Below are 72,089 nucleotides of genomic sequence, written 5' to 3'. Positions count from 1 at the left end.
AAATTGTGAAGTGTCTTTTATATTACATGTTTTGTGTGCTAGTACTGGAACTTTAAATTTGGGATCTTGAGCTCTCATTTGGCTTTTCCCAATCACAGCTGGTGCTCTACCGCTTGAATCTTGCTTCCATTTCCAGCTCTTTGCTACTTAAACAGAGAGTCTAAAGGATTTGTCTGCCCTGGCTAATTATGAACCTCAATCATCAAAACTGCCTCTTGAGTAGATAGGATATTCTATCAGCATGAGCCACTAGTGCTGGTGACACTTTTCTAAAGTATCAAGACCTTTCTCTTGTCTCTTCAGATCCAATGTTCTAGAACATGTCCTAAAGAATAGACTAGACTTCAGGAGCCTAGTGTCCTTACTTTATATTTAATGGCATTATGGTTTAAGGAAAATTTGAAACCTTCCTGGCACGGATTTTCCCTGTTTATAATAGATGACAGAGCATAAACTGAACAAACAGATGGGAAAGTTAAACAAAAGCAAACAACTTTTCATCCCCATTACTCTGGCAAATCCTCTGCCGTGATATCTGCATGCCCACCCTGTGTGTCAAGTTCTCTTTCATAGGCCTGCACGTGCAACATACATTTTGTCCACCATCTGAAGACAAAGGCATTAGTTGTCCTTATGGTTTTGTTGGGAGATGAGACAGACACATGTCTGCATGCCCTGGAATATGTATGTCTTGTCATTCTCCACATACTGTTTTGTCATGGGCTACAGTGAGAAACATGTTCAAGAAGCTATGCGTGTAGCGAACCTTCTCACCGAGCATTGGAGGACATCACATTAAGTGAAATAAGCTAGACAGAGAGCACAAATACTGCACGTTCTAGAATGGGAGAAAATATGAACTACTTGCTCTCTGTATCTAGCTTATTTCACTAAAATTTGATATCACAGAAGAGAGGGATCGTGACAACCAGAGACTGGAAAGAAGAAATGAGGAGAGCAAAGAGGCCTCAAAACATAGGAGGAATCGCTTGTGTCTGCAGCCTAGTAAGTTAAGTATAGGCTATCTATATTTCAAGATAACTAGAAAAGTACAAACATTCGTATTGTTCAGAAACAAGTTGGAGACAGAAATGTTAATTACCTTGACTTGATCCTCAAGTGTTACATATGTATCAATCATCATAGTTCCCTAGAAATTCGAGTACACTTACATAAAATTATTTAAAAGCACTATACATATCAAGTAATGAATAAGTTTCTGATTTGCACTATGATTATTTGTTTCCAATATTTTTTTCTTTTATGTCCCTGTTTTTATTAGTGTTTGGTAGCACTTGTTCTTAAAATGCATTTACTAAACCAGGAGAATCAGCATCACCTGAGAGCTTGTTAGAACTATGAATTCTTAAAACCCAGTTTAAATCTGGCCAAACCAGGCACTACAGCTTAAGACTCTACCAATGTTCTGTTAATAAGCCTTTCGGGTTATTCTGAAATACTAAAGTTTGAGAACCACTGCTTTAAATTGTTACTGAAGCAGCCTGGTATATTGCTTTTCAAATGAGCTACTTATTAAAATCTTCTGAGCAGCTTTGTAAAAACTGTCCAAACTAGGACTCCGAATTCTATAGATTTATTTGGCCAGGAATCCCGACTTTTCTAAGAAGCCTCCCCAGTGATTCCGGAAGGGCCAACCTACATGGAGAAGCTAGCCTGTTGGCTAATCCAGCTCTGGCCCCCAGACTTGAACAGTCGTGGAGGGGAGGAGTCTAGCTTGTACCCTCTCAGTTCAGACTCAAAGAGAATGAGCCGAGGGAAGGGGGTGGTTTAGAAGAACGTTTCAGCAACATAGAAATTAAGATACGGCTCGTCTCCTCTGAGAAGAAACACTGGGGTTGGATGCAGGGCGCCAAAGAGAACCCGGCTCCACAGACAGCTCCTGAGGCGGCAGGGGGCCTAAGGAAGAAAACACAAAACGAGGAAGGCAGACCGGAGTCATTGTGGCCGACCGCGTGGCTCTAATTTCACACAAACCTAGCCATAAAACCGAGCGCTGTCGGGGAGCTGGGGAGCTCCCGCGCGCGCCCCGGGCCGAGCGGCCTGTCCAGGCCGCGGCCCAGCCGCTCGGTCCCCGCAGACAAAGCCGGCCTGGGCGGCCCCCGGCCGAGGAAAACCAGGGCGGACCCCAACCGCCATCATCTCCGTCTTTCCCCCTCGCACCCCGACTACGAAGTCTCCTAACGACCCTGGAGGCCTCTCCGCACAGCTCTCCCCGCCCGTTCCCGTCCACTCCCGGGGCCCCAGAGCCAAGGAAGGAGCGGGAAGCGGCCGCCAGCACTGACAACGACGCCCGGGCCAGGGCTGGAAGTAGCGCCGCCCGCACGCGGAGGGAAACGCGAGCGGTGGCGCGGAGGGAGACGCGCGGAGTGGTGCGGCTCGCACGCCTTTATAAGCTCGCGGTGCGGCGTCCTCGCGGACTGCGCTTGGTGCTGCTCGGCGGGTTGGGTTGTGTGCTGCGCCTGGAGTGGTGGCAGGGCTGTTCAGCGGGACCTCGGGGAAAGCAGCCAACCGCGTCGGGCTGCGGCTCTGACCCTGCCTCGCGGCGCTGCCAGGCCCGGTCTTTCCCCCTCCAGCTGGTCGGCAGGTGCCCGCGAGCCAGGCTCCGGAGTGGGAGGCGCGCGGCCGCCAAGGCCGACGGGGGCCAGAGTCTGCCGCGGACTTCTTCCAAACTCGGCCTCAGGTCCCTCTGCAGAGACGGGGCGGGGGAGGGGGGGATGCGGTGTGGGCGGAGTCGGCGGAGTCGGGAGCGGTCCTGTTCCCCGACGGCGCGGGAAGAAGTCTCCAAACCCAGCCGGGGGCCCACGCCGGCCGCTCTCGGGACGCGCGTGCGGAGCACGGAGCTGCGCCACCCCGGGCCGTCTCTGTGGACGTGAAGCTTCGGAATGGATCGCAGGGCGGTGCCGGGGGGGGGGGGCGGGTGGTGCTGGAGAACAGAATGCGAAAGGAGCGCAAAGAGACCTTTCAGGAGCCGCGAAATGAGCGCAGACATTAACTAGTAGGACATGGAATTGGATTGGTTACATGATTCACTCTTCCAGCTGCACAGTCTTCAGACGGGTAGCTTATCTTCAACTTACAAGCAAGATAACTTCCTTTAAAAGTTCTGTTCCCACCTGCACCAGGCTCGGTGAGCACCAGGATAGAATTCTCTTGCTTCCCTGGCAGTTGCTTGTAGGGATGGATTGCGCCTCGGGGAGGGAGAATTAGAGCACCCCTGAGACAAGCTTCATCAAAAGCAGCAGGAAAACAAATAACACCCAGCTCAACTGCTCTCCCTCTCTACCTTCTGCCTAGGTGGTTGTGCAGGGGAAGCTGCCTTTTGGGGAGTGAGCACTCAGCTGCACTCGTGAAGTTGTGTTCAGATACTAATGCACACTTAGTCTTTGCTTTCCTTTACATTTCCCCCTCGCCCTCACTGGGCGGATTGCATTTTCTAATTCCATTTTAGTTCTTAAACTTGGCCTAAGGCTCAGCTTTTCTTTCTCAGCCTTTGGAAATTAAAGCTTTTGCTTTCCTTAAAACCTCACAATCAAAGCAATTTGGATCCTTCTCTCCCCCCCTCCCCATCTCTGTTTTGGTTCTGGCTTAACTATCCTATTAAAGTAGTGTTTTAAAATGCACAGCATTGGCCTCACTTGTTTTGTATGTACTTTTTTTAATAGGCATTCCGTTATTTGAATTTAGTAGAGATAAAAGTTGGGGCTTCTGTCTCTACTTGTTTGGTTTTTTTTTTAACTGCATGGGTTTTTTGTTGTTGTTGTTGTTGTTTTGGTTTTTTTTTTTGTTTTGTTTTGTTTTTTGGTACTGGGGATTGAACCCAGTATGTTGCTTTTGGTAGGCAAGTGCTTTGCCACTGAGCTACACCCCAGCCCTCTGTCTCTATCTTATGGTGTTTTCCTCTCAGGAACATCCTAGAGCATGGGCATTTACGAAATGCCTATGAAATATTTATGAAAGCCTGAAGAAGTTGAGATGCATGTTTGTGCAAAGCAAAACACTTTCCATTATGATCATAAAACTGTTAGTCTAGGAGTCTAATTGAGTTTTTGGTTTATTCACAAAACCATGCTTTATAGTAACCATGCTTTATAGTAAAAAATCCTTGGAAAAGGACATAAAGCCTTTTGTTCGTGATTTCTGGCGCACAATGTTTTCAAAGTAATTTTAATTATTAGAAACTTTGGCAAGATTTTTGAGTTTTAATTTTTTGTGTCCAGGTTCTTTTATTTTATGGCAAGTTTGTCAGACCTTGCACTGGGTTTTCCCTCCTATCTGGTTTACCAATCATCTGTAACTTGATCAAGGGCAATTTGAGATAGTCAGGGTTATATATTAAATAGGACATTTCCACTTTCTGACCACACAATCCTCCCTTTCCTAACCACTTTAAAACTGTTACATAATCTACAAACACATGGATCTAATGACTTCTGCTACATATCTTAGCAAAGGTCACACCTGCAGATCTACCTTTCTGTTGGTAGAGTGTTTTTATTAAATACTTATGTTTGTTGCTTGTAATCCTAGCATATCAGAGCACTTAAAATTACTTTTATAAATGTCTTGTCTACAAATATGTTCTGTCTTTACAACATCACAGTAAATTGTTAGGCAAAATGTTTCACAGAAGAAAAACATTTTTACAGTTTTTAAAGTTTGCTTTTGAAAGTTTTCAGCTGAGGCTAATTTCAGCTGCAAGCTCAAATGAATCAGGAATTTTAAAATGTATTTTTACAAAAATAAAGGCATTCAAGAATATTGTCAGACTTGCAGTATCAGAACATTCTAGTAAATGAACAGAAAAGCTTCCCTTTTTCCCTTTGAGACAGCTGTTCTTTCCAAATTTAGAGAGCAGGTAATGCAGGTTTTATATTTACTAATAGGTTTTGGCCTTTTCAGAATTAATCATAGATTGCTGTGGTTGTTTTGTCATTATTCATTTTTAGAATTCTTAAGAAATTTGCCATAAGAGTCTGAGTCACATTCTCTTAAATGACATCAATGCTAGCAAATCTTCCTCCTCTGAGAGCAGATCTAATTTTTAAAAATACCCCATCGTCATTTAAAACCACACTAAGCTTGTATTATTGTTTAATGGTGAGAAATAGGGGCAATTGAACTAGTAAGAATAAAATTCAATGGATAACACTTTGTTTTCAATTCTATTTTAAAATCTCTGTGCTTAATGATAGGAGTGTAGAGAACGTCTTATGATGTATCATTACCATGACTATTGAAAACTGCAAAATAATTCTGTAATGAGACAAAATGGAAAAACTAGATATGTATTTCAAAGCAGTGAAAAAAATGTTTATTTGCAGACAGCACTTTGGTTTACAGAATTGACTGAAAAGCTATTGTAAAATATCCATTGCAAATCAAGAGATTTTTTTCCAGTGATCCACCAATATTTCATTTTAAATCCTCTTTACAACTAATATTAGTAAGAAATGAATAAAAGGCTTAACAAAAAGAAAAGAGGGATGGAAAGATTTGAAATCACAAACATTTGGATAGATTTAGTACTATGTTTCTAGAAAATGTCTATTTGCCATTTTAAATAAAATTCCAATTAGTTTTGAAGTTGAAAAATTTCTAGAGTTTAAAACAGAGTAGCCAGAATACTTCTGAAAAGAACAGGAGATTCACTCTACCAGATATTAATATGTATTATAAAGACATAATAATTAGCATGATACTGAACTACTGAGAAAAGATTGACAAATAGATTAACATTTCAGAACAGCTTGAATTTAATATGCCAGTAAATGAAGCATCACTAATGAAGAAGATATGAATTATCAATAACCAGAATTAAGAACATTGGCCACTCATGTGGGAGAAAGATAAAATCAAATTACCCACTTCATAATACTGAAATACACCTTAAAGAGATGAATGAACCATAAAAGGACTAAAAGGAAGTACAGTATTTTACTTCTGGGTAGAAAAGAGCTAATTACAAAATAATGGAAGAAATTCGATTTTCTTTTCAAAAGCATCCCAACAGCTTTATGCTTCCTATATCCTCTAGAAGCAGTTCCAGTGACCCCCCCCCCAGCAGTGTATACTCTTCGTAGACCCATTTTCCAGGCTTTTGAAAGATGTGTGTGTGTACACAGAAGAAACAAACTGAAAAAAAATCACTAAAAAAGCCAACTCCGATGACCATGGTTTAGACAAAGAGGCAATTGACCCTCAAAAGCTATGTGCTGGGTAAGGAATGTCACATCCACCCCATTCCTGTCACAGACCACACTCGATGGCTACAAATTAGCTTACAGCAGTACCCAGATGGGAACAGGTTCCAAAGGCCTCAAGCGGCAGAGGTTGGAGTCTGTGAAGAAGCACACAGAGCTCTGGGGAACTCTATCTCTTCCCTATAAACATGTTGGCTCCTCCAAACAACTGGGACTACCAAGCTACCTTCTCACCAGGAGATTTACATGAATTGTCTCCTGTGACCATCAAACAACAGTGTGATTTAGATACTCTTAGAATTTATGGTTCTCATTTTCCACATTTTAGATTTGAAGCACCAGAAAAGGATCTTGCTAAAATTCACATAATTGGAAAACTGTACAAACTATCTGAGCCAGACAGGCAGTTGGAGCTGGAAGATCCTTAGACATGTGGCCTATAATCATGTACACAGCCTTTTCAAGCACAGGAACTCTTGTGACCCTTGCAGGAAAATAATCCTTTCCAATGTAAGGAAGTGAGAAGCCAAAAGTAGGTTATTGAAATACATTTTTAAATACTCTGAAAGAAACCATTGAGCATGGATAAGGAATGACTGCAGGGAAAACAAAGTTTCAAATGTTTGGATCAGATAAACGCTGTGAACTTCAAACAGATCAAACACAAACTTTATGGAGGGGAAAAGAGCTGGGGAACAGACAAGGGAGGTTACCTTGAGCACAGCAAGAGTGAAAATCAGACCAGTGAAAATCACACCAGTTTTTGAGCCATCAGGATTCATTATGATGTTAGATAATAGTAAAAAATCATACCTAAAAGAGTCCCGTTATTTGGGTATCTACCTACCTCTGGGAAATAACAGCTCCTATTTTTGCCACTGTTCATCTAAGTACCAAATTATATTTTACATGGCCTTTGTTTAATAACAAGACTAGAAAGTTGTGTCTAAATTACCAAAGTAGGTTTTTAATTGAGCAAAAGGATTTCCCCTAGTATTAAAACACAATCAGGGTAATAAAGTGTTTAAAAAACATTTAGAATTTGCTTACATAGGACTGAAACAATATAAGCTAAAGTCTGACCTTGTTTTTTTAATATCACATCAGTTTTCTTAGTCCAAACTATTTCCCAAAGAAACATGCAAAACCTGAAAACATTTAGAAAATTATTCATTAAAATTCATGAAAACTCAACCTACTTACATGTAGAAAGCATTCCTTTAGCTATTGATTGTCATTCATTTTATTTGGACATAGATTTTTTTTTCATTTTTTAAGTAGTTGTACAAAGGCAGATGCATATAATCTTATGCATTTTTAAATATTTAGAATTGCAAGTAAATATATTTGCTGCATGGGAATTGTTTACCTAGTTTTATACAATGTTACATAAGAATATTGTCTATTGTGAACACATTCATAAACCAGCTTCATAGAGGTTTTGTTTTGGTTTGGTTTTGCCAGTCCTGGGTTTGAGCTCGAGCCTGGATTTTCTCAAGGATAGAGCCCTCTCACTTGAGCCACAGCACCACTTCCCACTTTGGAACCTGGGTCTTCGTGCATGCTAGGCAAGCACTCTACCACTGGCCAAACTCCCAGCCCAAGGTTCTTAATCTTAAAGGAGCAAATTCTACTTAATAGGCCCTTCCTAACTTCCTGTCTGTTCCAAACACATTGTTTCCAATTCTCTGCCATCAAAATCCTTTAGCAACCAAACAGGTTTCTAGTATTTGATTTCAAATAGTTAAAAAAAAAAATTGGAAGGCTGTTCAGTCTGAAATACTTTGGCTATGCTTGAGGGAGGGAAAATAAAAGGCACTCCTAATCCATGGTTTATAACATTGTTCAGATTTTTTTCTCTTTTTATTGCTGGTGCTGGCATGAATAAAACGCAGGCTGATGATTCATCCATTGAGAATTTGAATGCTGGTAGGAAATCCAGGTGAGCCGAAGGGGAAAGATCTGAAACGTGTGAGGAAAAAGCTGTCAGAAATTGAAAAGAAAGGCTCAATGGACATAGGAAAACAAACAGTAGGTTTGAACTGTGATGTTTAAGGCCAGTGACACTAGGTTGGGGGATTAAAAAAAAAAAAGCAAAGGGTGAAAAGTTTCTAAGCTGACTATTAAATAGATGTAACTTAGTGACTAGTGTACCCATGTGGGATTTTAATTACTTAGACATCTGTTTAGCGAAGTGAACTACTAAATAGGGATCAAATACAGAGATCAAATTACATGGGGAGGGGAGTAGAGATGACATTTAGAAAGGAGAGCAATGGGCGGGGGGAAAATCAATCCCTGTTTTACATCTCACCAACAGAGAAGCAATTATTTTAGATGTGGGGCTGGTTAGCATCCTAGGTCATGAATTTAATTAAATAACCCTCCAGTGGCAGAAAACAGAACAAACCACTGTATTTAACTGTCAGTAAGACATGCCACAAATAAATGATCCAAATTCTTCCTCTTTTCTTTCTTTCCTCTCTCACAGGTTTACTGTTGTTTTTCTTCCTTTTCCTAATTTAAGTTTTTCTTCCCAATAGCACTCAATAAACTCAAGTAAATAGCTTGAACCAGGGTAGAATTTATCTCTACAATTTTTACAGTGGAGTAAACAGGGGGAAAAAAGTGGAAAGGATTAAGTTGCCATTTAAGTTCCTTGCCTAGGAGCAACAAAAAGGCTAATAATTCACAGAAATATCTTGGGAATAAAGAGACACTGAAGCTGTCTTACTGGTAGTTTGTTGACATCTCGGCTGGCTAAGGGTTGGAACAAAAACTGCAGGGAATTTGCCTCAGAGAGAAGAGCAGAAAGCAGAGCATGGATTGCTTTTGAAATGGAGATTTAAAGTCCAGCCTTGCTCAGTAGGCTCCTGCAGTCCTCTGCTTGGCATGGCAGCCTCTGGTGAGTCGCTGACTCTTCACCACCTTTGCCTTTGTTCCAACTCTGCACTCAACTCTCCTTTACTCATACTTCCTATAGTTCTTCCAGAGCCCAATCACATCAACCTGGTTTCCTCCGAAGTGTGTCTCTTCTATTTTCAAATAATAGAAATCAGCTGGAGGAGAGCCTGAGTTTCAATACAGGAAGGATGCTCCCACCATCTCAAACACTCGAAGGGAAAGTTAACCCAATCCCACTCCTTAGAAAGAATACACTAATAAGCAGCTTCCCCAGCCCTCAGAAGATGAAACTGATTCTTCCCAAGGGTCACCACTAAGGACACAGCTCCTCACTCAAAGGACTCAGATACCTTGTCTTGCTGTGCGGATCTAAAATTCATGGGGAAATATAATTGATGACATACACACAAAATACACTCAAGCTAACACTGTCGGATAACCTCTGAAGATCATCCTAGACTGGAACTCACTCCTTTTTGCCTGGCCTTTTTTGCTGTCATTTAAAAATTCTAAGAACTGCTTCAGGAACTGCTAACCTCAGCACAGTACATGTGGCTGAGTGGACAGTCAGGTTCTAATGCCCAGTGTAAACAAACGAAGTGGCAGCCAACAGAGCAGAGCTGGAAAGAGCCTATTCTTGCTAAGGAAAACTACATTTTGAAAGTCTGTCTGTTGCCTGGGCATGTGGCTTAGTGGTTTAATAGAGCACTTGCCTAATATGTGAGGCCATGGGTTCTGGCCTCAAGGTACCACACACACACACACACACACACACACACACACACACACACACACACACACGAAAGAAAGTCTTGCCTGAAGTCCCCTTGGGAGTCACTAAACAAGATGACAAGATTGTTCCTGGGACTCTTCAGTGTTATCCATTCAGCAATCACTTCTTACTAGTCTACCTAGCCCCATGCTAACACTGTGCTAAGTGTAGTGTTGGGCACAAAGATGAATGCAGAATGGTTCCTGGCCCTCCTGGTGTATATACTTCAGCCAGTATTACTTGTATAAGCAGTATTCTAAGGGACTCTATGAATAACTTTTCACGTGAATACTGGGTTTTTAGCTGCTTTTTTTTTTTTTTTTTTTTTTTGCCAGTCCTGGGCTTGGACTCAGGGCCTGAGCACTGTCCTTGGGTTCTTCTTCTCTACCACTTGAGCCTCAGCATCATTTCTGGCTTTTTTTTCTATGTATGTGGTACCGAGGAATCGAACCCGGGTCTTCGTGTATGCTAGGCAAGCACTCTACCACTAGGCTAAACTCCCAGCCCTGCCCTTTCTATGTATATTTTTTTAAAAACTAAAGATTATGCCTTAATTGGTAGGCTGTAGCAGATGAGAACTAAGAAGACTTCACAGTACTGCACAGTCCAGTGTTATTTTTAGGAAGTAAAATAGGATATGATTGTAGAAGATTTCTCCTCACCTGTTTTTCTTTTTAATTTTTTCTTATTTTGGGAGGATTTGAACTCAAAGCCTAATATGTAGTACAGGTGGCAAGTGCTCTCCTACTTAAGTCATACTCCAGCCCTTTTGTCATTTGTTATTTTTCAGTAGCCTTGGTTTTTTCCATACTAGCCCGGACTGCTGAATTTTTAGGTTGGATTCTTGTGCTGGGTCAAGTGATTTATGGGGAAAATATTGCTCTTCTCCCTCCTTTATCATCTGACCCCCACTCAGCCAGTTGAGTTGGTAGTACAACATTCAGATATTTACCACAAACTGGTAATTACATGTGTGCTTTGTTCCTATGGACACAATAGCTATACACTGGCTGGGGCCTGGTCCTGGGTCTGCCACTTCAATTTTATGATGGATTATTGTTAAACCCTCCTCAATTTTTTGACTTTGATCAGTTTGTGATCTTAAGCCAGGTTCTGAGGTCAAAGTGAATGGCAACATCATTGCTCTCCAGAAACTTGCCATCTGACAATAATCTATTATTTTTATTCTAATTTTGAATATCAATATGAAAAACTTTTTTTCAAACCATGCTTTATTTCCAATACATCAACTATGTCCTCTAATTTAGTCTTGCATTTTGTGTTTATAAGGAAGACTGACGGCTTCCTTAGTGTCTGAGCCAACTTAAACTGTAGGTTTTATTGGGAAACACACTTGCAGTGGGGGAGGCAGGAGGTAAGAGGAGTATAAATGTCTCTAGTCTATATAACAAAATGGTGGTTTTCTGTTGAGATTGTTTTTTCTAAGTACGTTTCTTCATATAACAACCTTAATTATCTGGGATTCTTCTATGAAGCACATACGTGATGCCCAGCTATGGGTGTAGTGTATTCCACAGGGCGCCAATTCTTCTTGAGTAACATGGTGTACACATTAAGCATCGTGGATTTGCATATTTACAAAGGGAATTTCCAGCAGATGGCAGTAAAGTGTCTTCCTTTATCAAAACAAGACCATTCCAACAATTACCAGATAAAAATAGCATGTCTTGGGACCGGGTTCCATCTTTGATTCACTCAAAGGCATCACCTAGACTAATGGTGACACTGCTTAGTAGATGCCAAGCCCTAAGCTCACTCACTGCCTTTTATTCTTTAGGACCCTGTGGAGTGAGTGCTAGTGGGAACTTGACCAAGGCTACACGATTCTAAAGTGGTCTGTCTCTTTAAACACTAGCTTCTTTCCTTCTACACTCCACCATGATGTTTCAGAAAACTAAGGTGTAGGAATTTGAAATGGCTTAACCACAGTGAGAAACCTAGCAAGCCTGTCAGCCAGGCATCTGAAAACCTGACTGGGGCCAGCTTGCATGATTTTTACTATATATACTAGATTCTACTGTCAAGCTAGGTGACACTGGTGGGTGAAGATAACAGGGCACATTTTGCTCATGTAAGAAATAGGAGCTTTTTGAGTTAGCAAAATGAAACACCTGGAACAATAATGACATTCTTTTTGACCTTTTAGAAATGATCTTTGAATTCAGCACCAGTAGCTCACACATATAATCCTAGCTACTTAAGAGGTTGACATCTGAGGATTTCATTTTGAAGCCACCCCAGGCAAGAAAGCCCATGAGACTCTTTAACTACCAAAAAAAGCTAAAAGTGAAACTGGGGCTCAAGTGGTAGAGTGCTAGTTTGAGCAAAGAAACTTGAGGCCCTGAGGTTCAATAAAGCCCCAGGACTCACACACATGCACACACACCAAAGTTACAGCATGGAAAGTCTAATTTTAAATGGCAGGCACCAGTGACTTATTCTTGTAATCCTACCTACTCACAAGGCTGAGATCTGAGAACAGAAAGTTTGTGAGACCCTGATCTCCAATTAACCACCAAAAATCCAGGAGTGGAACTGTGGCCAGGCCCTGAGTTCAAGCCCCAATAGCGGCAAAAACAAGGAACAATAGAAGCCCTACAACTTTGGATCAACAGGTAAATGTACTGATCTTTTTAGTCTCTGAAGTAGAGTAACTACAAATTGGCATTTTCTTAATAACAAAATAAAAGCAACATTTGCGAGTACCTTAATCAAATTGTTGTACATTTAAAAATAGAAAAAAAATCCTTTCAAAGTTTCTAAACTTGACATCACAGAAATGGCCTCCCTTGAAAGGCTTAACAGGTCAATATCCTATAAATATGAGATTGTCATTTGTTTTTATGGGCTAAATTAAATGTCTGTTTTGTGGCCATTCCACTCTATGTCTGAGAAAGCGCCATGAGGGCAGGAAATGGTTTTGCTTTACCACAAACCATCTAAACTCCTCATTTAAGAGAGGGAAGTCTGGGAGTTACTGCACAATTGCTCTCCAGAAAGAATGTGTAAACTGTCCTTGACCATCCTCTTTCTTATAAATCTTACCAGGTTTGTATAGAACCGAGTTCACTGGTACTCATACCATGCAGGCAATCTTCCTAAGCATTGCACAAGTGCCTGAGCAAGCTTTCCCCCTAACTACTTAACAGAATAGTGACTGGACCTCAGGTTTCATCATTCCATTTCATTTCACCTCTCCCTACCACAGGTATACTGATGGCATCTGTTATAAAAGGTGCAACCAATTCTAGTCTTAAATGAAGCCTAACAGCAGCTGTTCACATAAGTCGGGGATCTTTATAAGAGTTAAATAAATGGCATGGGGCAGGTGCAGGGGAACAGAGATTTTTTTGTTTACACAGAGAAATGGAGTTGACAAAATTCAAACCAGGAGTGAAAATACCAGAATATCACCCGTGACCCTATTTTGCTCTCTGAACAATTTCTTTTCTTAAAAGAATATCACAGAGGCCTTTCAGAAAGGAAAGCAAGCTTTGTGTTGCTTAAAATGTTTCACATTCTATAGTAACCCAATGGTTAACACCTCTCCCAGTGACTCAAGAGGTGGAAACTGGGAGGATGGGAGTTCAAGGCCAGCTCTGGCAAAAATGTTAGACTCCCAATCTCAACTAATAAAATGCTGGATGTGGTGGTGTATGCCTGTCAACCCAGATGTATGGGAGGTGTAAAGGGGTATCACTTGCCAGGCCAGCCTGAACAAAATCATATCAATTTGAAAACTAACTTAAACCAAAAGGGTTGTGGTATGGTTCAAGTAATAGCTCAGTTGCCTAGCAAGCACAAAGATTTGCATTTAAACCTCAAATACTGCCATAAAAAAAAAGGAAGGAGACATTTGTAACAGATATATTCACCATAATATGACCAAATCATACCCAACTGCACAGCGTTAAATATTACTTCCTTTGTCCAGTCCTATTTAGAAAGGATGAAATAATGTACAAAAAAAAGTACCTTAAAAAGTACAGAAGCAAGAAATACATGATAGGAAATTCACCCTTCCGATATTTTAAGAGGTTTTGACCTAGACAAATGTGTCTATCATGAACAAGAGTCATCTAAGAAAAAGTCTTAATGAAGAAAGATGAAAAACACTTGCATTTTCTTAGTTTACTAAAAAGGCTTAGAAGATAAACTGAGTAGGCAGGAAGGAAAGAGAAGCTTTAAAATTGAGAATAAAGATCATTTTCCTATGTAAACAGTCAAAGAAATTTCTGCAAGCCCACAAAATAGGTCCAATGAAGTATTTTTAAGTGAAAGCAGGAAGCACACTAGTAGCTCTCATCTAGCTACTTAGAAGGCTGAAATTTAGGATTAAAGTTCAAAGCCGGTCTAGGGAGACAAATGTGAGAAACTCTTTTGTCCAATTAACCAGCAAAACACTAAAATGAGAACATGGATAAAGTAGCGGAGTACCAGCCATTAGTTTAAAAAAAAAAAGTTGAGCAAGAGCCCTGTACTAGGGATTTAAACAAAAAGGTTTTATGATGAAAATTTTAAAGATTCAACAAAGCCATGTAGTATTGGGAAAGAGAGGTGACAGAGAAATAGGGAAAAATGCCAAAAAGTAGTTTCCTTTTGAGGGGGAAAAAGTACAAGAAGGAAATGTGAAGACAAAGCCAGCAGGCAGGACTGCATCCTGGGGACTCTCTGGGCGACCCTTCCGCCCCGCAAGAGCACTCTATAAAGAATATCCCTTATAGGCCAGTGGACAGTCACCAGCCAACTAAAACCCACAACCAAACACAGCTCAACATCCAAAACACATGGAAAAGACAAGGCGAAAGCTGTTTTAAAATTTTTATTGAAATCCATTTTGACTGTGACAGCTTCTTTTTATTTTATTTTGTTACAACATCTTAATTAAAAAAAAAAAAAAACATGTACAGCCTGAGTCGGGTGATAATTTTCTCATTTTTTTCCTTAAATTCCTAAAAATGAGACTTAGAATTTGGGGAAGGTAAAGTTTGGTCGAGGAAATGAATACTGAGGATTTATTTTACCTGCCTGCTTCCTTGTACAAGAGATCGTTCCAGAATAGTTTTCAAGGTACAGTATTCAATACTGACTTGTACCCTTCTCCAGTCCCATGACAGGGAAAGAAAGAAATCTTAAAAATCTAGTAAAGAGGGGAACCTTCCTAGGTTAGGAGGAGCTGACAGGTTATCAGGCTCTGGGTTAGCCTAATGCCGTGATGTGACCAGCCTCCGGGGCTCTTTCTAGAACACTGACTTATGTCATCACTTTCCTCTTCCATCTCTTTCCCTTCTACATCCTGCTGTGTAATAGGTAAAGCCCATTTTCCTTGCTAGGCCTATTTTCCAATTGGCCAAAATAAGGATTTCTAAATACCACCACGTATCTATGTGTAGTTGAAGGGGAGGGGCATGTTGTGTATTTATTTCATTGTGTTCTTAGTAGAAAATAACATATACCTTAAACCCCATTAGTGTCTTTAAATCTACCTTTAGAGCAAACACTATACATGCAAATGACCATGAATGGTTCCTTATGTATTCAAGCTACTAATTTTTAAAGTATCACATAAACTTAAAATATTATCCAAAGGTATCTCACATTGAATGAAACTAGTATGTACTTAGTTCAAATACTAAGAGCTTTAACGATTATTACATTCTCTGTTGTGAATTTGAGTATAAAAATACAGCTTTGTTTAGTTAATAAGTGGTTGATAGCTGTCCACCCTCTGCAGAAGTGTATCTGAATATCCAGGGGAATAGTACCTGCAAAAGAAAATTTGTGATTAGATGCTTAATGGAAGGATTTTGCACAGCAGGTATAAAGATTCTGTATATAGAATGAATTGAATTTTCTAAATGAAGCCTCGCATATACCTATATGATTGTGTTGTAACACTTTATGCATAAAGGTAGAAACTATATGAATTCATATCATGCTAGAGAAGCAGCAAAACATTTTAAGGGCATGTTTTCCAAGTAGGAGCCTCAACCCAGTGGCAACATTTAATTTCAGAGACTCCATTATATAGAGCAACTATCCTACTTTAGGCACCACAGTTCACTTTTGTTCATACAATAGACAGTGCAATCTGTCCTTTCTAATCAACTTCTGCATTGAAAATCATTTTATATTTGTTTTTGTTTTTTGCAGTACTGAGGTTTGAATTCGGCTCCTGGAGCTTGCGTTCTCTTTGTGCTGTGCTACACTTCCCCTGATTTTTTTCTGTTCATTTTTTGAGATCGTGTCTCACTTCCTGCGTGGGCATTATCTCCGTTTGTTAGGATTCAGGGCAGCTAGGTTAACAGGCCTGAGCCAATGCATCCAGCTCAATATTGAGAAGGAGATCTCATGAACCACTTTGCCTGGACTGGCCTCCAACTGTGACCCAAACCACCTTAGCCTCCTAAGCACATAGGAGTAAAGGCATAAGCCACTACCACCGTGCTAAAAATCATCTCTCTTGTCTTTCTTTTTCCCCCTAGTACTGAGTTTTGACCTGCAGGCCTCCTGTTTATTTTACTTTCTTGCTCTGTTGTTGTTCTGCCACTTGAGCCACACCTGAAGATCAACTCTGTGATGGTTATTTTGGAGACAGACTTTTCTATCCAGGATGACTTCAAAGCATGATCCTCTAGATCTCAGCCTCTTGAGTTGCTAGGATCTCAGATGGGAGCCATAGTAACCTGCTAGCAATCACATCTTAATAAGTGGTTCAATTAGATCTGACCACCAACAGGAACAAAAGTTTGAGGAACTATAGTTAACACTGAAGGATTATCTTGCAGATGATTTACAAATACTTATATCATACAAAAAATGAATTATTTCATTGGTACTTTAACTTACATACATTTATATAAATTATATACATTTATATAAATTATTTTAAAGTACCTCATGATTATGAGATGCTTGATATGCCATGTATACATATAAAAAGCATGCTCAATAAATTTGCCCTGGCCACCTATTGATGGGGTTGTTGATTCTTTGAGGGTTTGTTTGGGGGAGGGTTTAATTTTTTGAGCTCCAAGTATATTTTAGATATGAGTCCCTTGTCTGATGTAGAGCTAGTAAAGATCTTCTCCCAATCTGTGGGCTTTCTATTTATCTTGCTAGCTATGTCCTTTGCCATGCAGACATTCTGCAGTTTAATACAATCCCATTTATCCAATCTTTGATTTGTTGATCTGGATCTTTACTTAAGAAGTTTTGATCTGTGCCAAAGAGCCCTAGTGTATCCTCTATCCCTTCTTACAATATTTTCAGGGTATCTGGTCTTACATTAAGTTCTTTGATTAAAAAAAAAATCAATTGCTATGCAATTTACTTAAAAATCTAAAGAATTATAATTTTTACATTTTCCAAGTACTACAGTCTTTTTTTTTTTTTTTGCCAGTCCTGGGCTTGAGCTCAGGGCCTGAGTACTGTCCTTGGACTTTCTCAAGGCTAGAACTCTACCACTTGAGCCTCAGCACCACTTCTGGCTTTTTTTCTATATATGTGGTACCAAGGAATCGAACCCGGGTCTCCTTGCATGCTAGGCAAGCACTTTAACCACTAGGCCAAACTCCCGGCCCCACAAAATAAAGTCTTTGAAAGTTTTCTTCTAGATAAAACCTAAAGTTAGGGTCTTAATTTACTTTTTTGTGGTTAACTTTACCCAGGCCCAGATGTTTGACTTTAAAACGTTTAGTCTGCCTCATCCCACCTTCTTCTATGTTTGTTAAGTAGGGTGGGTGACACAGAACTCAGTGGTACAAAGGCCTTCCACCAAGAAAACCATCACACTGTGGAATTCACTAAGAATTCACAACAGTGTCACTCTCCACCTGAGTTAGTCACAACTGTGAAAGCTAGCCTCAACATCCAAGGCATAAGGTCTGATAGAAGGTCGCTATTATAAAACATCTATCTTAGTGTAAGAGATATTTTTTTAAAAACTTTAAAATGTATACTGCTGAATATGGTGCTAATTACATGTGGTAAAAGACCACCAAAATGTGGCAGCATGTTGACGGACTGCATTTTTATATTTAACTCAAATTTTAAAGCAAATACTTCAATTGTCAGAAAACACAGGTATATTGGAATAATCTGAGAGTCTGCTTTTATATAAATTTCATGTAGTCTAACTATAGGTCAAATATTTCCAATGAAACTTATCATCTGAAATAAAATATGTTTGAATTGATAAAACACTATAAAATGTAGAATATAAATTTTAAAATGTTAATGTAAAACATGATAAAGTACTATAAAGATATAAACTAACTATTTAATTGTTATATTCGTTGCGAGTAGAAATCACAATGCTTAGATATATTAGATTAACAAAAGCATACCATCCAAAATGTATTACCTTGGTTCATTTACTGTTCTTAAATGTGGCTATTGGAAAATTTGAAAGTATATATGTGGCTCACATTATTATTCTTTGCTTTATTTTATTCTTCAGTTTGACTTAGAGGCTGGACATGTTCTGTAGTCTAGGTTGGCCTCCTCCTGCCTTGGTCTCCTGAAGGCTGAGGTTACAATAGCACCATATCCAGCAATTTTTTTGTTTGTTTTCTCATGGCCAGACCCCAGGCCTTGCACATGCTGAACTACATTCTCAGAGTCACCACATTTCTGTTAAACATGATTGTTTCTAAATAAATTCATTAGGATCTCCCAGCTCATTTCCAGGATAATTTCCATAACATCCCAGGCTGATCTGGAAATGTCTGTGTCCATCAGAAAATCATCACTTAATATGTACCAGGAAAAAGAAATTAAGAAAGAAGTGAGAATACACGCTAGACAGTTCTATGTCAAAGCATACCATTGGGCACAGAAATATTAATCTCCATTTAAAAACCAAATAGCTTTTCAAAAGCCCATGTTCCCCACCTTACTATTTCCTCTGGGTAACAATTGTTAATACTGTTGATGTATTCCTGAAGGATGGAACCTGGTTCTGCTTTTATCTCTTGAACCTTCTTAAGTCCACCACTTGTCACAAAAAGTCGTCGAGCCTTGCTATCATGTGGAAGCACCTAGAATCACGAAGCACATGACAATGTCAGCACAAGTTAGATTATTGCTGTTGCAAGGCATTGACGTACTGAGACGATGAAGAGGAGAATTTGGGCTCCAGTGAGTGGAAGTGAACAGAACTCTTTCTAGAAGTCCGTCAGCTTTTTATGTTGTGGAGCTGGAGGAAGAGCAGTGAACCTGAGTGATGACAACGGATCCTAGGCTCACAGAGGTCTCCCCACTCCCTTCAAAAGTAAAGGCAATCTCCTAAACGAGGCCGAAAGGAGTGGCGATCCAGCTCCTAACTACCCCCCCCCCAGCCTCCTTAACAGCACAGCTCTACCCTGTTTCATTTAAATAACATCACAACAAGCAAGTGGCCTGTCCCTAGCTATTCCTGTTGCTGGCCTGTCCCTTAGAATGTCTACCCTATGAGACCCCGCCAACACCTCCCTACCCTGCTTTGACTGACTCTTATTCCTTATTTGAAACACAGCTCAATGATTACCTCCTTTAAGAAACCTTGAGACCGAACCAGCTGGGCCCTCCTGCCAACTCCGGGAACCCAGTGCCTAGAATTCTAAAACCTGCCCAGCCCCCACTCACAGGAATCCAGGGCTCCAGCATTAACAGAAATCTATGTGGATCCAGGGAGGCTGGTGGGAACAGTGCGTTCGGCAGGTCTGGATGGCCACAGATGGTATCTTCCCAACATGTCTGAACTCAATAGCTCAGTTGTGACTGTCATCTGACATAGGATGATTAGGTCAAAATCCCCCGTTAAGACTGTGGAACATTGCCCTTAAAGTCAAAGACTAATGATTCTTGGCAATAAGCTTGCTTTTGGCAACACTCTAGGGCAATGCCAACCCAAGAATTGTTCCAGGCCAGGGAAGGTGAATGCATAATCAGTCCTCAATCATATTAGCACAGAAATGGAATATGCTTTAGAAACACTTACAGCAATTGATAAAGTAACTTTCTGTCCTTTTACCTCAATAATTAAAAATAGGGAGCCAGGCATGGTAAGAGGATCTTGAGTTCTAGGCCAGCCTGGGCTGGCAAAAGGAATGTGAGTTCTAGATTGTGCTGGGCTACACAGCAAGTTCCAGGCAAGATTGAGCTGTGCAGTGAGACTGTCTTAAAACCTCAAGGGCCGGGCCGGGAGTTTGGCCTAGTGGTTAAAGTGCTTGCCTAGCATGCACGAAGACCCGGGTTCAATTCCTCGGTACCACATACATAGCAAAAAGCTGGAAATGGTGCTGAGGCTCAAGTGGTAGAGCTCTAGCCTTGAGAAAGTCCAAGGACAGTGCTCAGGCCCTGAGCCCAAGCCCAGGACTGGCAAAAAAAAAAAAACCTCAAGGGCCAAAGCCAGTGGCTCATCTTGTAATCCTAGCTATTCAGAAGGATCACAGTTCAAAGTCAAGCTGGGCAGGAAAGTTTATGAGAATCTTATCTTCAATTTAAAAGCCGTAAGTGGAGCTATGGCTCAAGTGATAGAGCATCAGCCTTGAACTCTATGTCCAGCCCTGAGTTCAAGCCTCAGGCCTAGCAAAACAAACAATTTTCCCTTTCCATGAGTTTGTCTTTTCCCTGCAGTGTTGATTGGTTTTTGTCCATAGGCAGACCATCTATCCGCACATCCCATATAACTGAGAGGAAAGGAAGCATGTTGCTTTCTTGAAAGGAAGGAGAAACAGCATAGATGCCTGCTACACAGAACTTTGTCCACAGGAGCCAACAATAGAAAACTTCTATTTTTCAGTAACTGTGGTGCTTAAGGGTCAGCCAAGCTGTTGGGGACCACAGAGGGAAAGTCCAGAGAACAAAGCCATTAATGGTTCTTTTAGGTGACTACTCAGAAAATGACAGTTTAACTGGAGGGAATCAATTTCTGTTGGGACCCAATTCCATTTCTAGCACCCCAAAACAGAACTTTTTAAAGAAAAAACTAAAGAATTATAGTACAGCTATCAGGTGGGAAATGCAAGCCCTCCAACTTTTGAGCCTGCACACTCAGCCACTGTGATAGACACATGACTTGTAGAGACTCCACTTTCTTAGGTCAAATGTCCAGGGCATCATTTAGGCAGTTCTTGATAGCATGGAGTCGCCATCCTCACTGGGATGACTGTGTCCTCTGTCATTCTTTTCATCCCTTGCTGCCAGTCATCTCCACGGGCTAGGCCCCGCTTCGTCTTTCTGCCTTCCTACCACTTCCGTCCACTTCTCTCTCTCAGAGTGGACAGCTACGTTCGTTAAAGTTGTTCGCAGAAAAGAAATCAGTGCTCGAAATGACTGCTGAGAGCATCTCCAGTACAGCACGCAGACTCTGCGAACACTTCAGTGGCTTAGAGACCCCTGTCCTCTCTTTGTAAGATCTTTGCCATGTTCCCAGGTGAGCGAGACTAAGAGACACTGGGAAAAATTACTGAAAGATGCTGAAAATTACTGAAGTCAGGGTGCAGACTGTGAGAAAAACGTAAGGACAGAGAAATGTTTTCTTTACTGGTGGGTTTTATTAACCTGTGCTACTGCTGTCAGTGTAGACCGGGGAGAGTTTGGAAATAAAATGTGAGCCCCAGCTTACAGAAGAAAATGGGAAATACAAGTCAACAAGCCCCCTCTCACAGGCGGAGAGAGCATGGCTTACCTTACTGAATTGTCCAACCACGTGCTTCAGAATATTGGGTGGAGCATCATACAAGAATGGCTCAAGGGCCGGTAGGTAGGTACACTTCTGCAGTATATTCTTGATAGCTTTTTTACTCTATGGAAATACAAAGCAAAATGCATAAAAACTGCTTAGCAGTGAATTGTGCAGCTCTTAAAATATCTAAAAGTTATCGGTGAAAATGTTAAATTATAAACCATAAAACTACATATTATATTTATTATATAATAATTATAGATTACAAATATATAGAGTGTAACACTTTATGTACATGAAGTAGATAACTATTGCATGTTACTGCTTCTAATCAATAGCTATGTGAAGATAAGTTACTGGTGAATATCCTCATTAGGAATTATGTATATTTATATAAATGCATATGTACACATATAGAACATATCTAAACATATAGAGAGAGGGTATTTTTAAATATATAAAATCTCTACATTTTGTAGTACTGACTTTGACTGCAGGGTCTCACATTCACTAGGTAGATGCGCTACCACTTAGAGCCATTCCCAGCTCCTTTTTTGCCTTTATTTCTTTATAGAGTCTTCAGTTTCCCCAGGGCTAGCATCAGACTGTGATGCCTACTCACTGTGATGCTTTCTCTAAGACATGTCATGGCTCACAGGTATGCAGACAGAGATGTCTAATGTGTACCTTATTCAGTGGGCATTTGCAGAGATGTTTCTAGGACTTATGAGTGGAAATTTTCCCATTCACCCCAAAGACAGATAGGATATGTGCAACAACTGAGAGATTACCCTCACTCCATCCCACCTCAGCAGTGTCGGGCTGGCATGGCAGATATAAGGGCTTGAGTTCAAACCCAGTACCAAAAATAATAATGACTTAGTTTTAATATGGCAAGGCTGAGGAAGAGCTAGTAGTAGAGTGCTTGCTGAGCTTGTAGAAGGCCTGGGTTAGATCCCTAGCACCACCAAAAAGATATACGTAAATAAAGTAATAATATAATGAAAGGGTCAAAGGATCTGAATAGACATTTCTCCAAAGAAGGCATAAAAATGACTAATAAGTATATGAAAATATTAGCCATCAGGCAAATATAAATTGAATTCATAATGAGATGCTAATTCATACCCTAGTACTAAGATGGTGAACACAGAGATATTAACAAGAGTGAGCAGGGATGAGGGAAAATTGGAGCCCTCTTGCACTGCTCATGGGAATGTAAAACAGTAGTTACACGGGCTGGAAAACAATTAGACAGACTCTCCAGACGTTAAGTAGAGATATCAATGATCTAGCAAGTCTAGCCAAATGCCCCCAAGAAGTGAACACCTGTATCCACACAAAAACTTGCACGCTCATGTTCATAGCCGCATTACGCAAATAGTCCAAAAGTAGAAAATGATCCAATATCTGTCAACTGGTAAATGGATAAACAGCATAACATATCAACGCAATAGGATATTATTTGTCAATAAGGAGGAACAAAATATTGACATATGTACATGGAGGCATCTTGGAACTCAGACTAAGTAGTAAAGGAATCAGGCAATAAAAGCCACATGTTTTATATGGTTCCACTTAAATGAAATATCCATAAGAGACAAACAAATCCCCAGGGATAGAAAGTAAATTGAGGGTTGCTGGGGCTATGCAGAGGGGATATGAAATGACTGCAAATGGGTAAGACATTTGTGGAAAGTAAAAATGTTCTAGGATTAGTTTGTGGTAATGGTTTTGCAATTTTGTAAATATACTAAAAACTACCAAATTGTATGATTTTTTTCCTTTTGTTTTGTGGTGGTTGTAGGGGCTTCTTAATTTCTTTACGCTGCTGGGGATCAAGCCTAGGGTCTTGTAAGTACTCTACCACTAAGAAACCCTTATTTTTCAGAAACAGGGTCATGCTGTGTAGCTTGGCCTAGCCTCGAAATCTGATCTTCCTATTTCAGCCTCCTGAGTGCTGGGATTATAGGTGTTTGCCACCATGCCAAACTGAATTGTATATTTTAAATAGAAAATTATATAGTTATTATATATCTCAATAAATAACATTTTATGTCTACTAAGAAATAAAGGGCAACAACAATCATGACCCCAAGAGCACAATAGCTATCTCAAGTAATTACTTAGAAACAATTTTATAACTAAACTGATTCAAATGCTAAACTTAGATAAAACATTTCAATAGGATGTCTCTTAAATCTAAGCAAATAAAAATGCTCAAATATCTTAATAATATATAAGTTTATCAGATAAAATGGAAAAATGTGACTTTTATCTGATAAACTTATATATTATTAAAATAAAAGCCACATTTTTCCATTTTATTTATTAAGAAACTTGCAAACCCACAGGGCTTTACAAAAAAACAACAAAGGCTAAAAATATTAGGGCTGTGGGACGTCAGGGGAGAGGCTGCTTGCTGGTTCTCCCAGGTTGGAACCAACTAGAGTGCCCACCAAAAATGACAGCCTGTGGGATGAAGTAAGCTTCCACATGGCCTTACAGTGTGAGAGCTGCCTCGAGTAACGAGAAAAATAGCACCAGTGGTCTCAAATCCACTCTCCCCACGAAGCCAGAAGCAAATCAAACAGACTTGATTGCACTTCGTTCTAAAGCCTTTGAAACCACAGCTGATAGATTCTAAGAGGTTTGGGAGGTTTAAAAAAAAGGATCCAATCCCTATTGTAAGAAAATATTACATGGGCCAGGAGATGTGGCATGGCTTAGGTGGTGGAATACGTGCCTAGCAAGAGCACGTGTCTAGCTCTAGGCTCAACTCCCAATACTTTGGCCTGCGGGACAAGGTAAAAAAATGTACATAAGGTTTTAAAGATTGCTACCTGAGCAATTTAATACCCAGTATTGTTCCTGCAAGTAAATATTGTTTCAAATATAAGCAGAAGAAATTTAATTTCTATTTGTTAATTTAATGAAACCAACTTTGACAAATGAAAACACAATAGAAGTCTTTTTTTTTTTTTCATCCGTTGTGGGTTTTGAACTTCAGTCCTGAGCACTGTCCCTAAGCTTTTTTGCTCAAGGCTACCACTTTGAGCCATAGTACTACTTACAGTAGTTCTTATTTTTAAGATTATTTATTTTACTCCAGTGATATTTATATGACACCACAATAATTCATAGCCAGGTGCTGGTAGCTCATGCCTATAATCCTAGCTACTCAGGAGGCTGAGATCTGAAGATCACAGTTCAAGCCAGCCCAGACACAAGTCTATGCCACTCTTTTTTTTTTTTTTTTTTTTTGCCAGTCACGGGTTTGAGCTCAGGGCCTGAGCACTGTCCTTGAACTTTCTCAAGGTTAGAGAGCTCTACCACTTGAGCCTCAGCACCATTTCAGGCTTTTTTCTATGTATGTGGTACCGAGGAATCGAGCCCGAGTCTTCATGCATGCTAGGCAAGCACTCTACCACTAGGCCAAACTCCCAGCCCCAAGTCTATGCCACTGTTATCTCCAATTAACCACCAGAAAACTTGAAGTGGTGCTGTGGCTCAAAGTGATAGAATACTAGCCTTGGGCTGAAAAGCTCAGGGGCAGTGCCCAGGCCCTGAATTCAAGCCCCATGACCAACAATAACAACAAAAATAAAGTTATAAGGGCTGAGGAGTTTTTACTACAGAGTTCTCTGGTATATTCAAGGCCCTAGGTTCAATCTCCAGCACCACATACAAAAAAGTAATAATTATATAAACTGTGTAGTGTGTTAAAAAGTGTATGGTGCTACCTAATTGGTTATTAACATGAGTTTCTCAAGATATAATTTGCAGATATTTTACTATTAATCATTCATGCACTCATATCTTTGTTTCTGCTGCTATTTTATGGTTTGAGATGGGATCTCACTGTATATAGCTTAGGCTGGCCTTGAGCATATGATCTTTTCCTGTTTCAGTTTCCCAAACTTGAGCATTGTATATGAGCACGACCATACGTTGGGGTTCTAGCTCATATGTTCCACTTTTGTTCTAAAGCTTAAAGGAAAATGAAAGTTGCTGAATGTAGAATCTGAAAGTATGGAGATAATTTTAAATAATTTATCTATCACTGATCTCTAAATTGAACATAGTTATTGTGAGAGTCTGAGCACAGCCTCTGTCTGCAGAGCAAGCAAGAACCATTAAGTCATTATAAATAGAAAGCGTGAGAAGTGGGGAGATGTGAAGAGGAAAGAGAAAGGAAGAAAGAAAAGAGAAAAAAGAATGGTTCAAAGAAACATGAAGTCAAAGAAAGTGACATATTTAAGTTATATATTATGTGTGTATGTTTCTTACCAGGAGGTGAAAGAATCAGAGACCTGTTAAATTAGAAAAGACCTTCAAGAAAATACTGTTCTTGGCCGGGAGTTTGGCCTAGTGGTTAAAGTGCTTGCCTAGCATGCATGAAGACCCGGGTTCGATTCCTCGGTACCACATACATAGAAAAAAGCTGGAAGTGGTGCTGAGGCTCAAGTGGTAGAGCTCTAGCCTTGAGAAAGTCCAAGGACAGTGCTCAGGCCTTGAGCTCAAGCCCAGGACTGGCAAAGAAAAAAAAAAAAAAGAAAATACTGTTCTCTCTCTCCTTCCCTCTTCACCATTCTCTCTTTTGCTCTCAATCTCTCTTTGTGCCAAGAATTTCCCAACAGTGAAGCCTATGAGAGAAGCCCTAAATTGGCTAAGTCATTGCTGTGATCTGGAAGGTCTTACAAAAAAATGAAAAAAACTGACTTGAGAAAACAACTTTCCTCAATGAATTTGTAAAAATCAAAAAAATATGTAAATATAACCAAGTAAACATAAATTTACTTATATAAAATTTAAATCAGATTTATAAAACAATTCACTAAAAACATTATAATCAGAGCCCCTAAACTCCATTGTCCAAGGAAATCTCACATCTCTTTCTATCATCAAACGTTGTATTTCAGGAAACATATTTTCCTATTTGCTAGTTTACTGTTCTAATTAAAATTCAATGTACAGCACCTTCGTACAACTAGTTAAGATAATTTTTTTGCCAGTCCCTGAACTCAGGGCCTGGGCATTGTTCTTGGGCTTTCTCAAGGCTACTGCTCTACCACTTGAGCCACAGCACCACTTCCAGCTTTTCTGTGTATGTAGTACCAAAGAATTGAGCCCAGAGCTTTGTGCATTCCAGGCAAACACTCTACCACTAGGCCACATTCCTAGCCTTAAGATAATTTTAAAAATAAAAAATTCAATATAACTTCCTGTTCACTTTATTTTGAATTATTGTCTTTCTGTGAGCGCTCTTCAGTCTATGTCAGTTCAGAATGTTACACATTTTCCTATTGGAAATTCTGCAAAAAGCAGTTTTATTTTAAAGAAAACGCAACATCATTGAACTACCCACTCTATGTTCTATGTTCTATTTTGTGAATCACTTTAGTAGCCAGTAAAACTTTTCATTAAACTTGCCCTTTAAAAAAAAAAAATTCATGACTTAAAAACTTAGTGTAGTTTGGGCTGGGAGCATAGCCTAGTGGTAGAGTGTTCACCTAACATGCACAAAGCCCTGTGTTCGATTCCTGGAAACCACATGCACAGAAAAGGCCAGACGGCACCTGTGATGTGCTCATTTATTGAACTATTTAGGGAAAAAAGGATCGAGGCTGAAATGGTACTGTGGCTCAAGAGGCAATGAGCTAGCCTGGAGCAAAAATTGTCCAAGGACAGTGCCCAGGCCTGAGTTCAAGCACCAGGACGAGCAAAACAAACAAACAAACAAACAACCTTTATATATTTTTTTTCTTAGTATATTTTTTAAGGGAAGAAACATATGACAAGCAATTGAAAATGTAAGCAGCCTTGAAGTATTCTACCATACTTTATACCTTTGAAACAAACATTAAATTTTTTTTTTTTCTAGCACTGTGGCTTGAACTCAGAGCCTGGGCACTGTCCCTGGGCTTTCTCCAGGCTAGCACCGCTTCTGGCCTTTTCTGTGTATGTAGTAGCAAGCAATAGAACCCAGGGCTTCGTGCATACTAGACAAGCACTCTACCAGTACACCACACTTCCGGCCCCAATATCAAATTCTTTGGGACTCAGTTTTTTAATACAAAATGGAGGAAGTTGTCCCCAGCCATTCCAGCTGAAAAATTCTATTATTCTTTATTTCCTGTTCTGGGGAGAATGTCTACGAGAGCATAAAATGCAACAACCAGAAGTTCATCACACCAATCCCACCTCACCGACAGAGAGGACTCTTCAAGGTATATTACTGATTTTGAGAGACACGAATAATCTATTTTCAAAGAAGAATGCCATCAATTCTGCAAATTTGTATTCTTGATTCGTGAGTGCAATATTATCTGTCCATCAGGAAAAACGAAATAGTTAAAGTCAAAATCTAACAGATCTTCCTACGACCTCTAAGAACAAAGCACTTACTTTCACTTGCAGATCCTCGGAACTATCTGATGACATGTACAAGGAAAGGAGAACTGGCAACGTGTTTGTGACAGCAACAGCCCGTGCGTGTTCGGGAGTGTGTCTCCCAATCTGTCCTAAGGCCCACGCTGCAGCAGCCTTAATATGATCTTCTGGTTCTTCTGACAGGCAGACTGACAACTGGGGTACACCCTGTAGCCGTGATCAAAAGAGCAAGTGCTATAAATCTAGAGTGGGATTAAAGAGGCTTCGGTGTCTCTCCAACATTAGAAGAAATCATTTCAGCCTTGATCCTTTTTTTCCTAAATGGTTCAATAAATGAGCACATCACAGGCGCTGTCATTTCTTAAGTCAATAAAATGACCAGAACTAAATGACCTTCATTATCTGTAACAGTCCAACTTAAGAGTATCTCTACTAGCCTCCCCCAGGCCCCTACGTACAGAGACTTTTACCCAACAACAGATGCCACAGATTAAGCCAAACCAGAGTCTACTGTGACAAACTAAAAATGTTTCGGGTCTAAAAGCTTTGCTTTGCCTTTGTTAAATTAAGACTGGAGTTGTAACACCAGAATGTTTGCTTAGCCTGGTACTTACCTTCCATGCACAAGGTTCTGGGAATCCTCAGAGGCACAACAAGTAAACAAAAACAAAATAGTAATCTCTTTTTAGATCTGCAATAGAGCAAAACCTTGATATATAAGGCCATATAGTATGAAGCTAATTGAAAGGACCTACAGGATATTGAAACAAAAGCCATATAAAGAATGATTGTTGTCCTTAATGTACTATGTTATCTCTCATCTCCTTTGCTGTCCCTGGGTATCTCATATTGTTACAGTACCTCACTTTGTTAGCTGATATATTGAATTTATTTGTATTTGATTATTTGAAATTTGATAGGGAAGGGGGGAAAACCAAGATGGGGGGGAGGGTAAAGAGTACCAAGACATGTGAAAGGGTATCAATGTATGTGAATTAATGCACCTTCTATATGGCAAATATCATGTAACACTTTTATTAATTACAATAAAAAATATAAAAAAACAAAATAGTAATCTCTTTTTTAAAAAAAAATTACTTTTTTTACCAAGTATAATAAATCTGAGGACAAAGTAACTGCTACAATCTCAAAATCAAATGACTAATAAGTACATTTTAGATGGAACATATTACACAAATACCTCTCCTGAAATCATACATAATTTCCATTAACTTTGAACAATTTTTGAATTAGTTTTTCTATTTAAACATCAAAGTAGTCATGTGTGTGACTTGTTACACAGATAAGCACATGCTTGCATTTTGCAACAAAGGCTTTAGCTTCATTTAATCAATGAAAATTGTTAACTAGAGGACCTCAAATATATCAGTTTGTATACCTAAGAAAGAATCAAGTAATTAAATACTAATATTCTAGAATCCATTGGTATGGTTTTCAAACTAATTTGGGATCAGAGTTTTAGTACCCCCAGAGCTTTTGATTTGGCTATTAAGATCAATTTTCTGAAGAGACTTGCTGTATTTCCTCATTGTCTCCCTTCCTACACACTAACAGTGTATGTCTGCCAATATAAAAGGTCAGACCTGTCTTCAGAATGAAGTAACTTTCTTAAAAGCTCGTGCTTCTAAAATATAACAAGGCTGGGGAAGAGAGGGAAAAGTAGACAGCCCCTCCTCCCATGCCAAGATTCAGCCATCCTGGCCCCATGGTTTCAAATGGTCAGAGGAGACAGGAGCATGAACGCTTCCAAAGTGATGTCTTTAGAGGGGAAGTTCCTATCACACTACACAGAAAAGGGAGAGAATGCTACTACACTACTGTTGCTTTGCCTAAGACTGCTGCTTCCACCTGGATCTTCACATTACTGAAAAACAAACCAGGTGGGAGAGGCCAGCAGCCCAAAGAAACCAGGAGAGGCTCCCGGTTAGCATGAGGGTGACAGGCCACAAGCACAAGCAACTGCTGCCACCTTCATCCTTCTTGCTATACGGTAGCTTTTTGATTATCACAGAGGAGCCAAGTCCCAGGCCCATCCTTAGGGAGCCCTTCCCAAAGCATCACTCACTGCTCCAGTCTCTGTCACCATCTGTGGTCACACAAGAATCGAAGGAGAGCAGCAAGAGAGAAGGAAGCAGAGAATCATCATAAAGTAGGCAGAAAATAAAGTCTGAAACTCCTTTTCCTTCTGGGAATTAACAAAGGATCTTTAAAAGTCCACATTTCTGTTTAACATATAGCAGCTGGCTTTCTATCCTGATAAGAAACCTACATCAGAGGGTTGCCACACACAGTATAAGCAGGCAACCTTTGAAGCACTCTTCAGATCAATATTGATGCATTTTGTGAACACCTATTATGTGCCAACACTGCATGATATGGTGAATTGAAAACTGAGATAAGGCAAAATCCCTAGAGCAAGAACACACACACACACACACACACACACACACACACACACACACACACCATTGTTCTCTGCTATGTGCTCTGATTGCTTATATCTGAGAAATTAGTTTATGATATCTCACTGAGAAAAAGTGTTCAGAAGATGTTCTAACCATTGCCATCTCCTCCCTGCATGACCTCTGAAAAGAGTGGAAATTAATTCTGGGCATGTCACTTGAAATGGCTGTAACAAAAGTGTGCTGTCAGTGTTCCCAAATGTGCACACTTAATCCTCCAAGATATAACTATTTAAATACAGATAATAGCCATATTCAAAGGAGATGATATTTTCTTAATACTACACAGTGAGTAAAACTCTGCATCTCCAGCAACTCCAACCTTTCTCCAAGGATCACGCTGAGAAAACACCTAACAATCAGCACTGAACTAAAGCATTGAAACTACTGAATATGCTTACAGGTAGTTCTTTTGCACTGGTCAGTTACATTTCCTAGAATGTCACTGTGTGCTTGTGTCTTACAATATATGACGGTCAGGAGACGCGAGCGAGCACGCACCTTGGAAATGATCACAGCCATCGCCAGGTTCTCAGAGTGAGCAGCCACATAGCCCAGCATCATGATGCCCGGCAGCCGGATGTTCCCCTTGCAGGACCCAATGCAATCGATCACGGCGGCAACGCCTCCTGCATTAACAATCAGCTGCGAAAGCTGAGAGGAGAGACAGGGCCAGGAAGCATGAGATGGTCCTTCACAAGGGCTTTATTATGGCCACCCTCAGTGTAGGACTTAAAAACAACTGAGCCAATTGAAGTCACGTTTGAAGAACTTATTCTATTCATCCTGTTTCAGGGATATCACCAGGAAGAGCTTTGCTCTGTGGTTCAATTTTTCATGTATTAATCACACAACTTCTATCCCTATTATAATGAATGTTAAAACTTCTCACCTAGACACTATGCCTAGGGCTACTTCGTAAGTAGGTAACTACTAAACCCCAGTCATAATGCATAAGGATGAAGCCAATTCATCCCTGACTGCCGAAAGGCAATGTCACACACACAGTCTAACCTAGTCAGTCCCCTTTGCTAGGATGATTACCAGCTGAGTATATTTCAATTTAATATTTTAAAAATAACCTCAGCCCAATAAAGATATTAGATGATACAAGAAATCAAGACTTTCAATGTGACATGAAATGCAAATCAATTCATCCAAATATATGCAGAAACTGCTTTATCTGTTTCTTTTCACGTCTAAGAACTTGGAGCAGGGAAGTCACCATGGAAGTACAGTTATCAGAGCAGTCACACTAAGCCAGGGGACCTATGTGGTGTCCCAGCCTAGAGACATATCATTCTCACTGCTCTAGCTGACATAAAATGATGGGGATGACAGGGCCACAGCCCCACAATCTAGAAATGGAAAGCTCAAACTCCACTAATATAATTCAGTGGTTCTCAAGTAGGGGCAATTTTGTACCTTAGGGGATATCTGGCAATTATATGGGGACTGTTTTTGATTGTCACCACCCGGGAGGCAGGAGGGCTGCTGGCATCTAGTAATGAGAAGTTAAGGAACACTGGTGAACACCCACTCCACAGCGTATATAATCATAGTCCAGCTCACCACAACAAATTAGCTAATTCAAAATGGCAGTACAGCCCAGGATAAGAAACTCTGGCGTACTAGTTCAACCCTTGAGCCCTGTGAACAATTTAGTGTTTTATTTGAAAACTGTATATAACTGCATCTCAAAGCTTTCTTTTCCTTTTACCTCAGGTGTATGTTTTGCAATTTCTCTAATTAAAGTAGAAGCATTTTTCTTCACATATTCATCTTTGTCCTTCAGACAGGTAAGTACAACTGGGAAAATCTCTGCTTCGACAACCATTTCTGCCAGGTCCACAGAATGTTTTGCAATCTGACTGAGAGCTGAAAGGACCTGACGCTATTAAGCAAAACAAAACAAATCAAAACAAACAAAGCAGCATGTAGAGTGCATGACAACATTCCTGTGTAACTTCTGCAGCTTCATCCAAAGTCAAATTCCTTTCCAAAATGAAGCCAATTATATACCCAATGTAACTAAAATTTCTCAGTCTTGAGACTTTCACATCCTTTGTCTTCCACTTAGATTTTTTAAATTCCCTACTTTGTGAATTTGTTCCCCATTATTTCTTTAGCCTTTAAGATTAAAGAATATGATCTTTGGATGAAGACTAATTTCCTAATCATGCAGTGCTTAACAGGTTCACTGGTGTTACATGTGGTAATTCATATAAAAATAACTAAGTAGAAATAACTATCTTGGCATGATGTTGATACCATTTCAAAAGTATTCTCTTTGCTTTGCTAATGATTTTAAAACTTTATATGCAAGTATAACTGGTGACTACTAACTAGAAATCGGATTTTAGAAAACTAAGAAGCACAACAATTTTAAGAAGAAACTACGGTGGTAGGCTGGAAAATCTTCAGGTCCTTTCCAATGCTAAGATTCAATTCTGTATTTTAATTATTAACATTAACACTGAAGTTATGTCTAACAGCATTCACATCGTTTTCCCAATCATATCTGAATTGGGTGGCCCTTATAGTGCTGTTTTCACATCTTAAAAGACCCAATGCCTACTATGTTTATATTTGTTTCCCATGTTAATTTAAGAAGTATTTTAGGTATATAAAAACAAGCTGTATATATTTCTATTTTGTAGAGTATTAAAAGGTGGGTTTATTGTCTCATAAACTCATTTTTAAATACCTTCAGTTTAGCATCGGGATTGAGGATCATCTGGGCTAAGTGGGCCACAGCTCCTGCATCCACTACTGTCTGTGCTAACTCTGGAGAATGCTTTGAAATATCACTGAGGGCCGAAGCAGCAATCCTTTTCAAAGCAATTTCTGGCTCCTGGATACAGAGTACTAAAAGAGGAACAGCTCCTGCATCCACCACAGCTTGTGACAGTTCTGTGGGTCCAAGAAAAGTAATTAAGTGAGTATGGGTGACTGACCCTTGTGCAAGCCATTTTTCACCCTGACAGATACAGCAAAGAAAAAAGGGGAGGGTGTACTTCACTCTCTGGACATCTGCATTTCAAATCAGCCTTCCTGGTTTCATAAACCATGTGGACCAATCCTGAACTGAAAAGAACACAGGTCAATAGATGGACCTCCATTTACATGAACACATTTGAGGTAGATTAGGCTGAAATGGCTTGTTATTCTTTTTTTTTTTTTAAGAGAGTAAGCAGATGTCAGCTGTTTAAGCTCTGACAATTCTGCACTTCTCAATAGGCAAGCATTTTATGCATGGTTTACAATAACAGAGAAAATTAAAGTACCAAAAATTTACCAACCACACTAATTAGGCAGCATTTTGTGCTATTTACGGAAGTAAACATTAGCATGAATCTTGTGCCAATAGTGTTGATTTTTTGAAATTCCTTTCATCTTATAATACTTTAAAGACTCTTTTAAGATAAAATACTGTGTTCTCACTGTGCATTAAAAGTACTTTCAAAACAGATTTGCAAATGATCAATATATGTGTATAGATGATCATATATGAGAGCAAGATATGCAAATGTCAATATTTAGATAAAATGATAAATCTACCTTAGTCAGGTTTCATGTCAGAAATCATGTAGATATCTTTTAAATATACATGTTAATTTACTTGTATGAACAAGAATAAGAGGCATAAATAATACATTTTTAATGATAGAAAATGGGAGACAACTAGATAGGCTCAAGTATATGCCAAAAACGTATATTTTCAAAAGCATAAAGTGTCATATGTAATTACAGATGCATCCTGTGCTACATTCATGGCCTCTCTTACTGAATCACACAACTCATTTCTATAATTTCTTCCTTCCAAATATGCCCTTATTTTTCCAGATCTGTAGTGTCTTAGCAATGTATGCCTTGTCAAACTAAAACAGTTACTTAATCTAGGCACCAGTTCAAAGCCAGTTTGGGCAGACAAGTCCGCGAGACTCTTATCTTAAATTAACCACCAAATAGCCAGAAGTGAAGCCATGGTTCAAGCCATGGTAGAGCAATAACCTTGAACACAAAAGCATAGGGACAGCTCTCTCAAGCTCTTTAGGACTGGCAAAAAAAAAAAGCTACTTACCATCTCACCTCAGGTAACCTTTAATTTGAAGGAATTACAGTGCTTAATTTTTCATATTGGTAATGTCACACCTTTTGAAAGAAAATGTTAGCATAGAATCGTATCTATACTTGGTTTTTCTAAATTATCTTCAAAGTCTCAATATATGTAGTTTCTATATGCCAGGTTCATCCTGCACTAGTGATGGTGACACACTTCTGAAAATTAACATACATTCATTAGTCAATATGTTTTCATTTTAAAATCTGATGGAAAACCAAAAGTGGAGCTGTGGTTCAAGTGGTAGAGTACTAGCCTTGAGCCCCAAAGCTCAAGAACAGTAACCACACCTTGAGCTCAAACTCAGGACTGGAGCATGCACAAAAAAATCTGATGTAATCATCAGATACGATATAAAATAGGAAGTTAATATGTAACCTCAAGAAGCAAAAGGGGATACAAGGAAAAAGTATTTTTTAATAACAGAAAGGGACAAGAGGTTTCTCAGAATGACAGCTGCTGCATAGCAGGAAGTAAAATGGATAGACAGGGTTTCACACCCATCCCACACCCACCCAAGGAATACAAAGTATGATGAGTATCATTTCTGAGCACAAGATTCTTATTGCCTGTTAATTATTAACATGTTTCTTAATCAATTCAAATTATATGAATACCATACATTAATATAAATTTTTCATGTGCCTACTTGAATATCATGGGCTAAATAAACATTTTGTCTCCAGAGAGAACATGAAGCATGTACCTACTCATGTATTTCTACTTTTGTACACAGTTTCCCAGAACTGTAGTTTCAACAAACTACAGTTCTTTAAAAGTACTGAGAACATTGATCAAGATACACTGTACTCATAAACTGACATGTACAACTACTTGAAGGTAATATAATTTATAAACTAATAGTAAATAAATAATATTTATAAATAATATATATAAGCTAATACAATTATAAATACTATATAAGCATATACTAATAGCATTTATTTATAAACAAATAATATGTGTGTATATTATATATATGATGATATGTGTATATATATATATATATATTAGGCCAACAGTGGCTATGTGTGCAAACGACCTCTGGAACTCCTACATCCATCGTGCCACTATAGCGGAAGGAATCTCTACCATGCTGAGGAAGCTGAGCACAAAAATGAAAAACATCTGGATCCTTCATGACACTGTTCTGCTTCACTGCCAACCTAGGAACTGCCCGGATGCTGAACTCTGTCATGTGAATTTATTTTTAATGTCCTTATTGCTTAAGCCACGTGTAGTTTGATATTTGTAACTTACAACTGAAAACACCCTGATATAATTCTTTCCACTCTCATGCTTGGGGTATGTACTTATTGTCCTCTCTTCCTTCACTCATCAGGTATTGGTTAAGAGCTTTAATACCTGCTGGACACCACTGTTCACAGGAAATATCACAGATGTTCCTGTGCCTGGATTGGGGCTGGAACTGAGGACTTCACATTCTCCTCTGGCTTTTTTTGCTCATGGCTGGTGATTGAACCTCACACCTCCAGTTCTAAGAACTCAGCTGCTTTTGGAGATTCAATGAATTAACATCTTATGATTATCAACTATTGATATATAGATTTAGATGCTCATTGAAATAACCAAAATGCAGTGAGCCAAGAAGTATATCTTCAGTATGTGAAACCATCTTAGCTTCACTTTAATGTTCCAAATTAAGTTAAGAATATTTTATTATTCAATAAAATGTTACATCATTTCATGTTTTCTCTTTCATATGTGGAAGCTAGATCTAAAATACACCAGGACATAATAAACAATACAGCTTTCTTAGCACTTACACTCAGTAAGATCAAAGGAATTTACACTTAGGAGAGCAACACAAAGGCACAATGCCTATGTGCATCTGATCATAAAATACAATATTTATTGAAATGAGCTCCAGGAAATGGAAATAGGTTTTTGTCTTTTTTGCTGTTTTTGTTTTCATTTCTTTTTGTTCGTTTATCTGTCTTTGAGAGTCTAAGGAAAGGCACAAAAATGGAGTGATAAAGGATGAACAAATGCGGCAAAGGTACTCACTGGACACTGTGTTGAAAATGAATTATACAACATGTGGGTGGAGATGGGAAAGAAAAACTGGGGAGGGAGTAAGGGATGGGGTGACTGTCCCAAAAGAAATGTACTTTTTAATCTAACTTATATAACAGTAACCCCTCCGTACATCACCTTTATACTAACAATCAAAACTTTTTAAAATGTGATACTATCTTATATAGTTAGAATTATGTTTAAAAACACAAAGGGGGGCGGGAGTTTGGCCTAGTGGTAGAGTGCTTGCCTAGCATGCACGAAGACCGGGGTTCGATTCCTTGGTACCCCACATACATAGCAAAAAGCCGGAAGTGGTGCTGAGGCTCAAGTGGTAGAGTGCTAGCCTTGAGAAAGTCCAAGGACAGTGCTCAAGCCCTGAGCCCAAGCCCAGGACTAGCAAAAAAAAAAAAAAAAAAAAACAAAGAGGGAGCTATAGGTGTAGTTCAGTGGGACAGCACTTGATTAGCACATGTTAAAGTGTGGGGTTCCATCTTTAGCATCAGTGTGTTATGCCAACACACTAACAGTATTTTATTGGGCCAATTGTAGTACTGGCAATATATTTTCCTCCATTTGACAACTTTCCTCAATGTGGATATTTTAAAAACATATATACATATATACATATACATTTAAAATATATACATATTTTTAAAATATATGCATATGTCTAGTGGGGCTAAGTACAGAAGGAAAACTACAGATAAGATAGGGTTTTCTTATTTTTTAATGGTGAAATATGCATCACCTGTAAGTAAAATCCTAGGAACGTAAATTTTTTGCCAGTCCTGGGGCTAAACTCAGGGCCTGAGCACTGTCCTTGGGCTTTCTCAGGGTTAGTGCTCTACCACTTGAGCCACAGCACCACTTTTGGCTTTTTCTATGTGTATGGTACAAAGGAATCAACAAAGGTCTTCATGCATGCTAGGCAAGCCCTCTACCACTAGGTCAAACTCTCGGCCCCTATGTAATTCTTTTTTTTTTTTTTTGCCAGCCCTGGGCTTGAGCTCAGGGCCTGAACACTGTCCTTGGACTTTCTCAAGTCTAGAGCTCTACCACTTGAGCCTCAGCACCACTTCTGGCTTTTTTCTATGTATGTGGTACCGAGGAATCGAACCCGGGTCTTCATGCATGCTAGGCAAGCACTTTAACCACTAGGCCAAACTCCCGGCCCTCCCTATGTAATTCTTTTGAAAAATTTCTATGTACTAGAAAATTCATTCACTTTTTCATACTTCAAGAGCTACCTTTATTCATGTCCTTATTACATTTAAGGTAAAATGCTAATCTTTCAATGTTAGGAAGCATTTATTTTTAACAATATTTTAGACTGCAAATTGCCAGAGAGAATAAATCATCCAATACTAATTCCCTTATTCATATTTATTCAAGCCCTTTTTAGCATACTGTACATGCAGACAACTGGCTGCACAGTCTGCAGATTTGGCTATCTGCTGCTCTCAGTACAGGGCTCGCTCCTCACAGGCACTGAGAGTGAAGATGCCAGGCAGTCTCCTCTCTCCTGTGTGGGCTGTGAAAAGACAGGGGAGATGTCACCTTGTCACACTCTTTGCCTCCCTCAGTTTTCCAATAAGTGCTGGGGGTGGAATCCAGAGCCTTGCTTCCTACAAGACAAGTGCTGTATCACCTAGCTACACCCCCAGCCCCTTAACCTTTCTTCTCAATTATGTCAGGATCAGTTGTCTCTTTAGACAGGTCCCAGGCAAGTAACTAAGTGAAGCAAGAGGAGGAAAGAAAAATAGGGTTTGGGGAGCAGTGGGAGAGTGGAATGTCAAGGCTTCATCGCTTCTCAGCCTCAGCTCCAGGAGGCCTTGTAGGAATAAGGGCCTATTCTTGTTAGAGCATTTTGTAATGTAAATTGTCTGGCTACTTTTTAAGTGTTGGCAACTTTATTTTTCAAATAACTATGTGAGACAGCATAGTGCAAGCCAAATAAAACACATCCATCTGTGGGCCAGCTCCAGCTTCAATTAACATTTTACAACATCAGAATTTAATCTCACACCTTTTTAAACGACCTGTGGGCCGGCTTTCTAGATGCAGAAAAAAATCTACTTTGAATTCTTAAAATCATGCTTTAATGTCATAAAGAACCACTTTTTGATTGTATTTTTTAAAAATTCAGGAAAGAATTCCAGGAAATCAGTTAAAACCTAAACATTAGCCAGTTAAAGTATGTGTGTGTGTGACAGAGAGAGAGAGAGAGAGAGAGAGAGAGAGAGAGAGAGAGAGAGAGAGAGAGAGAGAGAGAGAGAGAGAGAGAGAGAGGGAGAGAGAGAGGGAGAGAGAGAGAGAGAGAGGGAGAGAGAGAGGGAGAGAGAGAGGGAGAGAGAGAGAGAGAGAGAGAGAGAGAGAGAGAGACACTCAACTTTCTTTCTGCTCACAGGAAAGTTGATGAGACTCATATCTCCAGTTAAGCACCAAAAAACTGAAGTGTAGCTGTGGCTCAAAGTGGCAGAGCCTAAAGAGCTCAGGGAAAGCATGTAGGCCCTGTGTTCAACTGACAAAAAGTAAAATGAAGCAAAATAAAATAACCAAGCATTTCTTTGCAATTAGGTGGTCTTATTTCAGTCTAAAGATGGGCTAGTTTTGTATCTGGTCATACGATTATATGAAAAATAATATTACTCTAAAATGAATTACTTTAACACCTTTTTAAAATAAATCATGTTAGAAAACGCATTTCAAATTTGATTGTCACTTATGACATTAATTTTAAGTTAAACTGTCATACCATTTAACCAATTTTCCATGATTATGTAAAAATATAATAAAAACAAATATTGTGGGCTGGGAGTTTGGCCTAGTACAGAGTGCTTGCCTAGCATGTACTGGACCTGGGTTTCATTCCTTGGTACCAAATATATAGAAATAGCCAGAAGTGGTGCTAAGACTCAAGTGGTAGATCTCTACCCTTAACAAAGCCCAAGAACAGTGATCAGGCCCTGAATTGAAGCCCTGGGACTGTCAAAAAATTGTGCTACAACAGCCCAAATTGGTTGTTAATTGGTTATGCTCTATTATATAATCAAGTATGCTTTTAGTAATAGAGCTTCTAATTTTTTTTGGTCTAGCCCAGCTGTTCACAATGAATGTGGCTCTCTACTGCTGGGTAATAAATCACAACAAACTTAGAAACTTGAAAACATTTACTCCTTCCGAGTTCTATGGGTAAGGAATCTGGGAGTGGCTTAACTGGTCAGTTCAAGGCCTTCAACCTCTGACCAGGCTACATTCAAGGACTGAGCTGGGCCAGCAGTGGTCTGAGGCCCCACTATTAGCACACTCAAAAGCGTTAGAAGGAATCTTAGTTTGTCACCATCTGGGCCTCTTCAAGACTGCTCATGGTGAGGCTGCTCCCACAGTGAGTGATCGCAGAGAAGATTCAGGACAAAAAGCTGTAGTCTTTAACCTTGGACGTTGCATAGCATCACTGCAGCTAGACTTCACTGCTATACTGGAGAAGAGGACTTGAGTTTCCTGACTTCAAGAAACAAGTTGAATGGAGAAGGCCAGATGGTCAAAGGGTACAAATTTTCATGGAATTCTCTGTGAGTAATAGAGGACTCCACTGAGGCTGGAAACCCCCAAAACCTTTGCACATCACCAACACATCAGAAAGAAACAAAATCCATGGCAACCACAGCACAATAATTCTGGCTCTTTTAAGAAAAAAATCAACTCTGAGTCTGATATGCTATTGATCAGTAGATAATTGGGCTTTGGTTTAAAATGACAGTTATCTGGGTTGGATAAACAGTGCTTCCAGGGTTCAAGTATAAAAAAAGCAGCTTTAGGTCCGAGAGTTTGGTCTGGTGGAAGAGTGCTTGCTTAGCATACACAAAGCCCCAGGAGGTTCAATTCCTCAGTACCACATACATAAAAAGCCTGGAGGTGGTGTTGTGGCTCCAATGGCAGAGCACTAGCCTGGAGGAAAGTCCAAGGACAGTTCTCAGACTCTGAGTTCAAGCCCCAGGACTGGGGGAAAAAAAAAGAAAGAAAGCAGCTTCAAACCTGCTAAGGAAAAGTTATCAAATAGAACTCAGAGGAAGTGGGAGAAGATAAACTTGAGTACAGCCTTGAATGACAACAGGTAGTAGAAACTATACAGAGCTTTTCCAATTCTCCTTTTCTCCCTCTCTCCCTATATGGAGGTTTGAACTTAGGGCTTTGTGCTTGCTAGGCTCTACCACCTGACCCACACACCTCCAGACCCCTTAGCATTCAATTTTTAACAAGTGAAACTAAGGTAAACAAGACCAAGTTACAGACAGGTTCAGAATGCCCCTTGAATCAGACTTTATAAAATATACTTTTTATATCCAGAATTTTTTCCACTTGCTTTATGCAATCATGCAACTGTAATTTGGTTTTATTCCACCTACACTTCTGCACTCCGCGCACACACAAAACAACTTAATATAGGAAGTACAGAGTTTATCATTCATAATCATTTTCCCCAGCCCAGTACTAAGAAGTCCCTGACTTCTGCTGGGTACCGGCAGCTGGCACGTGTTAACCAGGAGGCTCCCATCTGAGGACTGCAATTCAAAGCCAGCTGGGGCAGGAAAGTCTGTGAAACACATATCTTCAACTAACTACCAAAAACAAGATGGAAACGGAGCTGTGGCTCAAGTGTTTGGGAGCTGGCTTTGAGCAGACAATGCTCAGGAGCAGCCAGGCTCAGGACTGGCACACATATCTACAATATGATACACATCACGAGTTTAAAAGGTGTAAAAATAGCAAATGTATTCCTTTTTGCCAAGTTTGCTATCAACCAATGCACTACCAGGAAAAAAAGTCTTTTTTTTTTTTAACCAGCTGAAGTTCCAAAGAAAAACAACTTTTAAACCCAAATGTGGAAAAGTCATTCGCACAGAATTCTTCCATTCAGGCAACTGCTCCCACCCCCATCCCTCTCTAACTGTGGCCATCATCTGCCCTGAAAACCACTGGAGGCCACTGAACATGTTTCCAGCCTACCAGAGGCTGCCTAGAGCGGGAAGGAGGGCTGTGAACTCCTGAAGCTCCTCCCTGTGCCCACCTGCTAGGGCAAACCCCACCACAGCACAATTCCCACAATTCTGCTGTCCTTGCTACCTGGCCCCATAGCCTTGGAAATGATGGGAGTTTTTGACTTTGCTTAGGTAAATAGATATGTCAGCAGAATAATTACACATATTTGGCAAGAGTAGCAAGGAAACCACCAATCTGAGAATTCTACCCTAGACTTCAGTATGAGCAGCGAAAAATACAAAGAAATACCTTACTTTTCTTCAAAATGAGAGGTAAATATTATCATGTGCATTCAGTAACTGGTTATCCAACCATAAAAATTTAATGATATAATTTGTAGACATGGAAACAAAGCGAACACAATTTCTAGCTGTCAGCACCATTTTCCCTATGATTGTTGGTAAATGTATGAAATATATATGTGTGTATATATAAATGAATGAAATATATATTAGAAGTAACTTGTAGAAAATGTATTTTTTCAAATAAGCAAAAGTCAATGCCCATTTGTCACTGTTTTCTGCTATCGGGAGCTCATTTTAGCTTTTATTTTCTATAATAAAACCTTTTATTTGATTGCCCTTAAATATTGTAAAGGCAATAGATTTATGATCTAAACATTCAAGAGCCAAACATTTCTTAAACTAATCAAACATTTTACCACTAACATTTTTTAAAAAGGAGATAATGTCTTCCTATTAACCTCTCTCTCTCTCCCTCATCTCTCTCTCTCTCTCTCTCTCTCTCTCTCTCTCTCTCTCTCTCTCTCTCGCTCGCTCGCTCTCGCTCTCTCTCGCTCTCTCTCGCTCTCTCTCCTCTCTCTCGCTCTGTCGCTCTTGCTCTCTCTCTCACACACACACTTTTAGGAAATCCTAAGTCGGGTTATTTGGAAGTAAATCCTGTACTAGTTTGCATGAGAATGAGGACTTCTAAGACCTTTCCTTCTGAGAAATCTATGTAGTAATCTCTTCTGGGAGCTCCTGAGTTCCAGGCCCCTAACTACTGTGAAATACTAAAATTACACTGGGAATTCCATGTGGGAGCTAGATTACAGTAAGAAATTGGAACGGGACCCCTCAGTCAGTCCTATTTATAAGCTATAATTATTTCAAGAGGGGGATGAAATGGTCATCTGGGGGTACCTGACTGATATACTTATCTGTACTGCTGTTCCTCAAGGCCTTTTTGCACCACTCAGAAGTATTCTGGTCACAGTCTGTAACATGTCCCTCCAACATGCCAAAAATGTAACTAAATCTACTCAGATAGCTAGCTTCTGACTTCCAATACTGCCTTAGATTTCTCCCTCAACCCATGGGACAAAATGTCTTAAAGTGGACCTATATGCAAAAGGAAACTAGATATAGGGGATTTTAATATATTCATTCTGAATCCTACTGTCAAAGTTTTCTTTCCCAGCTTAGTTTCCTATTGCTTTATTCCTATTCTGCCACAATTTTAAGAACAAAATTAAACATAACTATGGCAGAGCTTCTCCCTGTTTCAGTATGTAAGATTTTCTTTCATATTCTTTCAGGAAGCATTTAGAGGGGCAGTATGAAATAGGAGCAAATCTTCACTTGGAAATCAGATTTAAACCCAAATTCTGACTCTATGATTTATACAATTTCAGACATTCTAACTTACCCTTTCTTTCTTCATTCTAGAAAGAATAATACCTACCCATGAATAACTGCAATCAAAATAAGATAATGCATCTGAAACACATTATACAGGTTCAGACACATAATAATTAGTCAACACACAGTGGCTATAATTTTATACATATACACACCAAAAAATCTGGAAGTGAAGAAATGTCTTTTATTTTACTTCCTTAGTAATACAAACATGTTTTACTTCCTAATTTATGTCCACATAAAAACTCATTAGAGTATAATCGTAATATACAATTTTATCCTTTTAACATTATAATTACCCTCCCATGTTACCACACAGGGATCCTAATTACCCTTTTGCTTTGCTGCATGAGATTCTATTAAGTGGATAACTATAATTTAACCAGTAAATTTACATCACATATTTAAGGTACTTTAATATTTAAAACATTATAATAGCATTTTCATTCTGGGGGAATCTTTTAAGAAAAAATTTCCAAAGCAGACTTTTTCAGATAAGCATAATAAGCTTTGTTGTGACTTACTTTAGCTTTGTCAAACTCCTTTCCATGTGTTTATATAATTTGTGGTTCAATGTCTATAAAAATGATGATGATGATGATGATGATGATGATGATGATGATGATGATGATGATGCCCGGGATAGCCTCAAACTCATGATTCTCCTGCTTTAGCCTCTCTAGTGAAGACTGTAGGCCACAGACCCAGCTAAGTACTTTCAATATTCAGTACTACACTAATATCTTGAATTTACGGCATATTTGCTAGGTAGTGTCCATATACTACTTCATGATCCTCACAACAAATCTCTGAAGTAACTACTATATACCCTCTCGCAGAGGAGAAAATGACGATTCAGAAAGCTCAAAACCCATGTCCAGTGTCTCAGCTGCTAAGTGGTACCATGGACTCAAACTCAGACCCTGCCTAAAGCTATGGCATTCTTAACCACGTGGCCAAGTGCTGTCGTGATGCCCCCCTCCTCCCATCAGCAGATGGAGAAAGACCCACCAAGTGCTTTCAATGTGTTTACTACTTGCGAAGTTGGTTTTATGTTTGCTGAGCACTGTGTTTTCACTGTATGCCACTTGATCTTAAGAATGTCTACAAAGTGGTAGGAACTTCATAGTTCTTCACCTATGGTTTATTTCTTCTAAGAGGTCATGGCCATTCTTGATCTGCTTTATACTAATTACTTAATCCTAAGGAGAAGGCACCTCCTGTTGATTTTCTTCCTCCTCCTTTCTTTTCAACATGTGCTGAATACAAACATTTTCTACAAAGTCATGTCCATTTCTTTTCCATCCACTTACTCATGTGGCCTGGCTCCTGACTGACCTGGCATGCCCTATCATGACTGACATGAGAACCTAGTGACCCTTCAAGCCACGGTAAGCTCCTCAGCTAAGTCTGTCTGTTGGCATCAACTGTTCGTGTGGGACAGAATGTCTATGAGGCCCAGGCTGGCCACGTACTTATGATCCTCCTGCTTCAGACTCCTGAGTGCTAGGATTACAATGCCACCACACCTGGCCACCAAGGAAGGCCTTTGAGAACCAACCCAACTCTCCTCCTCCCTCCTCCAATTTCCCTTGGCTAAGATAAAATTGACATGTATCAGTATTGTGCGAATGTGCAATCCACACAGCTTGGCTGACATTCAAAACTAACCTCTTACAATGTATAGAAACTTCATCTATGGCTTACTATACAAAAATCTGACTTAGTTAATGAATCAAAGCTTGAATCATCCTTTTTCAAATATGCTCCATTTACCTGCATTATGTCTCGCAATGTATCCCAGTGCCCAGGCTGCAGCCTCCTTGACCCCAGGGTCAAAATCTTCCAGACAGATCACCAGTGTGTCCAGCGCTCCGCAGTCCACGATGGCCTGCGCCAGCTGAGGAGAATGCTTGCCAACCGCACGCAGCACAAAGGCTGCAGCTTTCTTGTAGAAACGCTGCCAGGGCAAAAAGAGCAAACCCCAAATGAGCGGAGCACTTAAATATTCAAACTCGAAAATAGACCAAGAGCAACATGAAAATGATCTTAACATAAATAAAACTCCATAGTTTTTAAATACAGAGGATGAAAACTAGCCTGTGAAACCATTATGTCTACTTGACATGTCCCAACTAAAGTGAAAACACGGTTGGTTTAAATTACATTTCAAATGTCTTATGCCGAAGCATGCTGCAGAAATGGTATAAAATATAAACACTGTACTTTGCAAATTCATGACATAATGAGATGTATCTGCATTACACTGAACAGTGTTGCTTGACCCATGGGAACTCTTAGATCATGTGTAACTGAACTCTCTGTCAACTGACTATTTCACTTCCTTGTCTGGCCCCCAGCCTCCAAGCATGATCGGCCTTTCACCACCTTAACTAATCTTCCCCTTGTCCTCAGCTATCCTGAAATAACAACCACATTCCAAGATGTACTTACCAATCAGCATATAAACAGAAAGCAAATCCTCCATTATGTATTTACATGGTAAATACCTAAGCTAAACAACACAGAGGTTATTTGTCCTCTCTAGAAATGTTTTGATAAAAGAATAAAAGCAAATTACTATGATGTGAATTTTAAATACTGCTTCATATTTATTTTTCCTATATAAAAGTTTTATCAGATTTTGGAATGAGAAACTGAAAGTGAAACACAGGACCTAGACTGTTTCTCTTCATATTGCTAGGAAATGATAGGAAACACTGCTTTATTAAAAATGAAGAGTAAGCCCGGAACAGTGGCTCAAGCCTGTAATCATAGCTACTCAGGAGGCTAAGATTTGAGGATTGCAATTCAAAGCCAGCCCAGGCACTAAAGAACCTGAGACTTTTACTTTTTATCTCCAATTAATCACTAGAAAATGGGAAGCAAGGCTGTGGCTCCAGGGGTAGGGTGGTAGCCTTGAGCTAAAGAGTTCAGGGCCAGCGCCCAGGCCCAGAGTTCAAGCCCATGACCCATAGAAGGAAAAAAAAAAAAAAAAGATAGATTGGTTATCTCTTAACTTCTTTCATTAATAAAATCCAATTAACCACCTACTTGATACTCTGAGTTTCCTTTCCTTGCAGTGACAACTGAGAAATTACTGCAACACCTGCTTTGAGAGCTTCTATTTACTTAGGTTAAAATTCTGGCACACACAAAAAAGTATAGGAAGAAAAGAACATGTATCAAGTATATTTTAACATGTTACATCTAAGGAGTTGATATATATTGCTAAGAACTAGTACTGATGTTTTGATGTGTGACATATTTTCTTTAGTTTCCTATATGTCCATAACTCAATTAGTATAGAATCCTAGAGTAGTTTTTCCTGAGTGGTTTTCTTATAATTGTGAAAAACAAATAGTGATAAATTTCTTGTACAGCACATTCATGTGTTAATTTCTTACACATACATCACCTTGGCTCATTATGGGAATGAGTGTAAGTGTTCTTCATAACTGTTAAATTTATAGTTTAATGGGTACCACTAGTGACTACTAACTACAGTGCTCAGAACTCATATCTTCTGATCAAAGTCTTTCTCCTACTTTTTATTTTACCCAAATTCCTTATGTTTGGTCTCTCCTTTTCCTCACCAAAAGATTTGCCTTTAGGGGGGGGAAAAAGGCAAAGCAAAACCACAGGACTTTGTGCCTCATAAAGAAGAGATTAAATCTCCTGTGAGAAATGACTTAAAGCCTGGGAGGGGAGGGAGACAGGGCTTGTGAATACTGCTTTGTGTTCTCACTGCCTCCAAAATGTGCTGCCTCATATTTTTTGTCTCTTGACAACTAATATAACACTCATTCATACTTAGAAAACTTTGACTGGAACTTTCTATGTGAGATACAAAAACACACAGGAAATAGCTACCAGTCCAAGAGGAATAAGTCCAAGTCTAATAGTATTTGAAGAAGAAAGAACATCCCCAGAAAAAAATAAAATTTCCTTATAAAGGCATTAGTAGATGACATGAGTCAATAAATACATCAACATTTTGCATAGTTAAGACTTTTTAAAATTCTGGTAATCTCTATATCATAAACATTTCACTGTAATCATTGTAAAACAGAATTCAATGGCAGTGTGTACAACTATCACCACTCTCTAGCTCCAAAATCTTTCCATCTTCCCAATACGAAACCCCTGTAAACTAAGTAGCCATATTCTGATATCCACCTTCTTCTGACCCAGTCTCTGCTGGGTCTGTAGATTTGCATATTAATAATGGTTTGAATAAATGAGATCATACAATAGGTAACCTTTTGTGTCTAGCATCTTTACTTGTCATATTTTTAAGAATTAGCCATGTTGTACCATTTACCAGTAGTTTGCTCCTCTTTGTGACAGAATAATAGTCCATTGTATGGATATACAATATTTGGCTTATCCATTCATCTGTTGTTGGTGGACTTGGGCTGCTTCCACCATTTGGCTATTGTGAGTGTTGCCACTCTGAACATCTCTGTGCATTTTTGTTTGAGCTGGGTTTCACTCCTTCTGGGTACCCAACTAGGAGGTGAACTGCTGAGCCCAGTGGTGATACTAGGTAACTTGTTTCTGGCTGACCTGCCAAACTTTTCACAGCAGTTGCACCATTTACATTCCTGCCTGCCATATATGAGGATTCTGGTTTCTCCACACCTTCTCCAACATCAATTTTCTGGTTTTTCTGTTTGGCTTTTTTTTTTACTTTGTATTATGGCCACCCTAGTAGGTATGAATTAATATTGTGGTTTTTATTCGCATTTCTCACTGGCTAATGCTGTTAACTTTTTATGTGTTTCTTGACCATTTGTAGATAGTCTTTAGAGAATGCCGATTCACTTGCCTATTTTTCAATTTATGTTTTTAATACATTAATAAAGGAAAACACATGCCTTAGTTATTAAAAAAAAACTAAGGAGAATGGATAGTCCAGAAGCCTATTGTAGAAACCAAACAAGGAGCACTGTATAAAATACAGCCTAGCACTAGGAAGAGAGAAAATTGGGGGCACTTTTACAGAGTACTTTAAAATGTTGACATTTTCCCAGTGCCTATGGCTCATATCTTTAATTTTAGCCACTGAAGAAACTGAGATCTGAGGATGGCAGTAAAAGCCAAATGGGACAGAAAAGTCCAAGAGACTATCTCTAACCAAAAAAATTGCAGGAGCTGTGGACTCAAGTGGTAGAGCACTAGCTTTAAGTGGGAAAAGTCAAGTGAGGGCACTAGGCCCTGTAGCAGAAAAAAAAAGTTGTTTATTAATACTAAATATTTTCTCAAACTTTCCATTGAACACATTCCCCTCTTTTGGCTGTTTCTCTACCCCTTGCTTCAAGGTTCTTTCACATTCTTCACTGACCACACTTCATCTGGATAAAATGATTGCTGAAAGCAACTGTTTATTTGGCTTAAGGCCATGCACTCTTCCTGAAGATACTATAACTTTGTTTAAAATGTATAGATTTCTATGTAACTCCCCTTAGAACATTCAACAGATTGTCTTCTTCATCTGCATATCATCCCTGAAGCAAAAGTACTCAAAAGGTATTATTATGCACAGTTCAGCGAATTTGAGGTTATATTAATGTCCTAATCATTCTAATGCCCGTAGGCTTCGTAGCTGTGCCCACACTATTTAATCTAAAACCAAAAAAGTCACATTCATTTTTAAGAATCCTTACGTTCTGTTCTGCCAGTGAGTAAACAAGCTGCGGAAGAATGTCTCCCTTCACAACTGCTTCTGCTAAGTCGTCGTTATAATTGGCCAGCCTCCCGAGGGCCAAAGCAGCAGTCTGTTGAATTGTGGGGACCACATCTAGAAGAAGGGGCCTCAGTAAGGACATCACACCTGAGTCAGATCAGGAAAACAGAAGTCAACAAAACTTACATTTGAAAGCACACATACAAGTCAACATAAATACACATGTGAGAAAATTAGGCAGTAAAAAAAATCAGTAAATACATGTGTACATATACATACGCACGCCCTTGACTTTCCAAACTTTAATCAATTCACCCCAGTTTATGAAGCATAATGTTGTCACATCCTTTCTTTAAAAACATATCCTGGTTATGCATAAAAGCAAACATTACTAGGGCTGGGAGTTTGGTCTAGTGGTAGAGTGCTTGCCTAGCATGCGCAAAGACCCAGGTTTGATTCCTCTTTATCACATACATAGAAAAAGCAGTGGTACTCTAGCTCAAGTGGAAGAGCTCTAGCCTTGAGAAAGCCCAAGGCCAGCGCTTAGGTCCTGAGTTCAAGCCCCAGGACTGGCAAAAAAATAAAAGCCAACATTACCAATTGTTTTGTCACTAAATCTAGAAACATTTGGAATAGAAAAAACCTACAATAACATTTGAAATCAGACCAGAATAAGAGCAATAACTACCAAATAATATAAAGCAGAAAACATTGATGTGTAATGCTTACCACAGATATATTTAGTCCTTAGTTTTATGTTTAAACTGGCTTGTTCCTATCAACTATAGGCCACCTTATGAGGTCACTCTGGGGCCACAGTCCATGCTCAGTCCAGTGTCTATTGACATTGATTACATTTATCATCTAGATGAAAACATCTAGATAGTAGAGGTAACTGAAGTCTCACAACAAAGAGATTAAGATACAGAATGAGGTATTCAAACATCTAGCAATACAGAGTTGTTTCTAGAAAGTTGTGTTTTAAGCAATTTGATCACTTCTTTGCAGTTTGCTATTTTACTGTGATAAAATATGAATAACACACCAAAGTTGCCATTTTAACAGTTCCATAAACTCCCAACCACAGTATTTTATATGAGGGTCTTCAAACTGTTTTCCACAGTTGCTATGTTGTTTTATGTTTCCATCAGCAAAGTTTAATTTTACAACATTCTTACCAACATCTATTTTCCTTATATATTTTTAATTTTTTGTTGTTTTTTGTTGCTAGTCCTGGGCTTGAACTCAGGGCCTGGGTGCTGTCTTTGTGCTTTTGTGCTCAAAGCTAGCATTCTACCACTTAAACCACAGCTCCACTTTTTACTCTTTGGTGTTTAATTGGAGGTCATAGTCTCATGGACTTTCCTGCCTGAGCCAGCTTCCAATCATGAGCCTCTGATACCAGCTTCCTGAATACCTAGCATTATAGGTGTGGGCAACTGGCACCCAGCTATTTTCCATTTTTTTTAAATGATAGGTTTCACCAGGAGCATAGCCTAGTGATGAGTATTCTAGCCCTCTATACCACATACACAAAAAAAGCCAGAAGTGGCACTGTGGCTCAAGTGGCAGAGTGCTAGCTTCAAGCAAAAAGTGTCCAAGGACAGTGCCCAGGCCACAGGACTGAAACAGAAAAAAAAAAAAAAAAAAAAAAAAAAACGATAGGATCTCCATGAGTGTAAAGTAATGTCCCATTGTGGTTTTTATCTGTACCTCTCTAATGTTAAAAATGTTGAACATCTGCTCCTGTGCTCACTTGGCCTTGCTACATCATCTTTGGAGAAGAGTACATTCAAGTCCTTTGTTCCTTTCTTCACCTAGGTTTTGTTTTGTTTTGAACGCTTTTATTAACACTGATTTTTACATCATATTTCAAATGTCATGTTTAACAAACAAGTATTCAAGAAGGGAATCTCTATAGGCAATCACCAGCACATACATTTTAGAACATAATTACAATTAAACTGAGGGTTTGTACGTCATAGATACATATCAATCTATATAAGATTATATCTATAGAGTATATGGCCCATCACAGATTTTTATGTCTATGTAGTTAGGTTTATATCTCCAAGACCATGTCCATAATCTTGGGTATCCAAATATTGAGTCCTCGCTCTTGTACTGTTTGGATCCTATATCCACATATTAAGGGTACCATGTGCCTTTTGTTCCTTTGGTCTTGATTTATCTCACTCAACATGATTCGCTCTAGTTTCATCCACTTCCCAGCAAATGCCATTATTTTATATTGTCTGTTGGCTATGTAGAATTCCATACCACATTTTTTTTGTATCCATTCATTTGTGGTAGGGCATCTGGGCTGTTTCCATCACTTGACAATTGTGAATAGTGAAGAGATGAACATGGCTGAGCAGGTGTCCTTACCATATCCTGGGTTATGATGCTCAGGGTAGATGGCCAAGAGTGGTATGGCGAGATCATAGGGATTTTCAGTTTTTTAAGAAATCTCCAAACTGCCTCCCAGAGTGGCTGAATTTGTTTATATTACCACCAGCAGTGCAATAGGAGTCCTCTTCCTCCACAACCCCACCAGCATTTGTCATTGTCTGAGTTCAGAATATTGGCCATTCTTATTAGGGTAAGGTGATATCTTAGGGTTGTTTTTATTTGCATTTCCTTTATGACCATGGATGATGAGCATTTTCTCAGATGCTTTTCTGCCATTTTTAACCTTTTCTTTTGATAAGTCTCTCTTTAGTTCTCTTGCCCATTTAGTGATTGGTTGTTGGGTTTGGGGGGGGATTAGTTTCTTGAGTTCACTGTAGATAGTGGATATTAAGCATGTCTGTTGTATTATTGGTAAATATCTTTTCCTAGTTGCTTGGCTGCCTTTCTACTTTAGTAGCTTGTGCCTTTGTCTGTGCAGAAACTTTTTATTTTTAGGTAGTCCCATTTGTCAAGTCTCTCTCCAATCTGTTATGACCCTGGGACTCAGTTCAGGAAGTTTTTGCCTGTGCCTATGAGTTCCAGTGTCTCTCCTACTCTATTATATAGCAGTTTCAGCTTGTGCATGATAATAGGCTGGGATAAGCTGGGATCAATTTCTAGTTTTCTGCATGTGGCTGCCTAGGTTTTATTTTTGTCATTTTTGTCAAGCATCACTTATTATCATAATGAATATGCACCATTTTTATTAAGACTGAACAACACTCTAAAGAATAAAGCTAAATGTGCTAACATATATTAAAAGCTTCATAAAATGCATTATGGAGGCTAAAAACCAGAAAGTATGCTTAAAATAGCTTTTCTCCACCACTTGACACATTTATGTGAAAACAGTACCTTGTTGTCTTCTGAAATAATTTGGTACATCAGTCTATAATGGGGTTATTTAATGGGATATTTAAAATAAAGCCTCACAAACTTTGAACTATTATGTCAAGAATTCTTTAATGAGTTAATATATTTAAGGTTGTAATAGTTATGTGCTTTTGAGACACAGAATTTAGCAAAGCTACCACAAATCTCTTAAGTTAAGAATAATTCAGTTTACAATTTAGAAAATATTTACCCCTCCAGAATAATACTTTACTCATCTATATAGTCAAAGGATATTTTTCTTCATAAGTTTCCTTAATATTTTATTGTATTTCTTTTCCTCCTCTCCCTGTGTCCAATATCAAATTTAAGTTCTTATGTCAATACTTTTGCTCTATCACAATTCTCCAATCTTCTTTAGTTCAGGCAGTACAATGCAAATTTTGAATTAAAAAAAACCCAAAGCTCTAAACTTGAACTTAAAAAATGTAAAGTCCCTTTGAAATACCTTTGTTTGAATAACCTTATTGCTTTGAATAAGGTCCTTTTTACTTTAGAAAAAAGTAACTTTTCAAAAATATAGCCCCAAACATCTCGTTCCTGAATTGCCATTTCATGACACCTCTTACACACAGTAAGCCTGGACACTTTGTGTGTGTGTGTGTGTGTGTGTGTGTGTGTGTAGTTTTGTTGTGGTGGTGGTGGTTGTTTGTGCTAGTATTAAGGCTTGAATTTAGGGCTTAGGCACTGTCCATTAACTTTCTTGCTCCACTTTCTTACTCTAGCACTTGAGCTACACCTCCACATCTGGCTTTCTAGTGATTAATTGGTGATAAGAATTCCTTAAGTTTGTCTGCCCAGGCTGACTGTGAACTGTGATCTTGAGATCTCAGCCTTCTAAGTAGCTAGGATTACATGTATGAACCACCAACACCTGGCTGGTATTTTGCTATTGTAATTGTATTTATAGGGGGGACATAGCGCAGTGGTAGAGAACTTGCCTAGCATGGCCAGTACTCTAGGTTTGATCCCTAGTACCACAATCAATTAATCAATCAGTAAATAGCCTGCCTTAAAAATATGAAAAATGGGGGCCGGGAGTTTGGCCTAGTGGTTAAAGTGCTTGCCTAGCATGCATGAAGACCTGGGTTCGATTCCTCGGTACCACATATAGAAAAAAAAAAGCCGGAAGTGGTGCTGAGGCTCAAGTGGTAGAGCTCTAGCCTTGAGAAAGTCCAAGAACAGTGCTCAGGCCCTGAGCTCAAGCCCAGGACTGGCAAAAAAATAAATAAATAAATAAAATATGAAAAATGTAAAGATTGTAGAAGGACTAAACGAAGACAGAAAGAGAAAGAAAAAGAAAGCAGAACAAAGGGAAAAAAGAGCAATAAAGAGATGAATACGGAAATATATATGACATATAAAGAAATTCATTTCTGTCTGTTCATTAAGAACCCACAGTCTATGGTGAGGAAATGCATTAAAATTAAGAGTCCATAATTAAGAGTCCATAAATAACACAACCTGTACAGGTGGTACAGGCCTCTGAACGAGGAGTTAATGACAGCACTGCGTTTTCTTCTGAAGGCCAAAATGCACTATATGACAATACATTAAAAAACAAATTAGGGTTCAGGATGTGGCTCAATGATCAGAGGACAGGTTCAATTTCCAGCATTGCAAACAAAAAATAAAAAAGGTGTTGGTGGCTCAACCCCATAATCCTAGCTACTCAGGAGGCTCAGACCTGAGAATCAAGGTTTGAAGCCAGTCTAGTTAGACAAACCCTTGAGACTCTTTCAACTAACCAGCAAAAAAAAAGAAAAGAAAAGAAAAAGCCAGAAATGGAAATGTGGTTCAAGTGGTAGAAATACAAGGTGTGAGCCAAAAAAGTTAAGCAGGAGCACAACTCTTCTCCACCAGGATCCAAAAGCAAAAATTCATGGTCCTGTTTAAACCCTTCCAAATAACTGACATCACTGCTAAAGTCATCTTTCTAAAGTACAAAATGGGTCTAATTCCTTCCTTGAAAACCCTTCAATGGCTTTGCATTTATTTGAAAAGAAACTCAACTTTCATCCGCTCCTCTCAGTAGACTTCCCTCTCCTTTGCCCTCTACCCCTCAGCCCCTGGCTCTGTGCTTTTCCACTTGGCCCTAACGCGCTTCCGTCTGGCTAATTCCCAGTAAGTTCAGTAACACCTACCCCTCTACATGCTCTTGAACAGCTCCCCTCATCCTGAAGTGGGTGCCTTTCATGCCACAAGTAATTTACTCATATCTCTCTCTCCAGGAGCACTTAAGCCACTTCAGGCCAGGGACTATTCCTTTTAGATGTATGATCAGCATCCAAGCTTTCATGTTGCGCTTGGACACATTTAAATGTTCACTGAATAATGAATGTACCAACTGTGAAAATTAATGTGCAATTTTCTCTCCTTTCAAGTCCATTTTAGTTAAAAAATAAAACAGATACAATCACATTCATAGTTATTTTCTCAGCATAAAATGTGAGGTATATGAATGACACTGTAAGGAACTCAAAAAGAACATGCAAACTGTTCATTCTCCTAAACCCAAACCCATACAGACATAATTATATTTTAATTCAAAAAGGCTGAATTTTTTTTCATGGTACTGGGAATTGAACCCAAGGCCTCCACTTGAGCCTTTTGTTTGGGGTGTTCTGGTTGTTGCTGGGCTTTTTGTTTGATTGGCTTTTTGTCAGTTGTGGCTCTTGAACTTTCGAGGATAGTGCTCTACCACTTTGAGCCACAGCTTCACTTCCAGTTTTCCGGTGGTTAATTAGAGGTAGGAGTCTCACAGACATTTCTGCCGGGGCTGTTCCTGAACTATGATCCTCAGATGTCAGCCTTCTAAGTGGCTTGGATTATAGGCATGAGCCTCCAGTGCCCAGCTTGCTTTTGTTTTTGAGACAGGGTTTTGCTAACTTTGCCTAGACATAACTCAAACTCATGATCCTCTTTGTTTTCCACCTCTCATGGGACAGCTGAACTCACTGAATTGGTATTGTTCTTTTACTAATGTCATGCCTTAGTGCACCTATCTGACTACAGACTATTAGGACATCAAGGAAGAAGGTAGCACAGAGAAATAATACCAGAAGTAATTGTACCATAAATTTGCATGGGTCACATTTGAATAGGAAATATTTGGTAGGCACTCAATTTTTTAGTTGTTATTATTTATTTTATTATTGATTTGTTTTATTTTTTATTTTATTTTATTTTTTTATTTATTTTGCCACTCCTGGGGCTTGAACTCTGTGCATTATCCCTGGGCTTCTTTTGCTCAAGGCTAGCACTCTACCACTTGAGCCACGGTGCCATTTCTGGCCTTTCCTGTTTATGTGCAACTAAGGAATCAAGCCCAGAGCTTGTTGCATGCTAGCAAGCACTCTGCCACTAAACCACATTCCCAGACCCAAGAAATTAATTTAAAAAAAAAAAAAAAAACACCTTCCATAGGGCCTGGGTTCAATCTCTAGGACCAAACCAAAAGTCAATCTACGTTTGAGCCAATTTAATTTCTTATTTTATTCATACTTCACCTACTTATAAGATTTTTAGGTACTTTATAGAACAGTTATCCATTGTATACAGCACATGGTTAGCATGCTAGAAGTCCTGGGTCCAGTCCCCAGCACATGTGCATTCACACTGACACACACACAAGCACAACATGGATGAAAAGACAGCAAGGAATAGGCATGTATTGTGGAAGGAGATTGATAATTATATCAAAGTCATAGGTTAAGGATATTACCATAATTGAGTTCTGACATACTGAAGTCCCTGGAAGTTTAAGGAAAAAAAAGAAAAATTTTATGAAAGAAATAGGAACAAATAGTTTTACCTAAAATAGCATACTTTGCAGATACATGGAGATAACATAGTAAATATTTATGGAATAAATATCTCTATATAAAAGAACAGGATCCTCTGTCTTCATTTATAGACTTAAGGAAGGTGTGAAAAAGTGAAATGTTTCTTTTTGAAAATAATCCCTCAACTTTAAAAAATGCATGTTGTAAGCTAGCACATACCTATACATCCAGCGTAGGCCACAGAGATAGACTCTGTCTAAAAACAAGTACTAAGTCTGAAGCTTTCTATGGAAAAAATATATAGTCTACTTCAAAAATGACTTACTTAAAATATGTATAAAACTTAAAATGGTTAGAAAAGTGGGTAGATGCAATTTTCATTGTAGACACACACTTCATACACTACCCATCCACAAACACACACACACACACACACACACGCACACACACGTATACACAGAAATATCACTTGTTCTCTGCTAAACTTTTTTTTAAAATATTTAATATTGAGCCATCTATACTAGATAGCATGAAACATCCAAAGAGCAAAACCAACTATTCACTTGAAATATGGAAAAGCCTGGCTTGTAGTCACTGGGGCAGTCCGCCCACCACAGCAAAGCCAGATTTCTCAGAATATGGCCCTGGACACATCTACTAGGACCAACACTACAAAGCGTAATCCCAGTGCTGCGTGAATGGACAAGGAAAAGTACTTCTCACCAAGCATGCATGAATACAAAGGCGAAGTGTTACCCAGATACTTCCACTGGCCAACCAACAAAACTCAATTCTCAGTAATGAGTTCCCAAAGACAAGCCCATAACCCAGGGCTCACACTTTGTCTTTCAGGACACTGCTCGATCCAGGTAGGTTATCAGTAGGACAACTGGTTGAATTAACATCTTAGTTCTCAACTCCCAGTCTACTACAGATCTCACCCCCTCCACCCTCCCCTGCTTTTAAAAAGCTCATTTGCCAGAAACCCATGGCTCATACCTGTAAGGGAGGCTGAGATCTGACGATGTCAGTTCAAAGCCAGCTCAGGCAGGAAAGCCTATGAAAATCAGTCCCAAATGACTATACCAAAATGCAGAAAGTTGAGCTGTGACTCAAGTGATGAGTGTGAACCTTGAGCAAGGAAGCCCAAAGACAGCACTCAGGCCCTAAACACACACACACACACACACACACACACACACACACACACACACACACACACACACCAGCAAAAACCAAAACCTTCCTAGTTTAGTAAGATTTTTATTGTGAACTACAGAAGCCTAAAGATCTTCCAGGGCTCTGAGACTTAAACTTGAACACCACTCGCACTCACTCACACCTACAGAATTTATCAGTTAAAGTTCTCTGAAGCTGGCTCCACTCAATTCCCATGATTCTCCTCAAGGAGAGCTCAAAAGCCACTAAGTTTCACAGCTTTTGGATAACCACTGCTACTGAAAAGCCTAAACAAAGGACTTGAAGGACTTGCTTCAAAGTTCATTAGTAACTTCTAGAACCATCTAGAAATAATTTTTCTAATTTTTTGTAGAAAAAGAACAAGACCAGATAGAAATTGAGAAATTAGTTTTGGAAGTACAGATCAAGACGATGGTAGCTTCAGGCCAAAGGGTTAGCAACACCTTATCTTAATAAGCTATATGTGGTGGTATAAGCCTGTGATCTCATTTATATGTGAGGCTGGAGGTAAGATGACTCCTCATTTGAGGCTAGACTTGAGCAAAAACTAAAGCAAAAAAAGGCATGGAATGTGACTCCAGTAGTAGAGTACTTATCTAGCAAGTCTGAGGCCCTGGAATTCAAATCCCAATATGGCAAGGAAAGGGAAAGGAAATTTTTAAAAGCTATTAAGTCAGTTTACCCCAAAAGCAATTCTCTAACATTCTTTTGGGTTTAAGTGTAAACCCTTACCGTACTTGCTTTGCCTAAGCAGTTGTAAAAATTCCAATTTATTTCTCTTCTTTGTCTTCATGAGGATCTCACTACGCAGCCCAAGCTCGAGATCTTTCTGCCTCTGCTCCTGCGGCTTGGTATTACACTACCAAATGTAAAATCGCACATTTTTTGGTAATATAAATAACTACTCTTTCCATCACTACTAAGTATTTACTAATAAGAATTGTGCTAGGCCTAGAATGAATGCTTAGTGAAGAAAAGGGAAACTAAATGCTTGTAATTGTGCTAAATACTGGGAAAGAGAAGTAGGAGTAGACAACAGTATCAATCAGGCTCAGAGGAGCCTTTTTCTTTTCAGCATTCTCAAAATTTGGTTTTGTTTGCTCCAGACATGATTTAAAATCATTTTACACCAACAACTCCTATTATTTATTTTCTTGAACCTTAAACCATAAAATTACCTAAATCAACAACATGGTTTCATATAGATGACTAATAAAAGGGTTGCATCCACTTCTGCTTCTGGAAATGTGCTTAACTAGTGATTTGCCATGTTTTACTACTTTTTAGGTTGCATATAAAATATTATAGAACTTATATAAATAGCTAGTTAAGAAAAATGGTATTTTATGTAACTGGGCAGTTTAAAAACAGTTTTCTTTGAGTTTTTATTAGCTTACTTTAAACTTCCTAATCAGGCCTGAGAGTGGCCTAGTATTCAATGTAATACAAAACATATTTCTTATATTTAATAACTACCTCCAATTGCTGGAATTTTATAATTGGTAAAGGTAACAATGCATTATCTCTATCTCCACTATTACAGCCATGTGTGGTTGATTATTCTGAGAGGGGAAGTATCAAAATTCATTTTTAAATTGCTGCAAGATGTAATGGTTCAAATACATATAGTCTGAGGGCACATAGAGATTTTTATAACAATCATTAAATGTTTTAATGTTTTCATATGTTCTTTTGATTTACAAGGAATCAAACCACAACTTAAAAAACTTAAAGTTACAGACACTTTAACACAGTTCTCTCTAGTATTCATTTTGATTCGAAATTCAACTTATTATTTTCCAACTACTCTAAAGAAGAGATTTTCAATACTTTCTTTTGCTTTGGTAGTAACTTTGTATATATTCAATCAGGCAAATTTTCTCGTTAGCACATCAAAAACAGTGAGAAAATTCAGAAAATGAAAATACATTAAAATTCTATTGATAATCTTCATTTTTAATATCCCTTTCACATGAAATGATTCAAATTTCATAGCAAGAGAATAACTGTTTGTCGTGGTTTTCTATATGGAAAATGTTCTTCATATTATTCTAGATCCATAATACTTTTTTAAACTACATATGGGCAAAACAGTCTCAGATATGTAGATAATAAGTCAAAGTCAAAGGTAAAGTGCACTAGTGACTTACACCGTCAAAATAAGGCATCTGTCTGAATAAAAGCTTGGTTGTGATACATAATTGATATACATTGTGGCTACATAACAACAATATCAATTTTATAGGGAAAAGATGTTAGAAACACAGTAATTTATTGTTGGTCACATTCAGGGGATAGTGTGGTTATAAAAATACAACACTTTTACAATGATGGCTAGATATAAAATGGAATATAAAATTATACACAATGAAACACATACAGATACAACAGGAGGAACCTTAATAAGATCAATGAATTCTTATCAGTATTAACAGCCTGTTTGTGATATTGTACTCATTTGCATGATACTAAAGGTACCAGAATCTCTGCTATTACGACTTACAACTACACATGAACCTATAATTACCTCAAAATATGAAAGATACTTTTTCCATTATAAATGCTTCTTCCACCTCTACCCATGAAAACATTCAATAATCCCAGTGACAAAAAAAAAAATTACCACACAAATGCAATAGTAATTCCCCTCAAAGAAACTCAGAGTAACATCACGTCTTAACTATTCTTGCTTTGAATACGTTCTCCATTTATTTTAATGACATATAAATTAGTGGTAAAGATCTTATCCTATACATTAAAAGCTTATTTTTATGCCTTTTGTCTATATATATATGTGGATAAAATATGACATTTAATAAATATATATATCATCAAATTGCAACCATTTCATTCTGAATCTTCCAGTGGATTCTCCCTTGAAATCTTAGCACAGTTTTAAACCTACAGTTGTAGTACACAGCAGTGACGTCTGACACATTTTCAGTGTGCTTGGCAAGGGGAAAAATCATCTTTGTTCTTCGTGGGTTTTTCTTCTGGAATTTTCCCATATATATACATATATATATGTACAATATTATAGATGCAGAAATAGATATAGAGGGATCTATATCTAATCTATCTTTATCTGTCGGGTTAAGGTATATAATGTGAGGGGGTTCACTGTGGTATTGATTAGCCCCCTTACACGTCACGTGGTGACAGTCATCTGAATCCAGGAATGGGGGGGTGGACTGACTCGACTCTCCCCTCCCTCCCTCCCTCCTCCCCACGCCTCTCTTCTCTTTCCCACGAGTGGAAGGACTTCACCCTACTTGGAACCCTCTGGCCGAGATTCCAGCAAACCTCCCCCCCCCCGTCCCCGCCCCCCCACCACCCGGACGAGGAAATGCTGTGTGAACAAGTCTGGGATGGTCGGAGGCGGGGTGGGGGGGACCGGTGACGGCACCCCGACCTAAAGGCGCTCGGAGGGGTGGATTCCCGGCCACGTAAAATGACTCCCAGGCGGGTCATTTCGCGCGGCCTGGTGGTGAGGAGCCCGGGCCGCCCCTCTCCACCACCGAGACCCTCCGGGCGCGGGGAGGCGGGGACGGGGGCCGGGGCGGGCCGGGGCGCCTCGGGCCGCGTGCGGGCTCACCCGCGTTCTGTAGCGTCTCGATGTTCTGGGGTCTGGTCGCCAGCTCCGCCACCATCTGCACGAACTGGGTGCGGGCCTTCTGGTACTGCTCGAACACTGCGGGGAGGGAGGAGGGAGAGGGGCGGTGGGGAGCCCGGCCCGTCGAGGGGCGCCCGGACGCTCACCGGCCCGTCGGGGGAGGGGGGCTGCCCGGCTCCCCGCGCCCCTACCTTGCAACACCTGCCTCTGACTCATGGCGCCCGCGGCGGCTCTCCGCCCCGCACCTCCCGGCGGCGACGCGGCTGGGCGGAGGAGGAGGGGACCGCGACCGCCACCCCGGCCGCCGCGGACCACAACCGCTCCTCTGTGTACCCGCGTCTCCCGGGCAACCGACCGGAACCGGAACGCCGCCGTCTCGCGGCAACGGCCGCGGCCGGGCGTGACGTCACGGCCGCGGTCCCGGGCCGCCCGCGCGGGGCGGCGCCCACGCGGCCAGCCTCCCCTCCCCGCCCGCGGGGCGGCGCGGGGCTGGGCGGGGACTCGGCGCCGGCCAGGGCGGGCTCCGTCGAGGGCCCGGCCCCGAGGCCCGCGCGCGCGGCCCGGGCGTCCTCCGCGGGGACCGCGTTCTGCGCACGGTGACCCAGGAGCCGCGCCGTGCCCTGGCTGCAGGCCCCCGGGGCCGGGTGCGAGGCCGGCCGTGCTCCCGGGCTTCCACGGGGCCGGGGGAGGGGGTTGCAGGGGGAGACGCTGGGTGATTGTCAGTGCAGCTCAAGTCCACGTCGCTCATCTCCGATGTCAGGGTCCCAGCAAGGTCACTGCCACGTTCACCTCGCTTCACGACCTTGCTGACTGGAGCTGGACATTCCGGGACACGCAGAGGAGATCGAGTATGAAAAATACCCTCCTTTTGCTGTCTTCCCCCATTTCCACGTGATCTCTAAAAACACTTTTAAATGTAACCTGCATTTTATTGCTGAGTGACATCCCCCCCCCCCCAAAGAAAGGGAGAGTCTGCCCGGGAAGCCAGATCGCCCTGGTTTAGATCACCCCAATTCTGTACCTAGTTTCTTTTGACAGAAATGTAAGCGCTCAAGCTACCACTGGTGCTTGCCTTGTCTTTGAAAGCCACACTCCAAATGTTTCAATGACAACCGACAGCACAAATATTTCTCCATCAGAAACTACAAATTTCACCAGGTGGCAAACACAACTTATTTTTTTTTAAACCAGATAGCCACAGCTGTTGTGAAGTAATGCCCCAACAGGAAATCTCTAGTAGACAGAATGCAAACTTAGTTGGTTCTCACATTTGGAATCAGTCCCCTATAGGAAATTTTGAAATCTCACTTGGTCTAAGACTTCTGATGAAGTCCTGGTATTTTATGGAGCCCCAATAGCAATCCAAGAAAAGAAGGTGTGTACAACTTGGTTCCCAGACACCCCCAGAGCCAAGTATCCATCTTTTATGTCTGCAGATCAGAAACCATTGACATTCACGATCCTTGTACTTAACAATGCTATAAATGTCACAGAAATATCTGTATTTTCCTAACAAGTCGTTTAAAAGTTGTAGAGTGCCATTAGAGATATAGTTCCATTGAGTAAATAATTAAAATTGTAAATTAACTGCCCTAATTTTATTTTCAGTTCCTTGTTGCATTATGAAAAAAATCCCCTTAAAACTAAAAGGTTCTATATTTAGTGTCAGTCTTTAAACAATCTAAGTTCCTAAACTGCTATGCCTGCTATGTTTAGTAACTACAATACTGTGCATATTACACTTTTAAAGTGTGAAAATACCAGTGAGGAATATCAGTGAGGAAAATATCAAACTCTATCAGTATAACACAGTCTACTGACAGAATGCTACAAAGTTTGAAAACTTAAGTTCGGGTAGTATATAAATGACTTTATAGAATCTGAGTGCCAATACCCATACATTAAATTGTATTTATTGTCCCTGGAAAAACTTAATATAGCATGCCTACTTCAAATCCCAAAAGTTAGATCTTTGCTTTCTTTTAGCTTCCTCTTTTTTTTAAGTGTCTAAGTTTAATGAAAAATAATAGGATGATAACATACAGGTAAATGAAAATGTTACTATTTGAATATAAAATATGGCAGAGGTTATTTTCACTGACAAGAAACCCAATCTACATTTTTTGACCCATTTCTCAACTTTCTAACTTTAAAACAAAACATCACTCTATTTTACACAGTGTATTCTGTGATCACACACACCTTTAGACTAACAGTTAAGCAGTGGAAAAGAAACTACTCCGAGATGCTCTTTTAAAGAAGTGTTATTAAACCAAGATTATTGTTCTTAGAGACTTTAGAGATTCATAATGTAGTTTGGACATAAAATGGTATGTATGATTGACAAATAAAGTGTTTGAAGAACTTTCTAAAGCACTGCTGTGAGAAATGAAGCCTTTGGATCCTTTGAGGGAAAGCTAATTTTAATACCATATACAACTTCAAGATCATTTTTTCACCTGGTTCCTTCCTTAGTTACAGAGAGGGACTGAAAACCCAACAAAATAAAGCCAATTTCAAAATCCTCTTCTGTTTATCTTTACAAATGTCCTCTAAGAATTCAGAAAATCCCATCCCCATAGAAATATACACAACTCATCTAAAAGAAGTTGTTTCTAATTTTAACATACATGCAATCTTTCAGCTCCTAGCGGAATTTTAAAAGTTAAAGTCTTACATATACTAACTAGATAGTAAGAGCTACACTTTAAAAAATTGTTGAAGTCTCTGAAGTACATTTTCTTATACCAACCAAACCATCAGTGTGTGCCAAACAACTTGATTATGGGACAATGTGCTCATGACATACTGTCTTCTGGGGCATGAAGTTTAATAAGAGACATTAGTTCATTCCGCAAGCAACAATTGCAGCCTGTATTAACTTTGCAAGCATAGACCCAATGTCTGTTTAAAGACTGTCATTGATCTAACATGCTGTAAATGCTTTTAGAGTAAAAGATGGGATGGTTAGGGTAAAGTAGGGAAAGAGTTAAAACATTGAAGTCATGTCTTTAAAAAAAAAAAACTTGTCTTCAAGTAGTTGTACAAAGGAATTTCAGTTCAACATCATTTGATGAATACAATCCATCTTGACCAATGTTGCCCTCTCTCTACATCATGTCTTATTTTAAACAAAAATTAGATGATGTGTCTAGATATAAAATCTCCTCAAAAAGAAGGTAGTAATGTAACTTGAAAGGGCATTCAATTGGTAAATGCCTGTAATTATTCTAGTTATGAATACATGATCACACAATCATTTTGCCAACACCAAATCTAAAACTACTGCCATAAATTCATATTAACATGGTTGAATAGAAAATCAATGCACTGCAGATTCCATAACCGAGTTAGTAGACCCCAAATATTATCTACAATGATAAAGAAATATAGGACTCTCTTAAATATTGCAGAACCCCAGTTTGGGAAAATCCAGATTTTACATTTATATCTGAGCAGATCATCCTCTTGTGCCATCAGATTTATTAGCAGACCAGAAGGGATTTGGACATTTCTTTGGGGGATGGGGCAGGGAGGAGACAAGAAAAAGATGAACATGTCTATGCATGCTTCTTTAATCTCTACTTTTTGAATCTTTTAGAAGCAACGCCATGATTTTGAACTTTAAAGTTCTTCCCTTTCCATTTAAAGATGAGGCCAGGAGACGGCTAGGTTAACAGTTAGAATTGAATATACCTGAACATGGTTTCTTTCTAGTATTTTGGTAGATGTATATGGCTCTGTTGCAGCGCTTCAGTGGATACGAAGATTTTAAGTCATCCTTCTCACTCCCGCAATTAAACTAATTAGGAGGATTTATTTCTCCAAGAAAGGTAACTCCTGGCAAAGACATTGATAATAAAGGGGGGGGGGAAGGAAGGAATGCTTTTAATATAGATGTCAAATACAATGCAACTCTTCCCAGAGGGAAATTATTGCGGCTTAGGGTATGTGTATTCAATAATAATAATAATAATAATAAAGTACTGTCTACGGTACGTTTTCTTGATTAAAAATTGTACCCAAGCCAGTATCGCCAAAAAGAAAACCCTAAGGGCTGGGTCCATCTTCTAGATTGTCAGCTACTCTAAGTTCTTTCCTACATCTTGGAATTGCTGGACTTGTCTTAGAAGCAGTAGGTAGTGTTGCTCTCAAATACGTGTGTGTGTGTGTGTGTGTGTGTTACACCAGATTCCTATCATAGTAATAATAATACTTATTAATGTTGCAAGAATTTCAAGAGACAAGGAAGGTGCTACACAGCCAAGGATCCTCGGAGCACCCTGAGCTGGCGTCCGGGGTGCAGCCCTTGACTCCAGCGAGGCCTGAGTCGCGGCCGCCTTCCCTCCGCTGCCCGCCGTCGGGTCCCCGCGCCCCCGTGGGCTCGGGGATCCCCGGCCCGCCCCAGCCCGGCAGCCGCGCCCCGCGGTGGCCTGGCCGTCGGTCCGTCCGGCGCTGGGAAAGGGCAAAGACTTCCTCTGCCCTTGCCTTTCGTCTAAAGTTTCTGCAGCTTCCCGGAGCGGCTTGGCCGTCTAACCGAGGAGGGGGCGCCGGGGGGGGGGGGATGGCGCCCGGAGCTGCGCGTCCGGAGCGGGGCGGGGTGCGCGGGCGGCCGGGGAGGACGGGGCCCGGCGCCCGGCCCGCGGGCGCGCGTGTGCGGAAGGACGTGGCGGCCGGGCCGGGGCCCGGGGTGGGTCTGGGGCGCCGGGCGGGCCCGCTCCCGGCCGCGGCGTGTGGGGGGCGTCTGCGGGTCGGGGGGGACCCGGAAGCGCGGGGGAAGTGGAGACGGCCTTTCCTTTCGCTTCGGTCCGCAGGCCAGGCCTCCCCACTAGAATTGCAAAGCTTGCCCGGGCCCGGGGCGGAGGGGTGGGACGGAGCCTCGCCGAGCCGGCGACCCGCACGGCCCGAGGAGAGTGGGGCCGAGTCGTCCCGGCGAGCCCCGGGCCCTGAGGGCCGCAGCCCGGGCGCGGCCGAGACCTCTCCCCGCGGCGCTCGGAGCGGCCCGCCCGGCCCCGCTCCGCTCCCGGAGGGTTCAGAGAGCGACCGGAGGGGAGGGCTTCGGGATCCCCCCCCCCTTGCCAGAAGTGGGGTGGGAAATCCCTACACGGGGTCACCGCAGCCAGCCCCCCAAAACCCCGCCGCGCGGGCCGGAGTCCGCGGGGCAGAGGCGCCCGGAGCTTGCTTAGAAAACCGGGGGCGGGGGGAGCGGCTTCTCACTGCGCATGCGCAAGACTTTTTTTTTTTTTTTTTTTTTTTTTTTTAAGTCTTGCGATCATTTCGCTTTACCAAGTCCTAGGGCAAAATGTCGTGCACAGTGATTATTTTGGAGGGTAATTGACTGTGCGTTGACTCCTGGTTATCACTGCAAACGTACAGAGAAGGGTTTTTTTATTTATACAACCTTGGAAATAATATATTTTTTAGAAACACATCTTATTTAACCAATGTCCAGGTCGGTTCTCCTCCCAGAGATGATTCTACCAGGGTGTGCTTCGCTAAAATGTGGACAAAATTCCAGGACACAGTAACAGTAACTTCTCATTCTTTCAGAGGAGATGCTTGTACTGCAATTTCCATTGCTTGGTCCAGAAGAAACCTTTGAATACTGTTAAATCTGAATTTTTTAAATTCGCCTACTACCCCAGTTTTACCCTATTTTTAAGTGAGAAAATAAAGATCTCCATATGAACAATATCAACAATTAACCACACATATGGAGAAAATACTAGTATCTTCCCATTATAAGAAATATTTTCTCTTAAGGAAATGAATGTTAAATAAATGCTTCTCTATTTCTGGGAGAATTTTATTCCCCCTTTCCTGGTGAAATAAAATTCAGTTGCTATCACTTCATTTATAAGGTAAAGGTAAAAGTTGGGGAAGTGTATCTTTAAAGTTGTATGTGTACAAATAATTGCATTATGTTTATGGATTCATCTCCAAGAGAAATAGCTTAGTAATTAACTTCTATCAAAACTAAGGACATTTAATGAGTAAAGAGAGGTTAAGGACTTCTTGTGGCAAGACTGTATAGAAAAGACATTGAATTTTTTCAAAACATGATTATGTATGATGTTGTAAACACATGCCAGAAGTTATAGAAACAATACAAAATACCTGGTACCATGATCTTTCCGAGAAAAAAAAATATTCTCAAGACTCATTTTAGAAGGTAAGAGTGTGTGCTTCCCAAGTATATGTAAGAGGGATTATGTACCTTGGGTATACTAAAGGTCATGAAAGTGTGTTTTCCTCAGTCTATATTAAAAGTAGCTTACCCAGAAGGCAAGCTTATTTTATTGTAAAGAAGTTTCTAAGAAATATTGTCCAAACTGGTGTGTGAGCATTTTTCAAGGTGACTTTTTTGGGCAAAAGTGAGCCTTTAGTAAAGAAAAAATACTAAGTGGATTCTGTTGAATCTGGCTGCCTGTTTCTCCTCAGAAAGTGACAGGAGAGTGTAAAGAAAGCCCAAGAAAAATACTTAAAGAAAATTGTCATGAGCATATTTAGAAACAGCTGCTAAACACGTTTTCCTAAGCTTACCCTGACTGAGTTCTTCAGTTCCACTACAAAACAAACGGTAATGAATCATGTTCAAAGCAAAACACTCGAGCTAATTACTGATAACACTAATTTGTCTGATTCCAGAACAGCTGAAGGGATTCCAGACATCACTGTCTTCCCACTTGTACTTCACTCATAAGCATTTTGGAAAGGTATTTGCTGAATTTAGGAATTTTGTTGAGAAGTTTGGAAGAGAGTCATAAATTGAGTTAAAATTTTAGGAAAAATGGGCGAGGGAGTGCATTATGAAAATGACCTAATTGTTTAGTTTTTGAGCCCACAGAAAACAAATTCTACAGCTTTCAATGTATATCCTCAAAAGCAGCTCATTCTGGATTGCAATTTAAATAAAACAATGAAATCTATCATTATTTCACTCAATAGTGATAATTCACATGAATATGAATGCACTTGATCTTATGCTTTGATTCATTGAAAAGCTCAGTTGTAATGGAGGAGGAGGAAGAGGAGGTGGAAAAGGAGGAGGAGGAGGGGGAAGGAGAGGGAGAAGGAGAAGAGGAGGAAGAGGAGGAGGGGAGGCAGACAGGGAGGAGGAGGGGGAGAAGATCTCTCTAATTTGGTGCAAGGCAAGTTGTTGGAGCTTTGCTTTCTTGAAAGACAACAGAGAGGAACTTTTCAGGAATGCCTTGCTTTCCCATTTTCGAGGCGATGCTGAGATAGTTAGGCAAACTACAGGCTTTATGGTGCCTGTAAGTATCAAGTTATGCTAACTCTCTGCTATGAAGTTTTACTTAATGAATTTTACATTCTGGAAAGCTTAAAGATAAACTCCTGTTATAACACATCCAAGGGGCATTTTAGGAAGGACTCTTACTTTGACTTTAGCATCTTTTTTGATTAAGACACAGTAAATATTTTGTGAAATTTAAGGGCTCATTTAAATTAAGTGGGATGTTTCAAAGTACATTGTCTCAGTAAATTTACAAGATCTAATAGTAGCCTCTAAAACATTCCTGTAAAAACAGCTAATGTCATATTTATGATATAAGAAAGTATGAAATCCACTTTAAAATCTTACCTTACTAATGATTTCTTAACCTTTTTTTTTAGACTTTTGGTGGGTGCTTAGCAAAGTTTCAAGTTCTTATATATCATTTCTCATTCTCAGAATCCCCAAAGCTATTTTAGTCTGCCACATTTGAAATATAATTGTTACAATATGCATAAGTGAGGATATCAAAGTAATGCCACCAGCTTGAAAACTGTTCTGCATTTTATCAAACATATTCAAGCTTTGTGGTCATAGTCAGTTGGTTTTCCCTTTAAACCAATAAAGATCTTCTGAAATCCTCTGGGAAAATGGCTAGTGTTTGTTGAGTTACATTATAAGGACCCTAGAGCTCACCAAGTTATTTAAATAAGAGAGGCACTTATCCTCAGGAAGTGTTAATCTTAGAAATCTCTGCACATTCGAAATTGACGTGAAACCTCAATCCATGAGAGCAATCCATGAAAGGCAGAACAATTACTAACAGCAAAGAAACTTGGTAATACACATCCCCTACCCAAATAAAATACTTAGCAGAATACAACAGTTCTTCTCTTAAAAAGATGTTAAAGAAGTTTTCCAGAGCCATTGGAAAGGCAGAATTCCTAAGGATTATCATCAAAGGCTTCATGTATAAGACCCCCATCTACATTCCTGTGGGTTGACGCGGACCTTCAGTTTAAATGGGAGTGGGAGATGGGTGCCAGAACCAAGTACCGGGATGTCACGTTTGAGCCCACGCAAGTGACTGCATTCTGGATTGTATGCAAAACACCCCTGGTAGACAAAGAAGAGTTGAGCACAGACGTGATCGCGGCTCTAACCCCGAAGAAAGCCACCCTTCCCAAGAGCAGAGGGGTCCTCCGGGCGCCCGTTACCAATTAGGAAGTGAACACCTTCCCGTCTTTCTTTGGCTCCCCCCTTGTCTGTAAGGTGAGCAAAAGCTTCCTAATTGGCCATTGAAGAGTCCTTTCGGGTCTCTTGGAAGGAGAGGGTCGCTGAGGCTAAGAGAAGCGTCAGCACCTGGGGGTGGGGGTGCCGGTGCCGCTCCCACCGACTGCAGTGGGGGCAGGGCCCAGCCAGGGCAGTTCTGGCCTGCGCGTGGGTCTGAGGGCGAAATGGGTCCCCAAAGGCTTCCCCGGGCTTTCAAATGCGGCAGCCCCAGGCGGAAAGCGGCGAAGACGGCGGTACCAGAGGCGGCGGTGGCGGCCCCGGCTGCAAATCGCCGTCGTGTGGTTGCTACTGGCAACCGAGCCTCTGCAGAGCGCGCGGCCCGCAGCCCCGGGAAGGAAGGCGGCGAGGGGAAGTGGCTGCGGCGCGGAGGCCGCCCACCCGGCCGGCTCTGCCGCCAGCCTCGGGCAGGCCCCGTGGGCTTCGGCCGCAGCCTGGCCGTGCGGGGATCCCCGGAAGATTCTGGGGCTGGGGGAGGGGGTCATCGCGGGCTCAGAAGCGTCAAAAAATAAATTCCTGGCGGCCCTCTGTGAATGCAGGCGGGCTGCGCGGATTTGAAGCTCGGGATCCCGCGGACCGCCGGGGGACCGGGGATCGCCGACCCCGCAGGGCGCGGGTCTCCGGCCGGGGATCCAGGCCGGCCAGCATCAAGCGCCTCGGAGCCACGCCGAGCGGAGGAAGCGAGGCCAGGCCGCGCGCGCCGCCCTCACCTCCCGGCCCTTTGTTCTCCACTCGGGCGCCGCGTCACGCTATGGCGGGGCGGGGGTGGAATGGCAATCTTCGAAGACCGCGCAACGCACAGCAGACTCGGGCAGGCCACAGAAAGGACTGCCGGGCTCCCGGTCCCCGGGGTGGGACCGGGGGCGTCTGGGCACCGCGGAGGGGCAGGTGCGGGGTGCGAGTTGGGACACTCCCGGCGGAGCCGCCCGTCGTCGGGTGGGCAATTCCCCACCGGGGCCTCCGATCAGCTATGGTTCTCCTGTCTGAATCCGAGAGATGTGAGGCCTGAGACCAGCGGAGGGACCCGGCGGGGCCGAGGAAGGGATGTCCATTATAGTGGAGAGGGAAAGCCATGGGTTCTGACTCGCCCTAGTTCCACCAAACGGGGTGCATAATGCCCTGTTGGGTCCCCTCGGGGTCCCATTCCCTAGCACGCAGGCGTTTGCACACGGATGAAGGCTGGAACCCGAGGACAGGTCCCCAAATCGAGGGGCCGCCCAAAGTCATCACCCCGAGATCCCAAGGGGAACTTCTAGGCCCTCAAAGGAGGAAAGCTGGGGGACGGGGGGGGGAGGGGGGCAGGTAAAACAGCGGTTGAAAAATGACTGTGCCACGTAGGCAAAGCCAGTTGTGACGTTGAGCACAACGTGATACTGAAATACCGAAATCCGCCACCAAATGGCGGCTCCTGGCAGTCTGCAGCACTGATATAAAAAAAAAAGAAAGAAAGAAAGAAAGAAAGGAAAGAAAGAAGAGGACTCGCCTGGCGTCGCCCATTTTAGGCCACTTTCACTTCTTCGCGGCTCTCCCGACCCGTCCCCACCCCCGATCGTCCTCCCTCTCCCTGGTTTAGGGCGCACGCGGGACCCGGAGCCCGAGCCGCGGGGGTGCTGGGGGAGGGGACGCGGTGGCGCCTCGTGCGCGCGCGCGCGCCGGCTCGGCGTGGCTGGCGGGACGAAGGCACCTGGCCGCCCGGAGTCACCCGGCCCGGGAAGCCATGGAGGCGTCATCTCAGGGACTCAGATGGCGACCTTTTGGCCAGATCTTGTGACTCCCGCCCTCTAGGCCACAGAGTCTTCACCACCCCATCACCCCCGTCAAGGTTTCCCCACCCGAGAGAGTGGAACGCGCTCGACCGCCGGGGGCCTCTCCCTTTGTCCTTTCCAGGTCACCCGCGGAGACCTTAGAAGCTTTGGATTTATTCGTATTTCATTTCAGTTCTGTGCGACAACACCCGCAAAGTCCAAAGACACCTTGTTTTAGCTAAGAGGGCAAAAAGGACTTTGGAATGGAAGCCAGTGGAGAGAGAAGGACAAAGGCGACGCTAGGGCACGACGCCCATTAGAATGCGAGTCCACGGGCTCTGCCAGCTATGCCCCGCCTCGTGGAGCTTGGGTCAGGTTCCTGTCCACGCAGGGTGCGGGGTTCAAGGCTCGTTCCCGGGCCTCTGCTGCTGGGCGGCCCTGCCGGTGTAAATTGTTCCGACGGGAAGGGGAATCGCCACGAGAGGGGCCGGGAAGCCGCCAGGTGAGGCCGTGGCCATCAGGGGCTCCGATCCTGGCAGACGACTTGGCCCCCAGGCCTCTCCAGCCCTGCAGGGCCTGACAATTTCGCGTTCAAATTTGGCGGGAAGCGCGCGTGGCGAGCAGAGGGTGGCGCCGGGGCGAGCGGCGCACGCGCAAAATGGCCACCGGCTTCCTGGGGGGCCTGAGCTCGGTGCGCGGGACGGAGCTGAGACTGGAGGTTGAGGCGCTTTCCACGCGTCGGGGAGCCATGGAAGGGAGTGGGGACGTGTCCTCGCGAACGCATCCTCTGGGTACAGGCCTTCTGGCCAGGAAGGCAGCGCCACTGGAATAGGCAGGTCATTTCCTCCAGGCTTGGAGTCTTGGCATCCGGTCCTTCAAGCAC

At 40.8% G+C, this 72,089-nt stretch overlaps 1 protein-coding gene across 2 annotated transcripts; it reads right to left on the bottom strand.

Annotated features, from left to right (window-relative positions):
• Positions 1 to 15,431: 15,431 nt before the first annotated feature.
• Positions 15,432 to 61,292, bottom strand: Spag6 (sperm associated antigen 6). 2 transcript variants are annotated; one of them, XM_090319016.1, is made up of 11 exons: positions 61,129 to 61,292; positions 60,920 to 61,015; positions 48,978 to 49,144; positions 45,085 to 45,268; positions 33,173 to 33,378; positions 32,186 to 32,359; positions 30,967 to 31,119; positions 27,998 to 28,189; positions 21,593 to 21,709; positions 18,814 to 18,959; positions 15,432 to 15,683 (listed from the first exon to the last, which is right to left on the bottom strand). In XM_090319016.1, the coding sequence occupies exons 1-11, from the start codon at positions 61,151 to 61,153 to the stop codon at positions 15,614 to 15,616; spliced, it is 1,530 nt and encodes a 509-aa protein (XP_090175142.1). In that variant the 5' UTR covers positions 61,154 to 61,292; the 3' UTR covers positions 15,432 to 15,613. The 2 variants fall into 2 exon arrangements, with proteins under 2 accessions (XP_090175142.1, XP_090175143.1); XM_090319017.1 differs by lacking the exons at positions 60,920 to 61,015; positions 61,129 to 61,292 and adding an exon at positions 58,057 to 58,156.
• Between the last annotated feature and the right edge of the window lie 10,797 nt (positions 61,293 to 72,089).

Source organism: Megascapheus bottae, chromosome 26, assembly GCF_031878675.1.
Source record: "Megascapheus bottae isolate mThoBot1 chromosome 26, mThoBot2.hap1, whole genome shotgun sequence".
Lineage (NCBI taxonomy): Eukaryota > Metazoa > Chordata > Mammalia > Rodentia > Geomyidae > Megascapheus > Megascapheus bottae.
The sequence above is the reverse complement of the archived record's forward strand: the minus strand, read 5'-3'. Positions and strand labels throughout refer to the sequence as shown.

Bases quoted from the DNA above. Each gene is read 5' to 3' on its own strand.
- Spag6 (XM_090319016.1), bottom strand. From the start codon at position 61,153: ATGAGTCAGAGGCAGGTGTTGCAAG. The intron at 61,016-61,128 runs GTAGGGGCGCGG...CCCTCCCCGCAG, and splicing joins TCAGAGGCAGGTGTTGCAAG to TGTTCGAGCAGTACCAGAAG. The intron at 49,145-60,919 runs GTGAGCCCGCAC...GATCTGACTCAG, and splicing joins CGAGACGCTACAGAACGCGG to GTGTGATGTCCTTACTGAGG.